This window comes from Aotus nancymaae, unplaced genomic scaffold, assembly GCF_030222135.1.
Source record: "Aotus nancymaae isolate 86718 unplaced genomic scaffold, 86718_ANA_hifiasm-v0.15.2.pri h1tg000014l, whole genome shotgun sequence".
Classification (NCBI taxonomy): Eukaryota; Metazoa; Chordata; class Mammalia; order Primates; family Aotidae; genus Aotus; species Aotus nancymaae.
The window spans coordinates 49,137,721-49,200,636 of record NW_026988425.1 but is presented as its reverse complement, the minus strand read 5'-3'; the positions used below and the strand labels follow the sequence as shown (position 1 = coordinate 49,200,636).

The 62,916-nt window shown below is 39.4% G+C and overlaps 2 protein-coding genes across 4 annotated transcripts; one reads left to right on the top strand and one right to left on the bottom strand.

Moving 5' to 3' along the window:
* Positions 1 to 10,578: 10,578 nt before the first annotated feature.
* Positions 10,579 to 20,763, bottom strand: GZMK (granzyme K). The gene is made up of 5 exons (XM_012437575.3): positions 20,595 to 20,763; positions 20,087 to 20,234; positions 14,433 to 14,583; positions 13,383 to 13,652; positions 10,579 to 10,943 (listed from the first exon to the last, which is right to left on the bottom strand). The coding sequence occupies exons 1-5, from the start codon at positions 20,656 to 20,658 to the stop codon at positions 10,782 to 10,784; spliced, it is 795 nt and encodes a 264-aa protein (XP_012292998.2). The 5' UTR covers positions 20,659 to 20,763; the 3' UTR covers positions 10,579 to 10,781.
* Positions 18,629 to 57,527, top strand: ESM1 (endothelial cell specific molecule 1). Of its 3 annotated transcripts, XM_012437576.3 has the most exons (6): positions 18,629 to 20,017; positions 40,941 to 41,063; positions 44,672 to 44,792; positions 49,320 to 50,063; positions 53,109 to 53,258; positions 55,955 to 57,527. In XM_012437576.3, the coding sequence occupies exons 4-6, from the start codon at positions 49,625 to 49,627 to the stop codon at positions 56,053 to 56,055; spliced, it is 690 nt and encodes a 229-aa protein (XP_012292999.2). In that variant the 5' UTR covers positions 18,629 to 20,017; positions 40,941 to 41,063; positions 44,672 to 44,792; positions 49,320 to 49,624; the 3' UTR covers positions 56,056 to 57,527. The 3 variants fall into 3 exon arrangements, with proteins under 3 accessions (XP_012292999.2, XP_064232043.1, XP_064232042.1); XM_064375973.1 differs by lacking the exons at positions 18,629 to 20,017; positions 40,941 to 41,063 and having other exon boundaries at positions 44,614 to 44,792; XM_064375972.1 differs by lacking the exons at positions 18,629 to 20,017; positions 40,941 to 41,063; positions 44,672 to 44,792 and having other exon boundaries at positions 49,263 to 50,063.
* The last annotated feature ends 5,389 nt before the right edge of the window (positions 57,528 to 62,916 follow it).

Sequence of the window (62,916 nt, the reverse complement as noted above, 5' to 3'; positions counted from 1 at the left end):
CAGAAATACAAACCATACCTTGCCCCAAAATTGAATCTTAATCTACTCAAGCCTCTAGAACTCACCACCAATGATCAGAAAAATTGAATGGAGAGAGTAATATTTTAAGTGACACCATGGAGATGGAACACTCAAAGTCTACTCTGGCACACCCTACAGGAAAAATGGCCAGTTTCTTCAACAGTTAATTACAAGGAAAAAAAATGATGTCAGAAAAATCTACACATTCAAAGAGATTTAAGGGACACATTAATAAATTTCAATATATGGGCCACATTTGGATACTGAGTTGAATACATTACTTGTTTAAAAAATGAGACAACTGGGGAAACTTGGACATTGAATATTGTTTAATATTAAATAACTAATGTTAATTTTATAAAAGATGCTAAATAAGCTTTTTAAAAATTACAGTAATGATATCATGGTTACGCTTTCAAAAGGTGTCCTTGTCTTTTAGAGCTACATAGTAAATACTTACAGGTGACATGACATAATGGTGGGTATTTGCTTCAAAATAATCTAGAGTTCAGGGGACTGGATGGGGTAGAGATGAAACAAGATTGGTCATGAATCGAAAGTTCTTGAAGCTAGGTAATGGGGTCATGGAACTCATGAGAGTAAGCTCTCTAGCATATGTTAAAAATTTTTCATAATAAAAGGTTAATTACAAAAAGAGGCAGCCTGTTTAACATAAGGTTTATACTCTGATTTCACTTAGGCTTGCTCTGACTCTGTTTGGGGCCTGTCATGTGGTTCCTGTTTCCTTAGATACCAATAAATATTATTATAAAAAGAAAAATTACTTTGCTGTTTTTCTGTGTGCTCCCCTCATATAAGAAAAATTGGGGGCTGGCAAACCTGTGAAACTGATACTGGGACAAGGAGCCTCCTATGGTTGCTGACTTGCTCTTTAGAGCTCTGCTTTTTGCATGTGGTCTCTGATGCTTATATCCAACAGCCATCTGTGACTGTGGCTTGGAAATTATGTGGCATCTGAAAAGGAGGGAACTCCAAAGGCAGGGATATGTCAATTGCTCAAAAAAGGGGAACAAAAGATGTTGCATCCATCCAGCAGCATAATTGAGAAACATTTTTGAATCCAGGGTCATGGATTTTTAGGGCTATTAGAAACTTTATATTTTGTCTAGTCCAAATCACTTACATGGCAGATGAAGAAAAGGAAGCTCAGAGAAATGAAGTGACTTGGTCAGGGTTGCAAAGCTAATAGCTTTGTTGGGCCCAGAACCCATATTTCACTTATTTCCAGAGTTCAGTGCTCTTTCCTTCACATTACATCTGGGGTGGTGCACCTTGATTTGTTTCTTTGGTTTCAGTATGAACCCTCTAGAATCTATTCCATGAATTCTCTGGAGCAGTGTGCTACTGTGATGTAAAATTTTCTGTTCCTTCAGTACAAGAGGAGAGAGGGACTACTGAGGCATGTATTGGGTTGTTGGGGAGTGGGATGATTTTTAAATAGTCGATATAATTGGCTGAAAGAATCTCCTTATGATAAATTGTGGCTCATGCTTCATATAAAGAAAGCTGCGTGAGTTTGTGCTTGCCAGACCCCGTGAAGGAGGATATTGGACAAGCAGCCTCTAGAGTCAGATTACCTGAGTTTGAACCCATGCTCTTCTATTATTTACTCACAGTGTGACCTACCTTAAACAAGTTAACAGTCTCTCTGTACCTCATCTATGAAGTGAAGATAATAATAGCATCTACATCATGGTCTTGTTGTATAGATTTAATGGGTTAATATAAGTAAAAGTCTTTTTTTTATTTAATTTTTTGAGACAGAGTTTCGCTCTGTAGTCAGGCTGGAGTATAGTGGTGCGATCTCAGTTCACTGCAACCTCTGCCTCCCAGGTTCAAACAATTCTCCTGGCTCAGCCTCCCAAGTAGCTGGGACTACAGCACCACCATGCCTGGCTAATTTTTGTTAGTAAAGACAGGGTTTCACCATGTTGGCCAGGATGGTCTCAATCTCTTGACCTCGTGATCCACGCTACTCGGCCTCCTAAAGTGCTGGGATTACAGGAGTGAGCCACCACGCCTGGCCAGGTAAAATTCTTAATCCAATATCTGGCACCATGTAGGAAATGTGTGTGATCTCAGAGGGGAAACTGGATGCAAACAGCTGTCAATGGGCATGACCAACAGAACATACACACGAGACTGGTAGGTATCTTGGAATTTCAAATAGGGCCTACTTGTTGAACCTACTTGTAGGGTATGATTTCAGGGTGTTAAAAATCTCCTTCTTTCCAGACCAGTTCAGTGTCTGGAAGTCTCAGCCCTGAATTGACTGTGTTACAATCCAGTGTGTTATCTGGAAGTGGCAAATGTAATCATGTAAGTCATTCACATCTCATTGCCAACTCACTTATCATCTGAAGAAACTAGTCACGCAGTCAAGCCTTTCTGGTAGGAAACATGGTCAAGGAGTAGTGAGTGCCTCCAATGCAGTTGTAGCAGATACCACTGGTGCCCCTGGTACCCACCTACACAACACAACTCCTTGCTAAAAAAACCCAAAACAAACCTACAGCTCTTAGAGTGTTTTGTCTTTTTTTCCTAGCTATGGGAGTACATTCAGCCTGTATTAGTCCATTTTCATGCTGCTGATAAAGACATACTTGAGACTGGGTAATTTCTAAAGGAAAAGAGATTTAATGAACTCACAGTTCCACATGGCTGGAGAGGCCTCACAATAATGGTGGAAGGTGAAAGGCACATCTTACATGGTGGCAGACAAGAGAGAAAAGAGAATCAATAAAAGTGGTTTCCCCTTATGAAACCATCAGATCTCATGAGATTTATTCACTACCACAAGAACAGTATGATTCAGTCATCTCCCACTGGGTCCATCCCACAACATGTGGGAATTATGGGAGCTACAATTCAAGATGAGATTTGGCTGGGACACAGCCAAACTCATATCACAGCCCATGAGCAGGACAAGCTGGAAGGGCTGGAAAGTAAAACCCTGGAGTGGCTCTCAAACAATCATGGTGGGGTGTTGGTGGGTAAGGATCTCGGCTTCCCAGTCCCCATTTAGAAGAGCTCTGAGGAGTGCTCCACACAGTTTCCTGGAGTTCCCAGTGGGATTGTGCTCCAGTTGCCCATAGTGATAAATGCATGAACATGTACCCTTTATTGGCTTTTTATTCTCTCCCTTCTCACTTCCCTACTTTCCTATCAGTTTCCTGGTATTGCCTTCTAATGAGACTCTTTGCACCAGATCTGTACATCAGCACCTGCTTTTGGGGGAGCTTCCACCAAGATAGCATCATCCAAGTGTTTGGCTGGGGCCTCCCAGCCTCTTGCTTCTTCTGCCTCTTTGTAGCTCCCACATCTCCAACCACAATTCCAATCCTCAAATTTAAGAATTATTTTTCTAATATTATTTTTCTATTTTGGGGACTATTCAGCTACTACTTCAGGGTGAAACAGACACCCTGTTGTCCTCAAATATTTCTATTGCATTCTACTTAGGGTAGTAAGGAATTGGGTATTGAGAAGTAATGATTATCAGTGCCATATAGAATGACACTTAGAAAGGGGAAAAACTGTCAAGCACCATTTATCTGCAGAGCTGAAGACTTCAATTCCCTTGACAACCAATTCCTAAACAACATCAGGGAGTTCCAGTTTAGGCTACAGGTAAGTTATCTGACATCTCTTGTATCAATGCCACCATCTATAAGATTTACGGTTTATACCTGTATTCAGATTTACTGACCTTATGGTATTATTATGACTACCTCAAATTCACCAAACTCCTTTGAAAATATAATTTTATACAGAATTGGAAAATGTTAACATTTCTAAATCCTTTATGCAATGAACTGAGGAGAACAAACATTTTAGGAAAATTAATAAGGTAATTCACAGCTTAAAGTTCAATATTGCTAAAAGCTGACTAAACTACTGTAGTATTTAGACAAAGATAACAAGGCCAAAACAAGTAACTTTGAAAGCAATCTCTTTCAGACCAAACATACTAATCATTTTCATAACCTTTTTTTTCCTCCTTAGAAAGCAATGGCAATACTTACTAAGTCTTATATAAAAGTTGGCTCATTGAAACCTTCAAATAAATAATAATAATATTCATCATTTATATAGTGCTTTTTTCCCATACGGAGCTCAAAGCATTATCAGATAATTATGAGATTGTTTCTATTTTATGCCCAATACAATCCTTGCCTTTATGAAGTAGTTACGAAGTTTTAATTATTATATATGTCCTTAAATGGTTCCAGAAGTAGAGTTTTATTAATTGATCATTCACTCATTCAATCATTAATCAATCATTAATGGATACAATACTTTCATTCATCCATCCATCCATTCATTCTTCCCCTAACCCCCATCTATCCATTTACAAATATTTATTAAATAGTCACTGCATATGAGGTCCTCTGCTAAGTTCTGGCTGTACAGTGTTGATCAAAACAGGTATGGGCCCCAGCACTCATGGAGCTAATAGCATAGTGAATTCTACAGCATAAATTCTAGAAACATTTCTGTTATTATACTATTTGTATCTAAAAAAAAAATCTTTTAAAGGCTAGTCAAGTGAAGCAATGGGGGCGGAGGAGGAACAAAGAAATCCATAACTGATTGTGATCAATTAGTTGTAAACACCATTGCACTCAGACCAGCCTAAAATGTTTTGTGAAGTATGTTTTACTAATTAAAACTCAAATGGTTAATTTGAAGTGTAATACTCTTAATTACACAGATTTAAGAGTGAGAGCACTTGGATGGAGAACAGAGGCTCTAGTATGTGCAGATTACTGTGGTTTGATCACACTATGAGCTGGGAAACTCTCCAGCACCAGTTCTCCAGTATAGTGAGGCAAGACGGCAGTTCATGAAAATCAATACAACAGCCCACTTCCGTTTTAATGTTGCTGAGTTGCCTTCATTTGAAAAAAAAAAAAATTAAGCAAACAGAGGTGACAAGTAAGGGAAAGTTTGGGATAGGAATGTTTTAGAGTTTCCGTGATTTGTGGAGTTCATGAATTCTTCTGATTCTCCAAAGCTTCTAAAAGGTCAGATGAATAATCATTCTTTTTCTGAGACAGAGGCTCACCCTGTGGCCCAGGCTGGAGTGCAGTGGTGTGAGTTTAGCTCACTGATACCTTTGCCTCCCGGGTTCAAGCAATTCTTGTGCCTCAGCCTCCTGAGTAGCTGGGACTACAGGCATGCTCCGCCATGCCTGGCTAATTTTTGCATTTTTAGTAAAGAAAGGCTTTCTCCATATTGGTGAGGCTGGTCTCAAACTCCTGACCTCAGGTGATCTGCCTGTCTCAGCCTCCCAAAGTGCTGGGATTACAGGCATGAGTCACTGCACCTGGCAATAATTACTCTTGATTCATGGAGAAAGCTCAATCATCTATTGCTGAGGGAAATGGAACAGTTCCTTCTGAGACATCTCTGCTGGTCATGTTTTGCCTTGGGTATCTCTATGGAAGACATCAGAGGTGTGGGAGAGAGCTGGGTTCTTAAAAGGAATAAATGTGCTCATCTTTATTGATATGGTTTTACGATAGCAATTGCTCGTATTTCCTTTTATCTTGTTGGAGGGGATTGTACGAATCTGGTGATCTAGATCTTTCTCTCTCTTTACCTTTGGAAATTTTTGAATCAGGTCTCGTCTGTGTAGGCCTAGCCTGGTAGGGCAAATAATTTGTTCCCCAGGAATTCTGAACAACTTACACCTGAAGTAAGTCGGTTTTCTGTCTCATGTGCATATCTGCATTATAATAATTTTTGTGCATGTCTCCATTGTAACTAATTTTGGAGCATAGTATATTTATTTACGTATCTATGCTTATTTGCATGTAAACATGGACATGTCTAGGGTATGAGTTCTTGCAGGGCAGGAATTTTATCTTTTCCTCTTGCTCCAGTGACCTGCTCAGTGTCTGGCAAACAGAAGTGCTTGATGTGTTTGTTGAGTGAGTGAGTGAGTGAATAAATGAATAAATCTCTCTCTCTAGATGCTAAATGGTGGGGATTCTGGAGTCTATTTGGATTGGTTGTTAACATGGCCATCCCATGTGCTGTTGACTGACCACACGTGGGACTGCTTTGATTTTCTAAAACATAGCTAATATTCAGGATATTACTGTATCCAACTGTCTTCCAATGGAGTTGCTTTTGTAGTTTGATTGGAAAAAGTGCTATATTACTTCAAATGATTGTGAAATGATAAAACAAATAACCTGAAATGCCAGAAAACATTATTTTCATGGCAACTTTTCTAAAGACAGTTCTACAAGATCCATTTACAAAATATACACGGATGGAGTATAGAGTGTTATAGACTACTGAGTACTATGTATTATTTTTATAACAGGAAAAAATGTTTGCCATACAGCAGTATGTAAGATAAAAATGGCTTGTCAGGTAGACCAGGGAATTTTCTCCATAGTAAGCTATAGTGGAGCAGCAAGGGAATGGTTTATTGATTATAACATTTAAATGTTACTTTTTCTAAATCAATTCTTGATTCGGGGAAGGTGGAAAGCTAAAGCCATTTAAGATTTGAGAGGGTCTGGGTATAAGGGGATAAAGGCACATGGCTTGTCATTTTTTTGGAACATATATCAGGGATAGAAGTTTTAGGTTTCCAATTTTAACATTTGGATTAGGTGGGATGTATGCAACAGAAAGCTTCAAATAATAGTGGATTAAATATTTTTAATTTTAATTTTTATTTTATGTAAAAGTACAGGATTGGCATGGAGGCTCCTTGGTCATCAGCTGCTTCTTTCTATTTCACTGTCACTACCACTTGGCTTCTATTTAAGTTTGCCTCATGGTTCAACGTTATTGTTGGATCTCTAGCCATCGTAACTACAATCCAGGCAGTAGGAAGGAAGAAGGGGAAAAGGGCACTCCTTCCAGCTGAATCAGCTCAACCTATTTCTCATTGACCACTACTGGCAAAGAGATAGGCTAGACAATGCCATGTTTGGGCTGTGCACATTTGTGGTACCAAATAATATTTGAGTTCTGATGCCAGAGAAAAAGAGAAAATGACTGAGTAGCAAACTGGCAGTCTCTAACTTTCAAGTAGATTACAGGTAGTTTTGCAGGCTTGGGAATGACCCATGTCTCTTCAGAGTGATTTTATGTATCTCTGCTCTGACCTAATATGTATGGAGTTAAAATATTAACTCTCAGAGAGCAATTTTATTCAACCTATTTGTAAATTCTCAGGGAAAGCCTCAGTGTAAACCCATATGCTGACTAATAGGCTGTCACACAGACATTTATGGCTAAAACCAGAAAAATAATGTGATCCTTTCATGGTAGGACATAGAAGTGATGAGGAGATTTTGTCAATCTAGAATTGACTGATATGACTCAGCAAAAAGACTGGAGAAGTCAACAGGAAGTCAGTGTGTGAAAGCGTGAAAATGGCGCTAAATCAGTTAAGACACGAGGAGCCCAACCATTCAGCCAGGATGTGCTTGGTCCTCAAATAACTCATCAGACAACATACCAATAGCTTTTCAGGCATGTCTCAGTAATCTTGTGAAATTGCAGGGCTTTTGAGACCTCAGGTGCACTGCCCGTGGGCAGGTTGCTCTCAGTGTCCTTTCTCCCTCACCACAGATGTGTTTGGCTTAGTCAACTTGGGATGCTATAACAAAATACTGCAGATTAAGTGGCTTAAACAATAGCAATTTATTTCTCATGATTCCAGAGGCTGGGAAGTCTGAGATCATGGTGTGGCCAATTCATTTTCTGAGGAGGGCCCACTTCCTGGCTTATAGATGGCCACCGTCTCATTGTGTCCTCACATAGCCGAGAGAGGGAGAGATTGAGCTCTCTAGTTCTTTTCTTGTAAAGACACTGATGTCGTTGGAGCAGGGTCCTGCCTTATGAGCTTATTTTACCTTCTCTACCTCCGTATAGGCCCCATCACCAAACACAGTCACACTGAGGGTTAGGCCTTCAACATATGAATTTGGAGTAGGCATGATTCAGTCCACAGCAGTGTTCTTTCCCAAATTAAGAGCTTAGTAAAAAAGGAAGCACTTCCTTGATTGACCAACAGCGCCTTCCTCTAATCAGATAGTTTTCTAAAAACAGCCAAGCTTGAAGCACTGCTCTTCATATCATTTTAGAGTAAGTTGAGATTTAATACATACAAGAACTAAGAGAGTCAGAAGGCAGGACTAGTTCTGCTATCTGGTTCTAGACTGGTTTAATTGCTTATTTGAATAAATATTGATGTATTTCATGGATTATATCTGGACTTAGTGCTGTCACTTTCTATTATAACAGGGGGACATGAAATAAAGCATAAAGACTTCTTTTAATCTGTGGGGAAGGCCAATATACTCTGTCCACAACCACAAGGAAGGGAGAAAGTGGAATGATTCGAATGACAACAGCAAACCACTTTGCTCTAAAACCTTTGAGCAGTTTTAAAATCTGGGTATTTGCTTCAATTTGACTTTCAACTTCATTTTGAGGCCATAGATAAAACTCCTCAAAAACAGAAGTTTCTGAATAAAATACTATGGTCTTTTAGGATATGTTTGGGAGATATTGGTACATTTAACAAAATACTACTTCCCTGAGGGATGAGGAATGCATTTCAATTGCGGGCTCTATCTTTAGCTGCTTTTCAAAATAAATTATTTATCTTTCAATTTCAAAATTGCCAGGTCTGCCACAGCTGTTGAAAGAACCTTCTCTGGCAGCCTGATCAGGGAGTCTAAAATGAAAATACAGTTCTCAAGTTTTAGTGACGACTTTTCAGGATAACTCATCAGCTGGAATTAGGGGCAATGGCAATAGTCGTTTTGGTTAAAAAGATTTATAATGATATGTTTCATGGATTTAAAATTTAGAGAAAATAGACACAGGACTATTTTTTAATGTTAAGTCCAGAGAATCTTTAACTTTTTTCTTTTCTTTTGTTGTAAAATATAGTCTGGGATTTCGTAATCAGTATATTTTTAATAAATCACAATGTTTAAGATGAGATATTTAAAGAACCTTCTTTTACTATTTTCTCAATAATTTTAAAGTTATTACTCTCAATAATTTTAGTTAAACCTAACTTTTTTTTAACCCAGTGCTTTCATTTCTCTAAGTATTCATAGCGCAGGATAGTGATGGTTTCTAAGAACCATGACAAAAGATAAGCAAATAAACAAACAACCAAAAGCGTCTATTTCTGTATGCATGTAAGATAACTTGATGATTTTTCCTGGAAATGAGATCTAATTATCCCCCAAAACCCAAATTAAACATGGTAGCTGAGATTAATCTTTTGGCTTCTGACTGTTGAAGCCATCCCCCACCAATCTCCCACCACGCTCCTCCACCCAAATTAGAAATTTTTATTTCTCTAATCACTGGGCGACCACAGTCCAAGACAGCTGAGATCCTCCAGTGGTCATACTGAATTGCACTTTGGTCTGAAGCCATCAGTTCACACTGAAAGATTTATTACAATCCCTTGACATCATTTGTTGTCTTTATTATAAGAAGTTACAGAGGATGTTCATTATCAGTGGCTTTCAGATTTGCCCATTTATTAGTATCAACTGAGTTGCTCTGAAAAAATGCAGATTTTCAGGCCCACCCCAAGCCTATTCAATCTGAATTTCTAGGCAAGAGGTCAAGGCAACCTAGAGTACAAATAATCTTAGGTGGTTCTAATGCAGTTGGTGGGGATATGGGAAACAAGGCACAGTATCCTTCTGACGAAGACCGTGGAAAAAAGTTCTCTCTAGTTTTAGTTCCAGCACCAGGGGTGCTACTTCTGGGCAAACAATTTATTTTTATTTCCTGGATACTGTAATGCATACACGGATTGTGTTGCTCTTTCTTGCATTGACCAAAGCATAGAGCCAAATGTGAATCCTTCTAACAAATGTATGTAGAGAAACTTGTGGCACTATCAGTACCATGTGACCTTTCCAGCCTTCATTTTCTCTTTCTTACTCTCATTTCCCCTTTGTCTCAATACCTTCATCAATTTATTTTTAATTCTGCATTTTGTTTTATTGCAGGCATTTTTGTACATTGCTTTAATCCTTTCTGGAACAAAATGCAACATATATCAGTAAGAAATACTTTCCAAATATTTGTATAAGCTACTTACTTGAATTGGGATATTTATATTTATGATTTATATTTAAGAAACACAAACTCAAGGAAGCTTAGTGTAGAATGGAGTTGCCAGGGGATGGGGGTGGTGGGGAAATAGGGAGCTGCTATTCAACTGGCATAAAATTTCAGTTATATAAGATAAAGCAGTTCTAGAGATCTGCACTGCCAGATCAGGCCCATAGTCAACAACACTATATCTTACCCTTAAACATTTGTTGAAAGGGCCTATCTCATGTTAAATGTTCTTGCAACAGTGAAAAGAAAACAACCCAATAATTTAGGATGATCTAGCAGAAGTCACAGCATAAACCCGGTTGAAAGTGGTACTGTTACTGTTTTATTCAGTGACCTTATTGCCCTGTGGGGAGTGTGGGTAGAATGGGGGCAGATATTACTTCACGTGATAAAAGACAAACAGGGAGTCTTCTAAATTTTATTTAAAATCAGACCAGCAAGGTAGAAATACATGAGTGATACAAGTGAGAAAGAACTTGATTGCTTAATAAAATACAGGTGCAAAAATGGACCCCATCTGTGCTCTGCTTTATTTACATCCAACTATAACCTGCGAGCATATTAGGAAAAAATAAGCAAATGCATCCAAGAAAATCATTTGTAACTTAATTTGCATGAGATGGGGCAAGGTTGCTTTTGATCCAATTCTGGTATTTCTTAGTTAACAGGGTGTAGATTCCAGGCTTCTTGGCAACACCACATTGATCACCTCCAGAGACTATGGCATGGAAGACACCTTTACAGATCAGTGGGCCTCCTGAGTCACCCTGGGAAGAAGAAAAAGGGCAAATACATGGTGAGAAGCTGTTGAGAATTTTTTTTTTTTTAACCACCAACTGTTGATTGCTCAAAGGACTCTTATCTGGGTCCCTGCTTTCTTTATGTCCTGAAGAGTGTCTGACACTGCCTCTTACTCAGTATGGATTCTCTATGTGTCTGTCTCTGTTGAGGTCTATGTTTCTGCCTACCTGCTTCTCTGTTTATGTCTCTGTCTATGATCAGGCTTCTGCCTCTGTCTCTATGTCCATGTCAATGTCTCTGTTTTGTCCCTATCTAGTCTACATTCCTCTGGGAATCAATGACTATTGACTTTCATTTATTAAAGAATACACAAAGTTTTAAATAATCTACTGAAATAAAATAATCTTTTAAAATTGTATATTTCATTTTGATGCTTACAGACCTAAAATCAGGTTGCTATTGAGACTAGCAGAAAATAGCAATGTATTGTAGTAAATGTCTTGATGGCAGGAATTATATGTTCTCTGTTATTCTTTTCTTTTTTTTTTTTGCATCCTCACATGGTTGGACATAGTGCTATGTATTTGTATATGTACCATACTTAGTAAATACTTAGTGAATGAAATGATTTTTGAAGACTCACTCTAACAGCAAAACATGTAACTAAATTCTATCAAGTGAAATGAAAGAGCTATAGATGGGATGGCATGGCCTTCTGATGAAGAGCTGGCTTTTACATTTGAAGACCAGCCTTTCTCTGTGCTGATGTTCACATTGCAAACTACAATGCCTTGTACTCTGGTCAACCGTGTTAACAGATGTTTAGGAGGGAGATGGTCTTGGGTACTGCAGATGCACAAGACATTTGAAGTCATCATCTCCTCTCCCCTAATAATATGGTATGAGATGAATACTATATTCTAATTTTTTTAAAAATTAGTAATTCATTTGTGCTACATATTAGTACAGTTCATATAAATGTGAACACATATTTTTTTCCTTACCATCTCAATAAACAAAAGATTTTGAAAAATATAACGACTTGTTCCTTTTTTTTTTAAGACAGGGTTTCACTTTGTCACCCAGGCTGCAATGCAGTGGCAAGATCTTGGCTCACTACAGCCTCAACCTCCTAGGTTCAGGTGATCCTCCCACCTCAGCCTCCTGAGTAGGTGGGACTACAGGCATGAGCCACCATGCCTGGTTAATTTTTGTATTTTTTTTAGAGACACATTTTCACTATGTTGCCCAGGCTGGTCTTGAACTCGTGAGTTCAAGGGATCCACCCACCTTCACCTGCCAAAGTGCTGGGATTACAGGTGTGAGCTACCATGCCCGGCCTTTTGTTCCATTTTGTTAGTCAGCAGTATGGTCTAAATGTTTGATTCCTCCAAATTCATATGTTGCAATCCTCACTCCCAAGGTGATGGTATTAGGAGGTAGTGCCTTTGGGAGGTGATTAGGTCATGGAGGTGAAGGCTTCATGAATGAGATTAGTTCCTTTATTAAAGAGGCCTAAGACAGACCCCTCACCCCATCCACCATATGAGGTTAGAGTAAACAGAAGCCGTTTATGAACCAGAAAGTAGGCCCTCCCTAGACACCAAATCTTCTGGTGCCTTGATCTTGATCTTGAATAGAATAAAGTTCTGTTATTCATAAGCCACCAAGTTTATGGTAGTTTGTTATAGCAGCCCAAACAGACAAAGACAGTCAGTCAACATTACTTATGAAACAAATACTGTATAACTGAGCTTTTTGCATTTGAGTCTTGTAAGACCTTATTGATTAATCTGCAAGGTGGTTGTTTAAATAAGTTATTTTCTAATCACCACTAGTGACTTCAGGGTTGGTAGACTTTCTTTCTTTTTTTTTTTGAGATGGAGTCTCACTCTGTCACCCAGGCTGGAGTACAGTGTTGCAATCTCGGCTCACTGCAACCTCCACCTCCTGGTTCAAGCGATTCTCCTGCCTCCGCCTCCTGAGTAGCTGGGACTACAGGTGCATGCCACCATGCCCTGCTGATTTTTGTATTTTTTTAGTAGAGATGGGGTTTTACCATATTGGCCAGGTTGGTCTCGAAATGCTGACCTTGTGATCCACCCACCTCTGTCTCCCAAAGTGATGAGATTACAAGCATGAGCCACTGTGCCCGGCCTGTTGATAGACTTTCTAAGGAGGATAACACCTCTCATAGGTATCCTGTAAAAGTTGTCAGATCTAGTCTATTACCCTGATTAACAAACATTTAGTGGGTGCTTATGAAGCACTGGGAAGTTTTTACACTTCAGTCACATGGGTAGATGAAAAAGAATAGAGAATGCTGTGCAGGAATGGAGAGAAAGTTTTTCGAATTGTGGTTTTGTTTTCTCTATGTCCCTCCTTCCTCCTCAGTGTCAATGAGCAATAAAGACTTGGCTACTGTACAGTGCTCCGAGATGCCTGTTTGAAAGAGAGATGCTTACCTTACAGGAGTCCTTCTGGCCTTTGGCATCTCCTGCACAGACCATGTCTTGGCTGATATAAGGGTCGTGGTTGTAATAACTTTGGCTGTTGCAAAGTTTTCGACTTAAGACAGTAACAGTGACTTCTTGCAGGGTATCAGAAGGGCGTAATAAATCTGGATTGGTGGCTCCCCAGCCAGTAACCTGGCATTTGCTTCCAGATCTAAGAGAGGTTTTGGAGCTTGGGTGTAGCAGCTGGACATGCTTGTTGAGTTTTGCGGCTGTTTGAAGCTGACAGATTGAAAAAAGACTGAATTATCATTCTTTCCCAGTAGTCTTCTGGTGCTAGCCTGTGCGTTGTATGTGTGGTCCCTCTGCCTTAGGCGGGCGTCCCTGTCCTGGAATCTACTTTGATGGTGGCCTGCAGCTGCATTTGTGGTTGTTGCTTTTCTGACCGTGCTCTTTACTCCCCGAGGAGCTCACTGAGGCTTGGGGAGGAAGCTTATAGAGAGCAGGAATTTTATCCAGTCTCGAGCAAAGTGGCCTTTGCCCTGTATTGGATGGTTTTGTGTGGAATAACATCCATAGGTCATGACTTTGAGGGCTGGGCTGCTTCCTGCTGGATAGGACCCTTGAGTATGGTCTAGACTAAGTTTGGACTAGACTAAGTGTGGTCTAGACTAAGTTGTAACTCACTGCTGAACCCTGAAGTCAGTTGGTTGGCTCTGTTGTATAAACAACTGTAGTATTTTTTACTTGCTAATGAGAAAAGCATTTGGGAGAAAAGCTGTCAGTGTGGATCCTTGGGCCTGTGAAGATGTTCCCCTCCTACATATGTGAGCATTGAAGTGGCTTTTCCTTGTATAAACACAGCCCTGGTGCATTTGTGATAAATTCTTGTTTCTTTCAAGGCTGTATAAGGAATAACATGGGCCCTTATAAAATATATCAGAATCACCTCAAACATGGGGAAGGTGCTAACAAAATGCTTTTGTGTGTGTGACTTACCTAATTGAGCCATCCTATATAAAAATGTTGACAAAATTGAAGGAAGGCAATGCTACTACCTACCTTAACCAGCATGATATCATTTGATGGAAGATTTGATGTAAATCTTGAGAATGGTATGAATTTTTTAATCTTAAATGTTTGTTTGGAGGCCTCATTCTTTGAGAGAGAGTGTGCGCCTAAAACCACAGTGGGAGACTGGCTTTTGGCAAACCTAAAAAAGCAAAGAGCATGAAAGCAGCAGAATGATTTCCAAATCCCCCAGTGGGGAGTAGAGATGGTGGAGAGGGTTATATACATAGAGAAACAAGGGCTATCTCCAAGGTAACCTGCTTACGATTAGGTAGAGTGACGAAGGTCTCAGTGGACCCCAGCATGACTTGATATTAAGGGCCAAATGACCTGTCCTTAATCCCACCCCAAACCAATTCCCTGGCATTGCAAAAGAATATCAGAACTTGTATCCAACTGGGGGAAGAAAAAGGAGGAAAATCCTACTTGACTTAGATCAAGTGTAAAACAAAATTGTGTTCATTTATGTTAAAATAAAGGAAATTACATTTCTTGAGTTTGTAGTTTGAGATTTACACCAATTACAATTAATATTTTTTTATTGTGCTAAAACATATGTAACAAAATTTACCATTTTAACCATTCTTAAATGTACCATTTGGTAGTATGAATGACATGTATATTGTTGTTCGTCCACCACTATCATCTCCAGAACCCCAGAAATTTTTTATCTTCCCAACATTAAGTGTTTCAATAATTAAGATAGCCAGGTGTGGTGGCTCACACCTATAATCCCAGCAACTTGGGAGACTGAGGTGGGAGGATCATCATTTGAGGCCAGGAATTTGAGACCAGCCTGGGTAACACAGTGAGACCCCCAGCTCTAAAAAAAAAAAAAAAAAAAAAAAAATTAACGAGGCACCGTGGTGAATGCCTATAGTCCCAACTGTTTGAGAGGCTGAAGCAGGAGGATTGCTTGAGCCCAGAGGCTGGAGGCTAAAGTGAGCTGTGATTGTGCAGTGGTGATACAACAAGACCTATCTCTAAAACTATAAATAAAAATAAAAAAATTTAAGACCCCCACCATACACTTGCTCATCCACATGTATCCTGTCCCTCAATTAGAATGAAGATTTGGACAAGAAAGGAAAACTTTCCTCAAACTGTGAGGAAACAGTGCTAATTTGAAATGAAGACACTTTAAGGTTAGTAACCATTCCAACAGGGAGATTTTGAGGGTACGAACTGGTGAGTCAGGTGAAGAAACAGATTTGTTTTTTAGCTTTTTTTTAACTTTTTTTTTTTTTTGAGATGGAGTCTTGCTCTGTTGCCCAGGCTGGAGTGCAGTGGTGCAAATTTGGCTTACTGCAACTACTGTCTCCCGGGTTCAAGTGATTCTCCTGCTTCAGCCTCCTGAGTAGCTGGGATTACAGGCGTGTGCCACCATACCCGGCTAATTTTTGTATTTTTAGTAGAGATGGGGTTTTGACATGTTGGCCAGACTGGTCTTGAACTCCTGACGTCAGGTAATCCACCAGCCTCAGCCTCCCAAAGTGCTGGGATTACAGGTGTGAGCCACTCTGCCTGGCCAGGTTTGTTTTTTAAATCTCTGGTCATACGCAGTTCTAATACCATTGTTTCAATAGTGCCACTATTAATCTGATTTACTCTTTGTTGGATAAAATTACATTTATAGCAGTGATAAAGTAGAAAAATTTTTTTTGGAGATTTTGGCAGTACCGTAGAGCCGTTTGTATACTGCAGATATATCCCATTGCAGTGTCTGTCTTTATGAAAGCCACCTCAGATCTTTTAATTCTGTTTATTTGTCTATGTGTAACTATTTCTTTGCTACTTGAAAAAGCTACCAAAGCAGATTGCAGTAAAAACACACATACTCATGCATGTAGATTAATAAAGATCAATAAAAGTTATAAAGAGCCCAGAAACATATAGAAAAAGGAAGACATGATTGTTTCAGATTTGGAAAATGAGCAAATGCCTGTGGTGGGGTGGGTTTGCTTATGGCAGAGCTGTGACTGCCTGGAATGACCACTTTTTGGTCATTTGCTTTCCACCAAAAGAGTTTATTTTGATTTATTTTGGGAATTCCAGCTCTATTTGTTGAAAAGTTTGCCTATTGCAAAATCAGGATGGGGTTGAAATTTCTCATAGGATGTGGATCGGATTTCCTAGGATTGATTTGGATTCAAATTCAACATACCCACTAAACCCAAAACTTTGTAGGAGAAGGATGATATAAAATCTCCAGGATGAATGTTCTAACAGTAAGGTGGGCACGTGCATAGACAACTCACACAAAGGCGGCTGCGAGGTACAAATACAAGGTGTGGAGGGTGGATTTTCACTAAGGGAGGGGCGCTGGAAAAATGTCTGGGTTTCTTTCATCTTTTACTAATTTCCTTGGCTAGTTATTGCCTTTGAAATGTTTTGGTTATTTTTGTCTCCACTGGGACATGTTAAGACCAAAAACAACCCAAGCAGACCACTGGACTTTCAATTTCTAGATACTCTTCAACTGTAATCTGTGCTACAGAGGTCAAATTTTCTGCCCACAGGATACCTGGAATTACTTGAGTTCTGGGATCCCACCTCCTTAGCTAAACTGAAGTCTGAATTCACACAGAGGAGAAGTAATAATACCCTGCCTTTTAACTGCACAACACAATGTTTCCCCAAGTGCAGTCTTCAGACTTGCTTCAGAATCACCTGGAGGTGTTGGTGTAAAATGTGGTTTCCTGTGTCCTACCCTGAACTTAACTGAAAAAGAACCACATACAGAGCAGAACTACAGTGTGGCTTATAGGAGGTCTGCTGAAGACATCTGTAAACATTGCTTCGATTGAGCCTAATGACAACTTTTCTCAGGCTGTATATTCCTTACCAGTAAAAGGTTGTTCTTTGACTGGTCCAAGGTGACACGCCTCAAAATAGGGGAATCAGGACCCAAATTTGGTTTCTGGTGATTCCCAGTCCAGTGTTCCTTCCTCAACCCCTCTTTGAGTCCCGTGCCAACCCTCTTCAAGCCTCTTCTTTTCTCTGCCAGCCTGCCTGGATGCTCAGCAGTACTTCTGCTTAGACCCACCCCTTGAGATCTGGCAGCAAAGGCAGGGTCCCTATGTCTTGGAGATTTCTCTTGCCTAAGAGAGAGGGAGAAGAACTTGGCTGTCAGACAGGGAGTGTTTCCCAGTCTTATCTCATCAACATCAGATTAGTTTCTCAGTTATTACCATGGAAGGCACAGATAATCATATAACAATACTCAATAACATCTAGGTTCTTTATGTTCTATGCTAAGCATTTTATATAGCTTCCCTCATTTAAACCTCACAACAACGTGGTGAGATAGGTATTATGACAATCCCCATTTTATAGATGAAGAAATTGAAATTCAGGTATATGAATAAACTTGAGGAAGTTTGCCTCTAGGAGGCAAATCCGGGCAGGATTAAAGCTCAGTTGGCTTGAATCTAGAGCCTGAACGTTGAACCATTTTTCTCCAGGAGCCTTGAGTCTTTGAGATGGAATGAGGCCATGTGGAAGAGCTATAGAAGGTTCCATCTAACAACTCCCTAGGCAGGTTGGGACAGGGGGAAGTGCTCTGTGAGGTGGGCACTGGGGGAGACTCAGGAGGATAGGGAAGAACAGCTGGTGAGAGTTTTGCCTCTGGTAAGTGAAAAACGCTGAAAATAAGTTTGTACAAGACATTTTTACCAGTTTCCTTTTATATTTGAATGGTAACTAATAAAGGGGCCAGGATACTGAGGGAGGAACTGTGTGGACGGCTGGTGAGGAGGAGCACTCCCAGGTTTGGCCCACTTCACAATTTTGCTGAGAGAGAGGCTTGGGGCAAACTGTTCCCACAGGATACTGGAGAGTACATTTGCGGGAAGCCACCATTGAGCTATTTCACAAATATTTTGAATTTCATAAAGCTTAATATTTTTCCAACCACCGATCTGCCTACTTTTTACACCCAAGTGTCCTGTAGAGGAAATTTGATCTACATATTTTGGAGTTCTTTATACTCCAGCCATTAAAAATGATATTTAGCAATAGTTTGTTTTAAGGAAAAAAAACCTCCAAGACCTCTCTCTAGTCTTTTTTATAATCTCTTTCCCCAATTTGGGAATCCACTTCTGAGTTAAATCCACTTGACAAAATTTAAAATTCAACTTAGTAATATTATTTAACTTCCTATAACACTTTATGGCTAGCGAAGTACATTTTCATACGTCATGTTTCAGGCTTAGCAAAACAACAACAACAACAAAAAAACAAAAAAACAAAAAGAAAGAAAGAAAGATCCTTCAACGTATTTCCTTCTTTCTGTCTAGCATTTGCTGAACATTTAGAAGTTAAGTTCTGTGTCTGGGGAGGTTATAGACCATTTGAATGTGTATCATGAGTATATTTGAAGATATGCATATTTTGCATCAAATGAACATTTATTGACAGTTCCCCACTCTGCCTCTCTGGTCTCGAGGGGCCAAGTGCCCTGGAGAAGAGAGAAATGATGGGGATGAGAGTATGATTTCTATGAGGGCAAGAACCCCATGTAAATGAAGTAACCATATTAAATTGGAAATAAGTGGCTTGCTATTTAGAGATAGCAGAAGATCTCCCTGTCTGCAGGCTTCAAAACTTTTAATTTGTGATCAAACAGTTCCATTTAAATGGGGCAATCACATAAAACCTCCAAAACATGGAGAAGTAAATCAATTCAGTTGTTCTGTTTAAATATAGACAATGCCTAGAGAGCAAACCATTACAGCTGAGATAGATCTTTACGTGAAAGAAAGGGAGAGGCCTCCGTCTCAGCTTATTAGGCAAGAGACATAAGGAAACATACATACAAACAAAAAACAAAACCAAAAAACCCAAGCAAACAAACAAAACAACAAATATCACATTAGTTTTCTACTGGCATTTCCTTTTGTGATGATTGCAGCATCCCAAGAGGGGTTTTGTGCTTTATTAGCTGATGTGAGAGAATCCTAGGCTGAAATGGACTTCGGGAGGTTTTACTTCATCTTCAGAAAAGCTTTCATTCTACGTATCCCAAAAAATAACTATCTCATTATCTTTCTCTTTTTAGAAGTGATAGATAACTTGTTTGTTTCCACCCAGGAAAGTTGTGAGGGGTAAGTAGTTACTGTTAGGAGTGGCAAAGTAGGCTTCTCATACGTATTAATACTAATGATCAAAGCTGCAACTTTTTATGCTTCCTAAATGTGCCAAGCATGCTAAAATACTGAAATAGATACTATTTAATTCTCAAACCCCATGAAGCAGGTGTGATACGATTATTACCCCTTTGTAAAATGGGGAAGCTAAGAGCACAGAGCAAGCTCAGGTTGTCTGATTTCCTCTTGAGCAGTGTGATCTAGCAAGATCAAGAGCGCTGCTGCTTCAAGGATTACTGTTGCTGTATTCCCTGGCATTATACAGAGAACTTGAATTTATCTAATGTCTTGCCTGGGAAAAGCAACCCAGATCTCTCTGAAAAGGAAAACCCAGGCCAGAAAGCATGGATGTGGAAGAAGGTAAATAAACCCCACCAGTTGGTAATGACCACAGAAACTAAGAGTTGATCAAATTCTCGCTCAGGAGAGGTAAGCTTCTCTTCTAGGTATAATAACTTGCAGGAAAAACACGTGCCTGGAAAAGTATGGAGGACTTACCGGTAGTGGCAGTGGGCTGCTGTCAGCACCCACTGCGGATCGATCAGAACACCTCCACAAACGTGGTGTCCACCATACTGGATGGAGGCCATAAATGGCCTGGAATGAGGTGACACTTCTTTTCCTCCAATAATTTCCATATTGAAACCTACAAAAGTAGACCAAAAGATATCACACAAAAGATCTAAACAAACTGTTTCATATAATTCTTCCACTGACAGTCTCTATTATTTTCAAACCTTAAGAAACAACAACCCTATCTAAGAGTTACAATAATTTTACTGATGAAAAATTTGTATAGTGCATTGCAGTTCAGAAAGATAGAAATGATTGTGAAAATAATTTCCATCTGTAATATAACAATATAGTCAGTAGAAAGTCATTTAATATTTATATGTAGATATAGGAGATACTTACAGGATTGCAAAAATAATTTTTATTTATAATATAACACTACAGTCATTAGAAAGTCATTTAATGTTTACATGTAGGTATAGGAGATACTTACACTCAGAAGTCATATAAGCTCCAACTATTAGGAAAAACGGAGAGAAAGAAGAAAACATAGTCATTTTAAAGACTTAGATTTAAGAAGGCCAGATGAAATGCTCTGATCCTATGACGAAGGAAGAAGATTCTGAAGACTGAATTTTGTTCTTACAAGTTTTGACTTTCTAACCACAAGTGCTCTAGAGGTTAAGATTTTTCTCACATCTAAATGTAAATGTATGTATCAGTTTGAGGACGTTAAGTTGTGTGCTTTTAGCACTTTTTTGGGAGAGGTATGTGCGACATAGACTCATATCTGGAGATACCATCTCTAATATCTGTATCAGAGTATTTGTGGTATAAATGAAATTTGTACTACATATATAACATTTATAAATTAAAAATATCTGTGCCATAAGAATGTAATGAAGTTGCAGACAGAGTTCAAAGGTGTGCATTGTTTTAAAGCAATATTTACTATTTTTCCTGGCACAAAATGGTGCCTATCATATTTCATTCTTCTCTCTTTTTCATTTGGACATAGATTTATGATGAAGGGAGACATGGACCTTGCACAGATCATGGTTACTTCACAATGTGGCTTAGCTAAAGCCTGAGCACCATCCAGAGAAAACCATATGTTTTGCAGCAAACATTCCTACTCATGCCTTTTCTCTAAGTTTGCTCAAATTTGGTTAAATTTTAGTTATATTTTTATGAGATTTCATAATGTTATTAAAGGTGAACATTGGCACAAATTTTTGATTTAGAGTCTCTCTTTTACTCATTTTTAATTGAAAATGACCATGTGTTTTTTCAGGGCCTTAATAATAATGTCTTTTAAAAGTAAAGGACTACACTTTGTTATTCTCCCCAGGAAAGGTAACAATGCATTGCCAGGCCTTCAATACAAAGGGTATTAGACTCAATATTCTACAAGATTCTGTTTGTGCCAGGCACTGATCAGCAGTGTAAATACAAAATGAATACAAATAGATCACGCACCAGAATGCCGATCACTTTCTAGAAACACTGGTCAAAATTTGCATTAAATCAACAGATCTTTCTTTTAAGATGTATGCATTCTATCTTCCATTTGTTTTAGAAAGGATAATTAAAATCCAGAGCTATTACACTCCGCAGGTTGCCAGAGACTCCTATCAAATTGTTTTCTAACACAAAAAGTAGGAACAATAATAAATAATATTATATATTATACAATATAACTTAATTATATATAAGTAAAATGCCTTATTTCCAAAATTCTTTTTTAATGATCATTTATGGTTTCATGTCTATGTCTTTGAGGAAAGCAGGACAACTATTATATTTATGTTACAATGGAAGAAATAACTTCAAAGAGGCTAAGTAATTTGCTCAAGGCTACACAGCTTATGACCTGGACCAAATCACCTGCCTGACCTCCTTGTGTGTTAACTTGTGTGTGAATGAGTACCCTGCTAGAACATAGAATTTTATAAAAAGCCTTTTACAGAGATGTGGCAACAGTAAAGCTTTCTACATGTTAAACAGAATGAACAAAACTGACGCAGAGCAGTGACTTCCTGCCGGAGAGAGCAGAAGGTGAGATAAAGAGGAGCCAGGTTAAGAAAAGCCACAAGCTTAATAAACCAAACTTGTTACTCCCACTCAAATGTTCCTGTGAATTTTCAGGTCATCTGTGTCACCGTTGATGTGCCTTGGATGGCTCTTTTGTATGCCATTGTTCCACACTGGAAGGCAGACAGGATGGCGTCAGCTCCCTGCTACTTCCCAGTGATGCTGGGGTCATAAGGAAGATGGTGTGTTGGTGTGTGACAGGTAGAAGTGATCCAAACTCTAAGGCAGAAATAAACTGTAAAGGACAAAGCTTTGTGTGTGTATGTGTGTGTGTGTGTGTGTGTTGGCGGGGGATGGGGGGAGATGGAAATGGTTACAAGTATCTCTCAGCTGCTTATTTCTGAGTAGTAAAGACTAACGTCCACATAGCGTTGTACAAATTGCTAAACATTTTCAGTTGTATTTCCAGGGACGTGGCTGTCATTAGTCTTGTTTTATGGATAAAGAAACTGAAGCTCGGGGACTTGCTTGAGATTACTAAGCTAGCAGGTGGCTCTAAGCTCTTATGTGCCGGCTCCCAGCTTCATGTTCCTTTCAGCCTGACTACATGCCTGACTCTTTTGAGAAGCCCCGGGGGGACTTAGATGCTCTGAGAGGCAAGCTGGCTGTGCAGAAGGGAAACAGGATTTAGCCAAATGTACTGTGTGCAATTAGACATGGGTGAGATTTAGTTCCGTTGGGAAGAGTCTCATAACTCTTTCTTGTAGGTGACCTGGAAAATTCTGAGAATTATGTTGATTAATAGTAACGAGTTACTTGGTTTTGGCTTTAGACTGATTCACTAGTTAATAGTATCATTTGTTATTATATTCAGGATCCTGGATTTGAGAACAGTGGGCTGTGTAACATGATGAGCCCAGCGATCTAATTTATTTCTGGGTGTTGGTTTTTGCTCTGTGGAGTCTGCTGCAGGGAGGGCCGTGTTTGCTTTGGATGGCTTTACAGCAGCTGTACTGGACCAAGCGAGTGGATGGCCATGCTCAGAGCAGGGGTGGCTTCACATATCGTGGTCTTGTGGTTCTATTTGCTGTGTGGTGTTTAGCTGTCTTTCTTGCTGCTCTTAGAGATGTTGTTTCTGCCCGTCCAGTGTTTCAGGAGACCCTTATAGAACAGCTGTTCCACTGCTCCAAAGGCCTCGTGTGGTTCTACCTCTTGGACTGCCTTTCTTCAACGCCTGGGCACCTGCTTCATCAGATTCATAAGCCACACCCGTTAGAGCCGTGTCACTCAAAGCATGGCCTGCAGACCTGTGCCAGTCTCTGAACCTGTTTGTTATCAATTTGGAGCAAGACACGGACAGAAATTGAGAGTCACAGTTTAGAAACTGTAACAGCCACTTAACAGGGCACCGTATTAATTTATTTTATTAATGAAACATAATTTGTCCAATCTAATAAAAAATTGGGTGTGTATTTTGTATGCCTTTGTTTTTTATTTAATTGCTTTGTTCTATTTATTTGTGTTATATAAATGTATCAGTTCACAATGGGCTGAAACAAAAAACAATTAACAATCTAAAACTCCAAACGCTGGTGTTTTTCACAGGTAGTCTGAGAAACACTGCTCTGTAGACATAAGTGCAAAGCAGATTTGTTTCAAGCCCTTCCCATCTATACCCTTTTACATTCCTTTGAAAAACGTTCTTAGCGTCAGGGTTTCCCAGGCTGTCCAACCATCCCCAGCCCTTGGTACTTGACATCAGGATTTGTCAGAATTTCCCTGGATCCCTCCCTTGTAGCCCACCATCCTTCGGGCCTTGACTTCTGTCCAGTAATGGCTTAGCTAATTTGGTAAATAAATCTGCTAACGCCTATAGTGAAACTATGACAGCTTTGAAAATTGGGGTTGGGAAGGATATTGGGGTGCTTTATAATGATATTAAGTCCAAAGGTCTCAGGAAACTGTAAATTCCACCTCAGATTACAGCCATCCTTCCCATGAGGTCCTTAAAATGAATGAGCTTGAGAGCAGTTGCCAAGGAAAGAAAGGACCCCTCAACTCAGAGCTGGGGCTGTAACATGGGTTGGGGCACATAGAATACTGCCTTTTCCTAAAGCAACTTACATTTAAATATCACAGGGCTGCTCTAGGGCCTCCCCTTGGTGGAATGATGGTGGTGGCAAAGGTGGGATTGAGAGAAATTTGTTTTGTCTTCCTCCACCTCAACTTTAAATCATAACATATTTTGCATGTTAAATCTTCCCTTCAAAAATATGAAGATATGTTTTCTGTACCCTCATGATAAGTAAATCACACAGTAGTACCTCAACCTCCTTGTCCTTTACTCCTCTCCAAGTCAGCTATGAAATGACTGGAATGGATGAGAATTGCCTTGCATTCGGGATCTTGACATATGGAATAATCACAGGAAAATACCTTGAGGACTTGGCAAATAGGGATGTCCCAGCACTGCTGGTGCCGGCTGCCTTGGTCATACACTGTTCCTATCTCAGCTTTGTCTCTAGGCCTTACACTGCCCTTTTATGACTCCTCTGCTTTTTCTTTTCTTCTTTAGAGCCACCTTTGATGTCCATTTTAACTGAGTTCAAATGTTATGGGCGGATGAGGAAAGTCCCACATGCGGTGGTTCCTGTGATGTCTCTGGACTCAAGACATCACTCGAACTGTCTGCAATACTTGTCCTGAAAGATTTACACATGTGGGAATCCTTTCAACAGTGATGACTGCCAAAGGAAGGTTTTCAGCCCCAGGCCTGTGGGTACCGTGGCCTTGCACAGAGGAAGGTGAGGACTATATGAGCCTACCGGTGTTTTGGGGAGAAAAAAACGGGTAAATATGTAGGCCAAGTTAAAGGAAAATACCAGGGTAGGTATTTTCCCTTTATTACCTGGTCCTAAGGACCAGGTAATAAAGACCAAAGGAAAGGTGGAAGCAGGAAGGGAAGGGAAGGGAATAAAAAAATACTGTTAAAGAAAGAAAGAAAAACGATCAGCTGAGGATGGGAGGCCTTATAATGGAACACTTCCATTTATATTTGAACATCTCAGATACAGTACTGTGACATGCCCCAAAGCCAAATATGTTATCATTATTTCATAATAGAATCAGATACAAGAAATAATCTCATCATGCTGAAAGCAATTAAATTGTTTAAACTAGTCAGGATAGTTTTATAAAATAAACAAAGTCATTGCAGGCAAAGTAGTAGGAATTTCAAAATGAATGACCATGTTCATTAATTAGGGAAACAGTAATTGCTACGATCAAGCTGGAACACAATATTATTGATTGATTCAGTTTTCCATTGAGAATCAATTCAAGTGGAAACCTAGGTAAAATATAAATACTTTTTCCAAAGGCTAATGAGTGACCACCCACCAAAACCTTCTCCTCCTACCCCTTCCCTGACCACCAACTCCTGAATCCTTATCCTACTCTCTATCACAGATAAATTCCAGGTGGATCAAATGTTTTTCTATGAGAAAATGAAATCATTATAAATACTAAATGAGATGGTAAAGTAAAAATAATGTTTAAGAGGGAAAGGTATAAAGAAAACCTTCAATAAGTTAGAGCATAGAAGACTTCTGTAAGGCAGAAAATACCATAGTCAGTATCCAAAGACATATGACAAAATGCTTGTCACTTACACTGAAAACATTATCCCCCCAAAGAGAGTATCTTTAATATGTGAAGAGTCCTTATAAATAAAAGTAAAAATAAGTGTGTTCAATGTGAGCAAATCAATATAAATGCAACTAAAACAATGTTTTAGTTAAACTACCTCACTGGGGACCTGATATATAAATAATATTTAGAAATAATCTTGATGACTATTATAGAATAAAAAATGAAGCACATTTTATGTTTCTGCAAGGCTTAATAAATATAAGGTTTGTTATGTAAGAACACAACTGCTATAGCAAGCATTTGATAAAAAGGCTGTAGGCTGAGAAGAGATTACCAACAAAAGCATAATCTCCTAATTTTTTAATGTTGGTTGATGAGGCAGTTGATGCAATAATTTGTACAACAAACCCCCATTTACCTATGTAACAAATCTACACTTGTAACCCTGAACTTACATGTTAACAAAAAAAAAAAAAAGAAAAAGACCAGAACCAGACTGAACTTTGTTAAATTACCTCTATATCCATTCTTGTACCAGTACCATGCTGTTTTGGTTACTGTAGCCCTGTAGTATAGTTTGAAGTCAGGTAGCGTGATGCTTCCAGCTTTGTTCTTTTAGCTTAGGATTGTCTTGGCTATTCAGGCTTTTTTTTTTTTGGTTCTATATGAATTTTAAAATAGTTTTTACTAGTTCTGTGAAAAATGTCAATGATAATTTAATGGGAATAGCATTGAATCCATAAGTTTCTTTGGGCAGTATAGCCATTTTAACAATAAATTATATTGATTCTTCCTAACACCTAGGTATTAAGCCTAGAACTCATTAGTTGTTTTTCCTGATCCCCTCTCCCTCCACCCTCTGAAAGGCCCCAGTGTGTGCTGTTCCCCTCTATATGTCCATGTGTTCTCATCATTTAGTTCCCACTTATAAGTCAGAACATGTTATATTTGGTTTTATGTTCTTATAGTTTGCTAAGAATAATGGCCTCCAGCTCCATCCATGTCTTTGCAAAGGACATGCTCTAGTTCTTTTTTATGGCTGCATAGTACTCTATGGTGTGTATGTATCACATTTTATTTCTCCAGTCTATCATTGATGGACATTTAGGTTGACTCCATGTCTTTGCTATTGTGAATAGTATTGCAGCAAACATACATGTGCATGTGTCTTTATAACAGAGCGATTTATATTCCTTTGGGTATATACCCAGAAATGGGATTGCTGGTTTGAATGGCTATCCCAGCATCATTTATTAAAATGGAAATCCTAGGCCGGGTGCTGTGGCTCATGCCTGTAATCCCAGCACTTTGGGAGGCTGAGGCAGGTGGATCATGAGGTCAGGAGATTGAGACCATCCTGGCCAATATGGTAAAACTCTATCTCTACTAAAATACAAAAAATTATCCTGGTGTAGTGGCATGCGCCTGTGGTCCCAGCTACTTGGGAGGCTGAGGAAGGGGAATCACTTGAACCTGGGAGGTGGATGTTGCAGTGAACCAAGATTATGCCCCTGTGCTCCAGTCTGGCAATGGAATAAGACTGTCTAAAGAAAAAAAAGAAAGAAAGAAAGAAAAGGGAATCCTTTCTCCTTTGTCAACTTTGTTGAAGATCAGATGGATGTAGGTGTGTGGTCTTATTTCTGGGCTTTCTATTCTATTTCATTGGTCGATGTGTCTGTTTTTGTAACAGTACCATGCTGCTTTGGTTACTGAACCCCTGTAGTATAGTTCGAAGTTGGATAGCATGATGCCTCCAGCTTTGTCCTTTTGCTTAAGATTGCCTTAGCAATTCAGGCTCTTTTTTAGTTCCACATGAATTTTAAAATAGTTCTTTTCTAGTTTTGTGAAGAATGCCATTGGTAGTTTGATAGAAATAGCATTGAATCTATAAATTGCTTTATAATAACATTAAATCTATAAATGGCAGTATGACCATTTTAATGATATTGATTCTTCCTGTCCATGAGCATGGACTATTTTTACATTTGCTTGTGTCATTTCTGATTTTTTTGAGCAGTGCTTTGTAGTTCTTCTTGTTGAGATCTTTACCTCCCTGGTTAGATATATCAGTATTTTATTTTTTGTGGCAATTGTGAATGGAAGTTCATTCATGATTTAGCTCTTGACTTGCCTGTTGTTGGTGTACAGAAAAGATAGTGATTATTGCACATTGATTTTGTGTCCTGAGACTTTGCTAAAGTTATTTATCTGCTTAAGAAGTTTTTGGGCTGAGATGATGGGGTTTTCTAGATATAGGATCATGTTATCTGAAAATAGAGATAGTTTGACTTCCTCTCTTCCTATTTGAATGCAGTTTATGTTTCTTACCTGATCGCCCTGGCTAGAACTTCCAATACTGTAAATAGGAGTGGTGAGAGAGGGCATCCTTGTCTTGTGCTGGTTTTCAAGGGGAATGCTTCCAGTGTTTGCCCATTTACTATAATGTTGGCTGTGGATTTCTCATACATGGCTCTTATTATTTTGAGGTAAGCTCCTTTAATATGCAGTTTACTGAGAGTTTTTTTTTTTTTTAACATGAATGGATGTTGAATTTTATTAAAAGCCTTTTCTGTATCTATGGAGATAATCATGTGGTTTCTTTCGTTAGTTCTGTTTATGTGATGAATCACATTTATTGGTTTGTGTATGTTAAAGCAGTCTTGCATCCTGGAGATGAAGCTTTCTTGATTGTGGTGGATAAACTTTTTGATATGCTGCTGTATTCAGTTTGCCAGTATTTTGTTGAGGATTTTTGCATCAATATTCATCAAGGATATTGGCTTGAAGTTTCCTTTTTTTGTTGTATCTCTGCCAAGTTTTGGTATCAGGATGATGCTGGCCTCATAGCATGAGTTGGGGAGCAGTTTCTCCTTTTCAATTTTTTTTACAATAGTTTCAATGAGAATGATACTAGTTCTTCTTTGTAGATCTGGTAAAATTCAGCTGTAAATTAATCTGTTCTTGGTCTTTTTTTGGTTGGTAGGTTATTTATTATTGCCTCAATTTCAGAACTCATCACTGGCCAGTTTCTTACTAGTTCCGTCTTGGGAGGGTATATGTATACAGGAATTTATACATTTCTTCTAGATTTTATGGCTTAGGTGCAAGAAATGTTTATAATATTTCTTGGATGGTTGTTTGCATTTCTGTGCAGTCAGGGGTAATATTCTCCTTTTCATTTCTGATTATGTTTATTTAAATCTTTTCTCTTTTATTCTTTATTAGTCTAGCTAGTGGGCTATTTTAATAAGTTTTTTCAAAAAAACAGCTCCTGAATTCACTGATCTTCTGAATGGGTTTTCACATTTCTTATCTTCTTCAGTTCAGCTCTGATTTTGGTTATTTCTTGTCTTCTGCTGGCTTTGGGATTTGTTTGCTCTTGGTTCTCCAGTTCTTTCAGTTGTGATGTTAGGTTGTTAACTGAAGATCTTTCTAACATCTTGATGTGGGCATTTAGTGCTATAAATTTCCCTATTAACACTGTGTTAGCTGTGTCCCGAAGATTCTGAAATGTTGTATCTTTGTTATCATTAGTTTCAAAGAACTTGGTTTCTGCCTTAATTTCATTATATACCCAAATGTCATTCAGGAGTAGGTTATTCAATTTCTATGTAATTCTATGGTTTTTAAGTGGATTTCTTAGTCTTGAATTCTAACTTGCTTGCACTGCTGTCTGAGAGACTGTTATGGTTTCAGTTCTTTTGCATTTGCTGAGGAGTGTTTTACTTTTGATCAATTTCAGACTAAGTGCCATGTGATGAGAAGAATGTATATGCTGCTGTTTTTAGGTGGAGAGTTCTGCAGATGTCTTACCAGGTTTGCATGACCCAGAGCTGAGTTCAGGTCCTAAATATCTTTGTTAATTTTCTGTCTTGATGATCTAATATTGTCAGTGGAATGTTAAAATCTCCCACTATTATTTAGATGTGTAAGTCTAAATCTCTTTGAAGGTATCTAAGAACTTACTTTATGAATCTGGGTGCTCCTGTGTTGGATGCATATATATTTAGGATACTTAGATTTTCTTGTTCAATTGAACCCTTTATCATTATGTAATGCCCTTTTTTGTCTTTTTTGATCTTTGTTGATTTAAAGCTTGTTGTGTCACAGACTAGAATTGCAACCCCTACTTTTTTCTGTTTTCCATTTGCTTGGTAGATTTTCCTCCATCCCTTTATTTTGAACCTATGTGTGTCACTGCATGTGAGATGGGTCTCTCTTGAAAATAGCACACCGATAGGTCTTGGTTCTTTATCCACTTGTCACTCTGTATCTTTTAACTGGGGCATTTAGTCCATTTACATTTAAGGTTAGAATTGTTATGTTTGGATTTGATCCTGTCATCATGATACTAGCTGGTTATTTTGCAGAATTGTTTATGTGGTTGCTTTATGACATCATTGGTCTGTGTACTTCAGTGTGTTTTGGTAGTGGCTGGTAATGGTGTTTCCTTTTCATTTTAGTGCTTCCTTCAGGAGCTCTTTTAACGAATGTCTGGTGGTGTCAAATTCCCTCAGCATTTGGTTGTCTGAAAGGATTTTACCTTTCCTTCAATTATGAAGCTTATTTTGGGGGTATGAAATTCTGGTTTGACATTTCTTTTCTCTAAGAATATTGAATATTGGCCTCCAATCTGTTCTGGCTTGTACAGTTTCTGCTGAGAGGTCCATTATTAGACTAATGGGCTTCCCTTTGTAGGTGTAGGTGACCTAAACTTTTTCTCTAGCTGCCTTTAACATTTTTCTTTCATTTGGATCTTGGAGAATCTGATGATTATGTGTCTTGGGGATGATCTTCTTGTGGAGTATCTTAATGAAGTTCTCTGCATTTCCTGAATTTGAATGTTGGCCTGTCTAGCTAGGTTGGAGAAGAATCTCTTTGACCTGATAGAGCTGAAAAACACACTACAAGAATTTCATAATACAATCACTGAATGATATCCTGAAATATGTTTTCCAAATTGGTTCTGTTCTCCCCATCTCTTTCAGATACACCAATTAATCATAGATTTGGTCTTTTTACATAATCCCATTCTCCAGTTTTTTGAGGTTTTGTTCAGACTTTTCATTCTTTTTTTCTCTATTCTTGTATGCCTGTCTTATTTCAAAAGGACAGTCTTCAGTCTCCTTTTCTCTGGTTGGTCTATTCTGCTATTAATACTTGTGATTGCATTATGAAATTCTTGTAATGTGTTTTTCAGCTCTACCAGGTTAGTTACATTCTTCATTATGCTGACTATTTTCTCTGCCAATTCCTGCAAAGTTTTATCGTGATTTTTAGGTCCCCCCGATTGAGTTACAACGTGCTCATTTAACTCAGTGAACTTCATTATTATCCACATTCTGAAGCTTACTTTTGTCATCTGAACCATCTCAGCTTCACCCAAGTCAGTAGGAATGGGATTGGGAGCCTGCTTAGAGAAGCAGTCTGGCCATGCCTTTGTAGAACAACTGTGCTGTGCTGGGGTACCACTTCTGCACAGTCAGCTTGAGCTCTCCAAAGCCCGCAGGCTAGAACATCTAAATCTCCCAAACAGTAAAGATGGTGGCCCACCCATACCCCCAGAAACTTTGCCCCAGGGAGAATTCATATCTCTGTAGTCCAGAGAACATCGGCAGAGATGGCTGCAGGCCCCAGATGGAAGGTCCTGCCCAGTGAGGAGGAATAGTTTGGGGACTTGCTTAAAGAAGCAGTCTGGCCACATTTTGGTAAAGCAGCTGTACTGTGCCAGGGGACCCCTTCCACCCCTGGTTGTTGTGGACTCTTCAAAGCCTGCAGGTTGGAACAATTGAGTTGCCCAAACAGGAAAGATAGAGGCTCGTCCCTCCCCCCAGGAAATCCATCTCAGGTAGATGCGACACTGTTGCGGGTGGCTGGCTGGAATTCCTAGCCGGTGAGTCTTATCCTGTGAGGCTCTCTGGAAGTGGGGCCTGTAGACTGTCACTGCTTGGTCCCCTGGATTCAGCCTTTCTCCTAAAAGTATGTACAGAAGTTTAACTTCCCATTTTGCTGGGTTACTTTTCCTAGTTACTTTTGCTGGGGAGCCCAAAGCTGGAGTATGTAAAGCTCCCAGGCCCCTGTGCATGCCTGAGGGGCTGCTCTGCTGAGACTCCATGTAGTTCTGTGTGTCAGACTGACAGTCCTGGTGGAGTGAGTTCATGAGGGGATCTCCTAAGCTGAGGGTTGCAAAGATTTGTGGGAGACTCGAGGTTTACTGGGGTTGCACATTCACTCATCACTTCCCTGGGAGGGGGAGGTTCCCTTGGCTCCATGTTGCTCCTGGGTGGGCCATCGTTTCGCCTTGCTTTTCTTCATTCTCTGTGGGTCGAATTGCATTCTTGATTAGTCCCAATAAGAGTACCTGGATATTTCAGTCAAAAGTGCTGTATTTACTTGCCCCTTTCCTTCCTCTTCGTGAGAGCCACATACCCTAGCAGCTTCTAGTTGGCCATCTTAATCACTTCCCCTCTTTTTTAAAAAAAAAAAGAGATGGGGGTGGATCTCACCATGTTGCCCAGGCTGAACTCAAACTCCTGGATTCAAACCTTCTGCCTAAGCCTCCCAAGTAGCTGGGACCACAGGCATATCCTACAGGCATATCTTGCCTGGCTTTAGTTCTGGTATAGGACTTCTAAGGGCCTTTGAACACTAAGGTGTATTGTTAATAACCAAGGGGTTATGTGGTATAAAAAGTTTCTGGGATTTGCTGGACCACAGAATATTTCTTATTAAAGAGCATAGTTTTCACAGATTCCACAGAACTCATGATGGGAAACACTGTGAGCATTTTTCCCACTCCCAGAATGTTAACCATCAACTGCATTGTGAATTTTTTTTCTACCTTGACCTCTCTTCATATTATTGTTCCAACAACTTTTTCTTCTACTGCTTTCCTCTTACTTCCTTAGTATCAAGTAAGAATTGATTATTTTTTACTCACTACCTCCATGCCAGTCAAGCACTTACCCTATTGCTCAAGTCTTATGGACATGCCACTTTCTCCACAGTGGTTCCTGATCATGCTAGATGGAAGTGCTTTCTCCTTTTTCTAAAAGCAGGAGGGACCCATAGAAGTGACAGAGTCGACATCTTGCCCAATATTGTTATTATAGTTTCATATTCCCTCTATTTATCCCTCTGTTCATCTCTGAGATTGGTAACTTCCTGAGGGCTGTATCTATGCACTTTGTACCAGCAAGAAATACTCAGAAATGCAAGTAACAGAGAATCTAACATAGATGGACTTAAACAATGAGGAAATTCCTTTCATCGCATAACAAGAAGCTCAGAGGAAAGGTGGCACCAGGGTTGATTAATACAGTGTTCAATGTTGCTATCAAGACTCTGATGTACTTTCCCAGTCCTCATACTCACTAACCTTGTGTCCCAGGTGTCACATCTGACCACAACAAGGTTAAAGGGAAGGAGGGAGCCGCCGTGCCTGTAGGTGCTTTTTAGGATTGCACATTTTCCCAAGAAGCAACCCTCCCCTCTCACATCTCACTGGACAGAACAAGATCACAAGCCTTCCTGAAACCAATTGCCAGCAAAAGAACAGGATTTTCCACTGGACTGACTTAGGCACGTCCACCAAACTGTGATTTGGGTCATGATCAGTGAGGAAGAGAGACATGAACAAAATAAATGTTCCATTAGCAAGGTGGGAATGGCATATGCTATTCCTTAATATTCTTCTGTTCAGCCCCCACAGAGTACACTGCACATTCTATAGACTTGCTAAGTGAGTAAAGGATGGACAAAGGGTTGTGCCAAAGGCGTTTGGTCAAGATTTTATAACTTGTTACCTGTCTACTACTTTTCCTGACTTACTATGGGGAAGATTAAAAGTTTACCTTACAGTGGAAATATCCACAGGTGAACATTTATAGTTGTTAATTGTATATTCTAAATACTAAAGCTTTTTCTCCCTGTACTCTTTACACCAGTAATATCAGGAACTAGGGATATAATAGAATCATTTTGAATAAAGGTCTCCAAGGGAATTTGCAATGATAAAATCAAAATAACATAAAATAGATTCTAAATTAAGATTTTCATTGTTTTCCTCAAAAAATTATACTGTTGGGAAGCTTCTTTTTTATTTCCTCACGTCCAAGATAGCAACTGTATTTCGTTGTAAGTGATTTGATGCCAATAGTTGAGTCAGTCTGTATTTTAACTTAGTATTTCCTCCAGATATTCTTTGAACATGTGTCAACAGGAAAGAGCATGTTTCAAAATCCACTTCTGCCCATTTCTCTCTTAATAAACAAAATGAAGTTTTAATATCTCTTTTTTGGTTCCCTTTACACATTCTGAAATTTGCCAAAAAAACCCAGAAAGGTCAGAACTGGTCAAATCAATTCAAGATTAAATTTGGAAGCAGGTGAAATTGGCCACAGAGATCCTGTCATCTCTACTTTCAGTAGTTCTGTTTCTCTGAATAGTCCTTTTCTGCAGGGGTTTAGTTGTCAGCAAATATCCACCACCATCTCACTGCTCAAGAATAAAGTGTTGTCACTTTTCAGCGTATTCTCATTTCATTTAGTGTTTCCTAAATATTACAAAAAATTGAAGATTCAGTGGAAGGATTTCCAATGATGAGATGCCCAGTGTGGTGACAGGGATGGAAATAGTTACGGTTGAGAATATTCCTTGTTCCTGTTAAGTCACACCACACAGACATCGCCTACTTTGAGTAGTAACAATCAGGCTCTAGGCATAATGTTTTGTTTTTACATGTTGTTGGGTCCCAGATGAGCCAGAAGCCTTTGTGTGGTTGTTGCCTGGGGATATTTAAAACTGTCACACTAGAAGGGCTAAGGAAATGTATTTCTGCCCAATGTGTATATATGTTGTGTGGAAGATGACTAGAGAAATATTTTAAAATTTGCATTTCAGTCAGAAAGTACTCTTTTCACTAACATGAGTTTTAAACACCTCTCTGAAGAAGCAAAGAACCTCACTCTTTAGTGAGGTCCCCAGGCAGAGTATGGGGCTTTGGGTCTACAGATTGCGTTCACATGCACGTATACACACACACACATGAATGCACACAGGTATACAAGCCATTTCCAGGGTAAGAATAATGGAAGTCAGGCAGTGGGATAGTGTGATGTTAGGGAAGAAGGTCTAGTCCTGGAATGGGACCTCCTCTATGTTCCTAACTTGCTTTAAGAGCAAAGTCTTCTGGAGTCAGAAGTCAGACAAATATCCCTGTGACTCACTCAATAAGACTCAAGGACCCAAGCCAGCAGGTTGCAGTGCTGGCTGACATTATGCAAAAAACAAAACAACCTAACCAAAGCCAAGGATGCTTGTTGTGGGATCCAAACCAAAGTGCTCAAAGTGTTCTATAAGACAAGGAAGTTTTCAATAATTCATAATTCAGGGAGGAAGGAAAACTCTCCTGGCAGACCAGTCAGCTTTCCATTCCAGACATATAGAACACTTCCATTGTTTATTCTTAAGGCTTTTGTTCCCAGAATGTTGTTTTATGAATATGTCAGAAGAGATCCAGAGAAAGGAGACTGGTGAGGAGGAAGATTACTTGCATCCAAATGACCAATACTCTTGCAGAAAACTGATGGGAAATCTCTGGGTCAAAAACAAGTAGATGATAAACCTGTCTTTCATTTTAGAAATAATTTTCTGGGGGAAATCTCTTTATTTTCAAATTTTAAAGTAGTGATAATAACCACTGGCAGCAATTGGCATCCTGAACTATATTTTCAACTTATCAAATAAAGATTACTCTTCCGACGGGAAAACAAGGAATAAGAGAAGTAGGCAGCCAGCATTTTGCCAAGTGAATCAGAGCAAAGCAAAGACCCCATGGTGATTTAGCAATGAAGGCTCAATCCCTGCTGAAATCTATCCCATAAACAGAGAATCAAGTAAGTCTGGATATAAAACAAGATCAACAGGGAACATACATAGGATTATCAGAATGTTGACAATGCAAGTAAGAGACAAGAGAGAATTCAGGCAAGTCTACAACAGGGATTATTCTTGCATTAGTTCATTTTCATGCTGCTGATGAAGACATACACGAGACTGGGTATTTACAAAGAAAAAGAGGTTTAGTGGATGCACAGTTCCATGTGCTGGGAGACCTCACAATCATGGCGGAAAGTGAAGGGCATGTCTTATATGTGGCAGGCAAGAGAGAATGAGAGCCAAGGGAAAGATGAAACCCCTTATAAATCATCAGATATTGTGAGACTTAGTCACGACCATGAGAACAGTATGGGAGAAACTGCCCCCATGATTCAACTGTCCCTCCCACAACATGGGAGCTACAGTTGAAGATGAGATTTGGTTGGGGACACAGTCAAACCATATCAATTCTGTTTTCTCTAATTCATTAGTGAATACAAAGTATATACCTGAACCTGCATCACTTACTACTTTGGAGTATGTATATACACACATATGGATATGTTTATGTGTTTTTCAAGGTAATTGTTTAGTAAATTTGATATAATTGGATTCAATAATTATTAACAGGTCCTTTGATTGTCTAATGTTTTGAGTTAAAGAAATAGAATGACTCTCCAGGCAGAACAAAATCCACCTGAGTATGGAAGTGAATTATAGCACTTCTTATCCTGAGTATGGAAGTCCATTACAGCACTTCTTTCAGGATATTGTTTTAACAAAGCACATAAATATGTCTGCATGGACCACAAGTGTTAGAACCACTGTGATTCCTCTTTCAGTCATATCCTGCCAGAATTATTATTATTATTTTTTGAGACAAGGTTTTGCTGTGTCACCCAGGCTGGATGGAGTACAGTGGTGAGATCTCAGCTCACTGCAACCTCCACCTCCAGGGCTCAAACAGTCTTCTCAAATCAGCTTCCTGAGTAGCTGAGACTATAGGCATGCACCACCATGCTCCATTAATTTTTGTATTTCTGGTAGAGATGGGGTTTTGCCATGTTGCCCAGGCTGGTCTCAAACTCCTGGGCTGAAGTGACCCTCCTGCCTCAGCCTCCCAAAGTGAATGTTTCAGAAGAGATCCAGAGAAAGGAGACTGGTGATGAGGATTCCAGGCATGTGCTACCATGCCTGGCCTCTTTCAGGGAATTGCATCTCACTCAGGTAGTTCAGATAAGAGATTTAATAAGGGGACAACTCCCACAGGTGCTGTCAGGGCTGAGGGACTTGAGGCACCCAGGGATATGCAAAGGCAGGAAGCTGCTCCTGATAGCCCAGCAAGAGCTGAGCTGTGGAGGAGGGGCTGCTCAGCAGGAGCTGTAAGCACTGAAGGATACAGGCCCTGCCAGAAACACAGGCCAGAGCATAGGGAAGAGATATAATGACCCCGTCGTCTTCCTCTGATCCTCTGTGGGTGTCTCCTAAAGGCCAAACCCAGCCAGATGCTGAGGGCAGGGGTGCCTGGGTGATATAGTCCATAGAGGGCACAGGCAGGGCAGTAAAGAGCAGAGATTGGATTTGGGGTGGGTGGGGAGAAATGGAGAAAACACACATGATAGTTTAGAAATCTGTTTTTTGTGCTCAGATAGAAAAGTCCAAATTTCTTTTCTGGCCATAGGCAGGGCCCAGGTGGGCAGTGTGGGTGGCAGGTATGTGACCGTATAGAGTGGCTTACATCTAGTAGAGGTAATGGTTAGCTTGTTAAAGGTGATTGGCTGAATTCCCCGGAAAAGATGGGGCCTCTCCATGGAAGCCTAGCTGCCCCAGTGCTTATGACAATCAATCCTGGTCAGCCTACGATCAAGCCAGGAGAGGGGCTGGTGCTTCTCCCACCACGAATGCTGCCTTGGGGTATTCCGCAGCTAGCTTACACATCCTGGAGCCACAAGCCTCAATCTCAGCCTCCACAGTGCCAGGAAAGAGCAGCTTCTAAGCATGCATGCTGAGCAATGGTATAGGGCTGGAGTTGGGTACTGACAAGTCATGTTACTCTTGTTTCCCGTCTCTGATCACACAAGGGAAGGAGCTGGAAAGCTGTGCAGCCCAAAGTCTAGTTCTGTTTGACTTCTGTGCACTGCTGTACGTGGGTCACTGGGAAACTGATCCTGTCTCCCCTGGGAACTCTGCTTTGTCAAATCTGGTGTATGTGGACTACTTTGCCATTTGCTCTTGTTTGCAAGATGCTGGTGGTGAAGCTCAGAATAGTATAAGTGGCAGCGGGGCTCCCACAGCTGACATGGACAGTTCTCCTGTTCCTCAGACCTCTAGCCAGCACCTCCTTTAATCAACTGCATGCCAGCTCATGGAGCCAAGATGACTGCACACTATGATGTTTTGCAAAGTGAGATGATCAGTGGGATGAATACTGAATGAATACTGACTCAGGATGTTTGACATTAGTGCCTCACCTGTGGCTCAGTGGGCAGACATCACAATGGGCTGACAAATTTAAAAGGAAAAGCAAAATAGATGTGCCCATGAAAAACATGGTTACATAAATGCCCTTGAATAAATTAGTAATATTTATTTGTGGTACACTGTAAGTTGCTCAATGATGTCCATATTTATTTCTGACTGCTTTGCAAGTGGCTCAATTTTGTTTTTCATTCCTCCATTGGAAATAAAGCTTTGACTTCCATTCATTTTGTTTGGGCGGAAGGTATTGTGGGGAAAATGTGGCTTTTCTATTGCACTGAAGCCCACTTTGTCAGGGATCCAAGTGGCTATAGCAACTAAGTCTCCTGTTGAATCTTCCTGTAGACTCAATCCCTGAAAATTAATTGGAACAGATTGGAGAGGGCTCTGTGAAATGCGTCTTTTGGTTTCAGGGGGGCAGTGAGCTGGAAGGCTCATCCGTTCTTTGATCCTTCATGACTTCTCTGATCCTGCAAGTCGGTGTGACTCATCTCATACAAGGTTTTGTTGTTTCACTCCCTTGGAAACTGTTGGACTGTTATAAATAAAGCCCACTCCTAGCTGTCTTGACCTTCAGCCTCTCAACTGGATTCTGCAGACCTGAAAGCCTCTAGAACCCCGGACGAGTGCTGAGGACTCTTTCCAAATGTGCAAGGCCATGTCTGTAAAAACAAACCACTTTGTGTGGTATTAAATTGATTTCTTTAAATGGGATGAATCAAGCTTCATTCTTTCCCTTGAATCAAAGGTTTGGTGGGTGGAGAGACAGCTTGAACTTCTGTCACTTCCCGGGGACCATCGTGTATCCGCTTGGGTACTCTAAGGAGACCAGGAATCACGGGGTCATGGGGAGCTGGGGCAGTAGGGATGTCTCTTGGAGGTCCTGCCGAAGGCCATGTTGTCATCAACATATTTCGAGTGCTCACTACTTGCCAGGTATTGAGGTAGCTATTCTTGTTTGTCTCTTTTTACATCTGGGGAAGTAGAAGCCCAGAGATTTAAACATTGTGCTCAGTTTGTACAGTTAGTAAGTTGTATACTCAGGATTCAAACTTGGGTGGTCTGCCTTCAGAGCATATGCTCTATACTGTGAAATCAGTCTGCTGCTTCCACCTCCTTTTAATTCCTGATGGAGAAGGCAGGACTCACAGGGAGTGGTGCGCTTGGTACAAGAGAGGGTGTTAGGCAGGGAGGATGAGGGTAGAGAGGAAGGTGACTTTATAAACTCTTACTCACTAATGTGCTAGTGATGCAATGTTACAGTGACCTCTGGCATTTTAATTTTAAAAGAGGTTGAAGAGGCCAGGCACGGTGGCTCATTCCTGTAATCCCAGCATTTGGGAGGCCAAGGCGGGCAGATCGCCTGAGGTCAAGAGTTCGAGACCAGCCTAACCAACATGGTGAAACCCTGTCTCTAGTAAAAATATTAAAAAATTAGCTGGGCGTAGTGGTGGGCGCCTGTAATCCCAGCAACTCAGGAGGCTGAGGCAGGTGAATCACTTGAACCCGGGAGTTGCAGTGAGCCAAGATCACACCTCTGCACTCCAACATGGGTGACAGAGTGACACTCCATCTCAAAAAAAAAAAAAAAGAAAAGAAAAAGAAAAAAACGATTGAAGAGAGAGAGAGAGCCCTCCTTAAACACCACTCCTTGAGACCTTGGGCGGGTGGGAGGAAGCTGAAGGAAGCGGGTGAGGACTATCCCATTTGCTTTCTCTTGGAGGACTGGGCTGTATGGAGCTGGTCTCTGAAGTTTGCTTTTTTGAGGCATGTCGTTTATTGAGCGTCTAGGATGTGTAGGACCTAAGCCAGGTGTTGTGAAAACCACTATGATGAGCATAAAACGGTTCTTGCTCACTGGGAACTAGATGGCCCCTGCTGTAGAGGACTGTGCAAGGAGTCCAGAAATGCAAAATTTGGGTTGGGTAAGGGATTAATTTGGGCCTGGAGGAAGTTAGTGAGGGCATGAAAGAGCCTCTGGCATTCCAGCCTTGCCCCTTGAAGGGTGAGGTGTTCTGGTGGGTAGAGAAGAGTTAAGCAGGTGGTTGAAGGGGAGCAGGCCCAGTTCCAGGCCATGTTTACCGTTAAGTATGGATGACAGTGAATGGAATGTTTGTGTCTCCCCCAAATCTATATGTTGAAATCTTAATCCCCAAAATAATTGTATTACAAGGTGGGGTCTTTGGGAGGTAATTGGGGCATGAAGTTTGAACCGTTATGCATGAAATTAGTGCCCTTATAAAAGGGGCCCCAGAGACCTCTCTTGCTCTCTTTCTACCATGTGAGGATACAAGGATAATTTGGCAATCTGTAGCCCAGAAGAGGGTTCTTACTAGAAGCTGACCATGCTGACACCCTTATCTCAGACTTCCAGCCTCTGGAACTGAAACATAAGTTTCTGTTGTTTATAAGCCACCCAGTTTGTGGTACTTTAGTATAGTAATGCGAAACTGACCAAGGCATGGATACGTTTGCCTACATTCTGGCCCATTTTGTTTCCTATAAAAAGAAAACCTTAGCAAGTTAATAGACTGTAAATAGCAATGTTGTATACTACTGTGGAGAGATTAAAAAAAAAAGTTTAAAAAATATTTACTTGAAAATAAATTATAAAATTCCAAGTAATCAAATATTTAAAAACTTTGGTTTCTTTGGCAGTTGAATAAACAATTCTTCCTGAACCACTTCTTAAATTAGATTTTTTCTAGCTCTAAATTCAGAGTTCTGGTGTATTTAGGGCTTGGGGAGTTTTCTGGGGCCACATTTACTGCTTCTCCTTTCCACCTCTTCTTTTCAGGTATTGAAGGCTTCTGATCAGCTGCATATTATAATTGCCCTAGCAGTGGGACTGTGTGTGGAAGGAAGCATTACTTTGTGTTTTGAAGTCTTGAACTCTCTTAACTGAATGTGAAATGCTCTGGTATGTATCCTGTCCCTCAAAGGGGAAAGGTGCTCTCCTGCAGCAGGTCTGTGTGGCTTTCAAATTGAAAGTGAACAGTTTTGGAGGCTCTCCATGTAGGGTTATTTGATCAAGTGAATCCCTCAAAGTTTTGTTGTTGTTGCTGCTGCCGTTGTTTATGTGTGTGTGTGTGTGTGTGTGTTTGTGTGTGTGTGTGTGTGTGTATTTCAAGCAATTAGGGGAGGTTACCATGGCAAGAATACCACACATGTAACCTCCTCTTCCAAACAGCATTACTCAGTGATGTTCTCTCAGGCCCCTTCAAAGTGTCCTTCAGTATTCCCTGGGAGGATCAGATGTCCTACATTTTCTTGTTTTTAGCATACGTTCTTGTCCAAATATGGGATGCTTGAAAGTTTTGGCCTTATTTAAAGTTGTGTTATTTTAAATTAGTAGAATGAAGGCATTAATACTTTAAAAAATAGCCTGGGTCATCAAATTATCCATTTGTAATAACTGTTGATCTCCCATAGACCAGCTTTCTAGACTACGCCACATAAAGGTTGAAATTTTGACTTGCTGTCTGGAGAACACTTTGAATAGAGAAAGCTCAAAGTACCTTGGATTCCTTTCATTCTTGGGGTCATTGTTTGGTGTTTTATTCAATGAGTACTTCCTAAATATGTTTACAGAGGAAGACAGGCTCAGCATGTTATCTGGAAGTGGCAGTGTACACTCAGACGCATGATATGCTGTTAGAAATGTAAGCTGGAGGGGGTATATGAGTGTGCAATTTGAAACTGAGAGTACAATATTAAACTTGGGTTTTTACAGCACATATATATTACCCCAAAATACCTCCAGTCAGACCAAGTTAGGATGATGTTTGTTAGGCAACTTGTGAGAGTAAGGTCTTAGATTTCATAATGTAAAGTCCTACTAGGAGATTAAAGATTGATAAAACAGAATACATTCTGCTGCTAGGTAAATCGTTGATGGCAAGTCAACAAAAATAAAAACAGATCTATTTAGGCAACAATCATATTCCATTGCATCTAAGATGGCATCAATGTGATATGTACCATTATTTTGAGTGTATCATTAAGGAAAAAAATTCTTCCAATTAATCTCTGATATAATGCTTTTGTAGCACTAGAATTTTTTATTTTAATTTTTTATTTCTGTAGATTTTTGGGAAAGAGTATTTGGTTACACAGGTAAGTTCTTCAGTGGTGATTTGTGAGATTTTGGTGTACCCATCACCCAAGCAGTATACATTGCACCCAATTTGTATCTTTTTATCCCTCACCACCTTACCACCCTTTCTCCCAAGTCCCCAAAGTCCACTGTGTCATTCTTATGCCTTTGCATCCTCATAGCTTAGTTCCCACTTATGAGTGAGAACCTACGATGTTTGATTTTCCATTTCTAAGTTACTTCACTTAGAACAATAGTCTTCAATCCCATTCAGGTTGCAGCAAATGCTGTTAATTCATTCCTTTTTATGACTGAGTAGTATTCCATTGTGTATATCTCCATCTATCTATCTATCTATCTATCTATCTATCTATCTATCTATCCATCCATCCATCTATCTATCTACCACAGTTTCTTTATCCACTTGTTGATTGATGGGCATTTGGGCTGGTTCCATATTTTTGCAATTGCAGATTGTGCAGCTGTAAACATGTGTAGCACTAGAATTTTTACCTGCACTTACTGAAAACACCCTTTTAGGCTTATTTGGACATAGACATTTATCATTTATAACTTTTGTACATTCAAAAGAAAGAAAAATATAAACTCAACAAATTGGTTAAAATATTCCTAAAATGTCTCCACATTCACATCTGATCCTCCTAAATCACGTATCAATGCTATCCATGTTTTTTTTTTTTTTTCTTTTTCACAGAGTGTTGTCTTCTGGGTCATCAAAATAATTGGTAGTACAGCATTTCTTAAAAGAGAACTCCACGACTGTCTTTAAGATTCTCTTTCCGGAGACTGGCACCCATCCTGCAAATGTTAATGTGTGCATGTCATCAGTGATGATTACAGCATGATGATGGTATCTCATCTTCACTGATGTTAACAAGTGAAGATGTGCATTAGTGAAATAAGCTAAAAAATTCATGAGCATATAAATACAAATAAAAATTCTAGGTCAGTCCCTCAGAGATAGACTCTTCCTGCCAGAAGTCTTCAGAATAACGTTAAGTATTAACTCACTAACCTGAAGAGATGTGACTGGGAAAAACCTTTAGTTTAGAGGTTCCTCAAATTTTTGAGCTTGTCAGAATTTTAACTGGCTTATTTATTAAGAATGTTGACTCCTAGGTCCACCCCAACCCATCAGATTGGAGTCCCTGGCTGTGGCATTTCTGACAAGCTTCCCAGGGCACTCTCATGCAGGTGGTGTGGGGAATTGCTTTGAGACACACTTGCTGAGACCTGTCACAGGCATCTTCAGCTGTGGTGTACTAAGCTGTCAGATCACAGGCTTGGAGACTTCATGAAGTCCGTGGCAGCCAAAGAAAAAAAAAGTAAGGCTTCATTGGGAACAGCCTAGGAAGAAAGGAGCCAAAATATTTTGACACCAGATTAGAGTGAGTCTGAAACTGCCAAATCCCTTAAAAGTCCTAAATAAGGGGCTTGGAAGTTATGTTTCTAATTTCTCTTCATCTAGTGGTTAACTTTTTGTTTTTAAAACATTTAATCATTTATTAAACTCACATGTCATATAAAAGACTAAGGCCGTTTATCACAGGACAAACTGATGAGTTTGGTGAGGGTGGTCCTGATTAACATTTTATTACATCATAAAAGGGGTCAGTCTAAGGTTAGGCAAAAGAAATTTCATGTCATTAGAGAAGCAAAGTAGGAGAATCATTTCCTATGATTCTTGTGTTATTCAGAAATTCCATCTTTCTAAAATTTTTAGTGGAAATTCCAAATATCTTAGCAATAACTTCTAACATGACTTTAAAAATCTGTGTTCTCTTATTCTCTAGTTCTAGTGCCTAAATGAATTCCAAAGCCTACGCTAATTCTTTAGTCATATCGGAAACTGGTGGTGTTTGTCACCCCATGCTTGGATGGGGCGAGGCAGACTGCTAGGAGGGGTGGTGGAGTTTTCCTAAGGAAGAATGTTGAAACTCAGTCATCATGGTTTGCTGTGAATTAAGTGAATGAAAAACTAGACCATCTTGCAGAATGTGAGAGAAATGTAGGACTGGGTGAGACCTGAGAGAGCCACTGGTTTATTTTCTTTCATGTTTAATTTGTCTTATAGATTAAGTAATAATGTTTTACACCTGTACAGTAATTTAGTTGACACCATGTTTTTAATCCACATTCTCTTTTGATCTCAACACCTCTTTGAGAAAGGGAAGGCATTTCTCTTCTTTATATTTTATTGAGAGAAAATGACTTAATGAGGAAGGCTGGTTGGTGCCTTACCCATGGCTGATTATGGAACTGGGATTCCAACCCAGGTCTTCTGGTCCTGAGTTCAGCGCTACTTTTGCTACTCACACTGCTTCTTATGTCACGGTGGCACATGGTGCTTCTGGTTGGGGGTTCATATTTGCAGCTGGAGGGACATTGTACGAAAGTAGAATCTCTTGCAGATGGAGTCCGAGATTCAAAACCCTGACTTGACAAGGAGCTAGCTGTTAGAAAGAAAAGCTTGCCTTGACTCTCCATGTTAGAACCTGCCAGAACTGGGGGCAAAGAGAAGAAGGCACCTCGGTGAGTGAGAGTTCCTCATGTTTCCAAGCCAGACTTCCTGGCTCTAAAAAAGTTCTTAGCAGTGTAACCCAAAGTTGAAGTTTCTAGATTTGAACAGGGCTAAAAAACAACCCAACTCTGTGGCTGCTTCCCCAGAGACTCCATTGGAGTAAAAAATCTGGATATAGTGCCAAGTTCTCTGAGGGGTGCCCAGACATTCTGGGTTTGCAGCAGACACTGTGGGTGTCCTGTCCATATCTTCTCACAGTCACTCACACACTCTCATACTCAGGACTCCCGCAGGGCTGTGTGTGATTGCACCCCAGCTGCCTACGAGGTTGACCTGCTCATTAAGAAAAATCAGAGGGCCACCATTCAAGCAAGAAGCCCAGTTAAAACAGATGCATTTTACTTTGCTCTTCTAAGCAGATGTAGCTTTTGAAAATTGCCTGCAAATCATATGTTGGTACATTTGAATTCCACTTTACTATTAAAATTGTCTTTATTAAAAATGGAAACTTAAAGAATTAGAGAGATTTCTTTTGGGAAAATATTTGTTCCAAGACATAAGATCACATTTAAAGAATGAAGCCAGTCTTCAAAAATCAGACTCTTGATAATAGTAGTTGCGATGCTTTCATATCTGTTGCCCTGTTTGGGCCTCTTATTATTGAGGTATTGAGGAGGGAGGAGAGGTCTAAGGTATGTGGCATGTGACTTGCCTAAGATCACATACCTTGGCGGTGGCAAAGCTGTTTCTAGTGGCAAACTGTACTCAGGGCAGGAGGCTCTGGGAAGATTCCTCAGGCCCTGGGCTTTGACAGCTGACCTGTGACTGCCGTGAATCCCAGCCAGATTGGCAGATGTATGTCAAGTTCCTTTGGCTATGAGGGGCCCCCATGAACTTCCCAGGGTGGATATGATATTGCCAAGCCCAAGGTCAAGAGGACAAATTTGGTTAGCTGTGCAGGAACTGCCGCAATGGGACTACAGTCTTTGCTCAGGCTCCATCCAATCCTCAACGTCTTCTGCTGTTTCTGAAAACTTCCACTGCATTCCCACAAATAAGCACTCACATTCTGCTGCCTAACCCAGCCTGCCCAAGAATCTGGGTCTCGCTTTGCTTCTCCTAATGGAAAGAGAAAGAAAGGGAACACACTGATGCCCATTTAGCTTACTACCATCTGAAGATGATTCTGGGAAACAGTTGGTTCTTTTTATGTGTTTATTAAGTATTAAGCTCCTACTGTGGGCTATACCTTGCAGTAGGCACATGCAGAATTGCTATCAGCTGGTGTCAAAGCAGGAAGACTTTCAGATGGTATCAAAAACCACAACCAAAACTAACCTAAAAACTGAGTCACCTAAAATATACATGTTAATGTCTCTACTTGCTCCTCCAAACTTTATACCCTCAAGTCTGCCTTTGTAATTCAATTTAAACCAGACTTCTCTGGTGGAGCTGGTTTGTTAGGAAGGCATAGTAAGTATGGTACAATTAAATTCATTTTAGCATAAGCCACCTCCTGTGAGTCCAGGACCTGCCCAGGGCCTTTCCCATTGGACTACCTTTACTGATCCAGAAAAAAAATCTTTGGTATGTGGTTAGAAGCAATCAAAATGTACAAAATAAACACAAAATATTAATATGCATTACCAAGGCTTATTCCCCTGACTGACACCATATCAGCTTTAGGAAAAAAAATCAAGGTGGCATTTTAATTATACAGGGTATGCTGGGTTATACAGCTATTTGGTTTTATCATTTCTCTGCCACCATTGCAAAACACCATATGCTATATCCTTTGGATCCAGAGATGGTACGAGTTGACCCACCTTAGTTTGAACTTACGTTTTAGGAGTTATGAAAATCTTATGCAATTCCTCTCACCCTTTCTCATGCTTTGACTTGATAACTGATATACAGGCAGAATAAGGTATTGAGATGTGCCAGCCCCCAGCACAAAGCAAGTGAAATGGTTGGACCTCATGCCCTCACCATCAACAGCTTTGCCAGCAACGTACTGTTTTTCAATGCAGCTTATAGTTGGCTCCTTGGTTGCTCAGGCTCCCATTTCCTAACCCTTTGTGGTCATTGCTAATTTTCCAAATGGAATTCGTTGATCTGGGCTCAAGGCTGGGAAGACAGAAATCAACTAGATAAAAATCTCATAGGTATTGTGCTGGGACAAAGGGTTTTTGTTGGGTCTTGGAGGAATTGAGGGTTCCCCTAAAATGAATTGTTAGGTACTGTGTATTGAGATAGTTCCACCACTGGTGAACTCTATTGGGCATATTTTCTACACTTTCCTGTGCATTGTATTTTGGCTTACTGTTTGGATTTGGTACTCTCAACTTACAACTTCTCTTTGTTTAGTTGTCATTTACTGACGGTATTATCAATTTGGTTTCTCTTATCTTCCATCGTGGAAGAGTTTCGTGTCTTTATGTGCTATTCAGGAGGATAAAATCCACTCCATTCCTCTGCATTACATCTAGTATAGCTTACCATGTCACCCACCTTGGGCACCTGCTTGGCATACATATGGATTTGATTTTACAATCCTTAATCCAGTCTCCAGAGCTTGTTGGTCTCAGGGCTGAGTCCTGGCTTCACCATTTGCCAACTGTGTAATGATGGACAAGTTACTTAACCTCTCTAGGCCTCAGTTTTCTCATATCTAAGATGGGTATAAGAATAGCACCTAGCCTGTGATCCCTGCTACTTGGGAGGCTGAGCCAGGACAGTCGCTTGAACCTGAGAGGTGGAGGTTGCAGTGAGCCGACATTGCGCCACTGCACTCTAGCCTGGACAACAAGAGAGAAACTCTGTCTCAAAAAAAAAAAAAAAAAATGTATAGCACCTAGCTCTTGAGATTGTTTTGAAAGTTAAAAGTGGTAATCTACATAAACTGCTTAGCATGGCATCTGGGAACACAGTCAGATCTCTGTAAAGGTCAGATATTATTATTAATCACTATTCCAATTAACTACTCCTCAGAAAGTGGTGTTCAGTAACAAGGAACATTTTGCAGTCAGCCTAAATTGCGACCTAGGCCACTGGAATGATTGACCATAAAAGCGCAATCATGTATTGTAATAAGCAATAGAACAGGTGGCTCTGACATTAGACTAACATCTGTTCAATATAGGGATGCTGGGCAAATTAACTTCTTTCTGACTCAGTTTCTTCTTTAAAAAAAAAAAAGCATGATAATAGCAGCCACTTCATAATATTGTGACGAGAAGCAAGTGAGTTAATACATGTAAAATGTTTAAGCTATTAACTCAACAAATATTACCCATTATTGAAGACATCAGAATGTGCCACCTGCTAAGTAAGTAAGTGCTTCTGGGGAGATAAAATTAAGAGTATTTCAAATTGAATTGTAATGAAAAATTTGGAAAATTTGAAGCGAAAACTATTGATTTCATGTCTTACTGCCTCATTTCTCTGTAGTCTGACTTAAGCTACCTATATTGCCCTAAAATTGCATTTGCAAAAGCCGATCATCAAGTTACATCCAATGCCCACTATGCCTCATCTCCTAGGGAAAACAAGAATTTTCAAAGTCAGCTAGCCTAACACCATCAATTCTCAAAAGAGGAAGTTGAGGCCAAGAGAAGTCCTGTGAATTTCTCACAGTTCATTTGTGACAGACCAAGAATTACCTACTTTACTGGGTTGTTATTTACTAACTGACAGTAGGTCTATTTCTCTTTTGGTAAGTGAGGTGAGGGCATGGAATTCAACATGTGTTTGGTTAGGAACTCCCCTCTCTCCTCTTTAACCTTGCTTAATAAGGCCCTGGTCCAGTTGATATTTTAAGAGGGCTACTCTGTTCTACTCTGATTTCCCAGAGGGACCTAGGCACTGAGACCCTCCGTAGCACACAGACCTTGTTTCCTGAGGGGTAATGTTTCCCTTCCCTGTGACTTGTCTCTTGGGGACTGTGTTCTGATTTTCCTGCTAGGCCACTTGTTGCCCTGGGCTGGCTGCTGTGCTTGGCAGTTTTTAGTGAGGGCTGTGATAGATGCCAGGAGGTGAGGGGAAGGGCTCTAGGGGCGCTCAATCATTGGACAGGCAGACTCAGTGATGGATGAGCCTTCCCTCCAGGGAGTTTTGGATCAGAAGTCCAACTGATAAGTTTTTCCAGAATTGAGTAACCCAGAAACAGTGCCAAATGGATCTTACCTCTTATGTGGCTTTTTGTATTGATTTTAAAAGAAATTCTCAGAGGCAGTTCCACATTTTACTAGAAGCACAGCTATATCCACAATAGACTTAGTTATATGTGACATGAATTGCTTTAGAAATAACATTTGATGAGAGGGATGAGAGGAAGGAAGAGAGGGTCTTAAAAAATATCCCTATCAAAATATTTTCTTTCTTCTAAGTATTAAAAAGACACAATATAACCCTTTCTTTTTTCAAATGATCTCATAGCTACTTATTGAGGGGAAATACCAAATGTTTATTTTTTTTTTTTGAAGAAGCTTCTTCGGTCCTGATGATTCATGTTGATAAAATTTTACTCCTGACTACAGAGGCTCTGAGACAAAGCTACACCTCAAGTGATATGCCGGGGTCAGAACAATTCCCATCCTGAAAGAGGGTATGCGACCTTCTTTATTCCTCCTTCACAGTCGTCCTTGAGCCCTTGAGACGGATGTGAGTGAGTTTTTCAGTCCTCATGCAAAACAACCATCTAAACATAACAGATGACATCAGCTTGGGCTTTTCAATTCCTGGATGGCAGCAGCGTGTTAATCCAGGCTTCATCCTGGATTTCATAAACTAAAACAAGAGAGCCTGGCAGGAGGACAGCACTGCTGCTGGGTTGAGGAAATTGATGACGGGAAAGCATGCGGGCAACTCAGTGTATAAAACTCATAAGCTTGTAGGCAGAGGCTCAGCTACCAGTTTGGACGGCTGCTTCCCACCAGCAAAGACTACGACAGGGGAGCCGAGCCTGACACAGCTGGGAAACATGAAGAGTGTCTTGCTGCTGACCACGCTCCTTGTGCCTACACACCTGGTGGCTGCCTGGAGCAGCAATTATGCTGTGGATTGCCCTCAACACTGTGACAGCAGTGAGTGCAAAAGCAGCCTGCGCTGCAAGAGGACAGTGCTCGATGACTGTGGCTGCTGCCAGGTGTGCGCTGCAGGGCGGGGAGAAACTTGCTACCGCACAGTCTCAGGCATGGATGGCATGAAGTGTGGCCCGGGGCTCAGGTGTCAGCCTTCCAATGGGGAGGATCCTTTTGGTGAAGAGTTTGGTATCTGCAAAGGTAAAGACCCCTTACCTCTCTTCTCCCAGGGCATGCTGAGAGCTTTTAGCCAGCTTGGGAGGTGAGGTGGTTTTGCTCCTCAAGACTAAGAGGGAAAAGGCAGGTGGGTTCTTGACAAGGTACCACAGAGGTATTGTCATGGGTAGAGATGGAAAAGTAGCAACTGAGACCAGTGTGCAGGAAGGCACAGAAAGAAATGTGGCATTTTACTCGTTACCTTATGAGATCGCAGAAAGAAAGTTGCAATGGAAGATTGTGTTGGCTCCTTTCCTGGAAAACTTTAGAAACTTGACAGGTAATCTGTTAAGGATGGCTTAGGTGCTCTCTCCTCTGAGAGGCAGTGATTACAAAGGTCTGCACTAGATAACCTCTTGGAATGGTTTCTAGCCCCTAGATTTAGTGATTCTTTGATCTTGAAAGGGTCCACAGGCTGGAGGCCCCTCTCAAGATCAAATGTTTCTGATGAACGCGAATGCACTTTATGGAATAGAGTGAGCTAAAGTCATCTAACAAAATAACTCATTCTTCGAAGAGAGTCCCCTGAAGTATAAAACAAACCTCATCTGACTTTATAAAGGTTTTGGTCATCTGGAAAAATAACAGATGATGTTAAGACAAGGAAAAATAACAATAGAGAAAAATAAAAACTGGAAGTCTGTGAAGAATGAGGTTGGCTACTTACACACTTAAAGAAAAACTTCGTCAGGTTGAAATTATAGCTAAATAATGTAGGTAAGTGTTTGTAGAATTTATTCTAAACTTAGTGACTGTAATTTAAAATGTTTAACATTTTAAAAATGTTTAGAATCAAGAGAATGGAGATTTTAAAATACTCTATGTATAGATACCTCATGATCTCATTATGAAGAGCTGTTATTAAGATGCAACACATGCTATAACCCCATCCATCAGTTGTATAATACAAGGAAGCTTTCAAAATTATAAAAAGGACTGAGAAATTTCTAAATAATTCTTATGTTTTATGTATTTAATACAATTATATTTTTATGAATGATATTCTTCCAGTATTGAGATGATCTCATTAATTCTCCTACTTCTTAGACATATAATGTATAAATTAATCATCTTTTAATTTTCAAAACATACAAAATTAAGAAAACAAATTCTTGAAGTATTAGGAGAGTTTTATTTTTTCCTTAGTTTATTTTTGTTTATATACAATAAGAAATAGAATGTTGAGAAAATATTTTGTTTGGTGAACACATACGCATGTTTCTTTCAACTGCATAGAATCTGTATATTTTATAAATTACAGGGCTTATTGACCAAGAAAACAGTACTTCACATAAGGAAATCAGGGAGGAAGTGGTTAACACAATCATACTCATGATATAGCACGTATATGCAGTGGATTGCTTTTTCGCTTGGCATAAAATGCCTTTGTACATGTGATTGTAAATGTACAATTACATATGGGCAAAGAAACAAGCTGTGTGGCATCTGGAGTCTTTAGCGCTGTAGTATTTTACTGAATGATCAAGATACTAAAAAGATATTTAAGATTGCTCTTTTTGGCTTTCTTCAGATTGCTGATGAATCTAGTTTTAAGTATTTTTCTCTCTGCTGGAAATAGCAAACTGTGTGAGCCTTAGCAGCTCGAGATAGAGATAATGCATTTTGCCATCATCTCCCTCCTTCAGCTTTTTGAAAGAACAGCCACATGAAAACTGTAAACTTCAGCTGCATATCCAAATGTCTTCTAAATATTCAGATGTCTGTCAACATCTTGCCTGGATAATAATCAGCAGCCAACACATATTTAATGAACACTTACTATCTTCCCAGCACTGTTCAGTACATCAGGGTATACACTAGAAGTATCGCTGGGAATTTGGTTAAAGTGTTAGTTTTCAGTATCACTGCAAGCACAGTCAAATCCCAATCCTGTGTGCTTTTCTGAAATAGGCCTTTTCAGGATCCCTTTTTAAGATCTCTTCTTCCCAGCAGAGAGAACAGTGTTCAAAACCAGGTTCCTCTGTGATCTCAACCATATTGAAAAGAGCACTGTTAGATCTCTTTAAAAAAAGATATCTCATTAATGAGTCAGTGGAGTACTAGACTGCTAGAGACTCAGATGCCTGACGATTTGTTCTTTACACACCTGTGATTGTACATTTACAACATATTTTCACAAAAGAATATTCTATATCTATTCTGCTGGCTTTTAAAGGTTCGTTAGTCTACTGAGATGCTGTTTATTCTAAAAACAGCATTTTAAATAATTTCATGCATTTTAAATAAATGACTTTGTCTCTTTATTTCAATGTAGGATTGTTTTAGCATAAGTATAGGCACTGGAGCTCTAAAAGTTTCTAGTTCTTGATGGGTGTACAAACCCTCAGGTAGTATAAGCCCTCAGCTTTCTTGTTCATTTAACATCTTGCATACTAGCCTTGCAGAGGATTTTACTAGTGAGCCCTCTTAACTTCTGAGGGAACCAGGCAAGTTGTATGGCCTGCCATTTCTACAGATAAGGAACTTGATAGGGGTTGGAGCAGTTGGAGGATTGATTGCTTCATGGTTAGCTAGGATGATAGCTCTCTTGGCCCTGATTTGTTTGAAGCCCTTTCCTATACACTTAAAACAATAAATTGTCAGTGAATACAGTAGATTCAAAGATAGCATCACAGTTTTAAAACTCTTTGAGGAGCTGATGCATATATGTCTGTTCAATTTCCCACCTTTGCTGAGCTGCTACAGAGGTCATCTGTGAGAATCTATTGGTCTCTAAGCAGAATATAATAAAGGCTGGTCCGAGGAGACTGGTTGTATGTAGCTGTCTTCAATGTAACTTTACCTCATTATACTAAGCCCGAGGCATCCATTATCTGGACTTAATGTGTGATTTTATATTTATGACTCTAAGTTTCAACTTTCAAATCCTGGGTTTGGAGAATTGGATTTTATTTTACCGTCAAGATGCATGAGGTTGGTTCAAATCATAAGGCTATGCACACAGAGCTGTTAGGATGGAGACGTATTTACAACAAGCAGTGCCCTCTCCAACCTTTCCTTTGTCCCCAGAATGTCCTTATGGCACCTTCGGGATGGATTGCAGAGAGACCTGCAACTGCCAGTCAGGCATCTGTGACAGGGGGACGGGAAAATGTCTGAAATTCCCCTTCTTCCAATATTCAGTAACCAAGTCTTCCAACAAGTTTGTTTCTCTCACAGGTAAGCCCTGCTTGTGGTATAAGCATTGAACAATAATTTCATTTCAGTGTGAATAACTTAGAAAATATCTGTGAGTAGAATAAGATATGGATTGGAATGATTTTATTTCCTTTGCTTTACTCAGGGGAACGGTGGGTGGTAGCTGAGTTTGGTTGCTGTTTCTGTTTTCTAAAAAGATTAAATTTTTTTTAGCCCATCGATAATTTTGATGTTTATGTATAATTTCTCATAAAGTTTACCTAGTTTAAATATGAGTTATAGGAGGATAAATATGATTGATTACTGAAAATCTGTAATAAAAAGTAATCAACTGAGATATACAAAGTTCTTTAAATTCTTCAGTGATCTGTTTTGTATATTTACTAGACAAAACTATTTATCTCCCAACTTCACATAGAAAAAGTACGGTGAGGAATTTATTGGATAAGCTTTAAGAGCCAAGATAGAAAATATAGAAAATTTTTTAAAACCAAATGAAAGCATTTAAATGGAATAATTCCAAGTGTGTGTTTTTATGGATTTTGGAGAGGCTAAGAAATAGTATCTGTGATTGAAATTTGGGAAATGAATGAAACTTATGTGCTGCTTGTTAGTCCGTGTGTATCTTTTATACAGGTGTTAGAATGTGAGGAATACACAACCTATGACATAGTGCTATGTACATAATCATTTATCTTGATGAATAAATGGCCAGTACAGGAGAGCTCCATTAAATTGAAAGTAGCTCATTTAAAGCAACATGCATCATTAAAGCTTAGGCCTCCATTGCACAGAATGGTGACTGTAACTAATAATTATTATATATTTCTAAATTGTTAAAAGAATACATTTTAAATGTTCTCATCACATACAAAAAAGTATGTGAGGTGATGGATATGCTACTTAGTTTGATTTAATCATTCCACAGTGGAGACATATATCAAAGTGTCATAATGTATCCCAAATATATACAATTATTATGTGTCAATTTAAAAATAGAAAAAATAAACAAATAAAAAGCCCAACATGTAGTCACAGAGACTGCTAGTATCAACAAACTATATACATTTTTTCCACCACAAATATAAACAACAATCAAGTCCATTTTATTTAGTTTTTGTTTTTGGTCTTTTGAACTTCAGATTAATAAAATGTAAACTATTTGGCGAAGGTGCTTGTTTTCTAATTTTACCTCCTTCTTAGATATGTGTCAACTAAGCGTGTTAAAGGAAAATATTAAGCTTTTAAGTAAATTCTCATTTTTAAGTATGGTGATGCCCATACCAATATTTACATTATAGGTTACACAAAAATATTTCCATATCAAAATTAGGCATTGAGATTCTTCTCAGAAATTTTTGGAAAAAGCAGTCGTTTTCTCTCTTTTCTGACATAGGGTATTTCCTTCCATTAGCTAAAGAGGCAACCAACAAAAGATGATTATTAGTGTGATCTTGGTAAACCTTAGTCAGGTTTAGGATGGAGAGCAGAAGCCCTAAGGACCTTTTGGAGAGGCTGCTTAGGGCTCTTTTGCTCATGAAACTACATGAGACTTCCAGGTTCATGTGCTGGAGTTTACAGGAGAAGCCTTGGGCTTCAGTCCTGACACAGGCTTCACATCACTCTGCACAAATCTGTTTGGGCCCAGCCTTTGAGAGCAGGCTAAATGACTGCAAGCTTCACCAGCTCTGGGACCCCCAGAGACGAGCTTGTCTTCACCTTTCCACCTACTAGCTGTAGCGCTCTTGTCAAACGTGCTTCCTGTCCCCAGTGCTCCACTTAATATCCTTTTTTTTTGGCAATCAGCTTCCCAAGTTGGAAGTTCACAAGTAACTTTTTGTTGGGGAAGGTCTTGGGGGAGTAAGATCTGGAATGTTCACGGAGTTACACATATTCGTCTGCTGGGGCATGCTCATCTTCTTAAAGCATTCCATGTCAGAATGTGCACTGCCAAAGCAAGCACACCTCACTATTCCTAGAAGTAGAAAATTTCATTTTAGCAAATTCCAAATATTGCAAAGTTTTCTATGTAGAAAATTAAAGGTGCAACTAACAAAAGGTGATTATTAGTGCTATCTTGGTAAACCTTAGTCAGGTTCAGGATGGAGAGCAGAGTACTCTAAGGACCTCTTGGAGAGGCTGCCTAGGGGCCTTTGGCTCACAAGACTATGTGAGGCTTCCAGGTTCATGCGCTGGAGTTTAATTATTAATATGTAGAGCGAGAAATGTCTTTGTGAAAGTTTTGCCCATTGGTCTGCCTTTTGCCTTCTGAATGCAGCAAAAGCTAATCGTAGTGTGAGAATCTAACTTGAGACCTGTTCATACAATATTTGCCCATTCTATTAATAGTTATTAAGTGCCTACTATGTGGCAAGTACTGTCCTAAGTGCTGGAGATATAGCAGTGAGCAAAATAAAGTCCCTAGCTTCATGAAAGTAGAATTCTAGTGGTGGAGTGAGATAATACAGGAGAAAAGAAAGACAAATGCATGTATAAGATGATGTCAGGTGCAGATAGGTATACAAAGAGAATAGTTCAAGGGGTGCTATTGTATATCGAGGTGCTCACTGATATAGAGCAGTGAATACAGCTAGCATGGAATCTTAAATTGATTAAAGATTTCCTTGTAAATTCCATGTAAAACAAAAATAAAGCAAAACCGTGCTATCTTTGAGCTATAGACATTTGGACATGATTTGTGTTCCGTCTACTTTCAGAGTATGACATGGCATCTGGAGATGACAATGTTGTGAGAGGAGTTGTGAAGGGGAATGCTGCCGAGGCTCCCGTAATGAGAAAATGGTTAAATCCACGCTGATCCCGGGTGCGATTTCCGAGAGAAGGCTCTTTTTTCGTGATTGTTCAACACACAGCCAACATTTAAGGAACTTTCTAGATTATAGCATAAGGACATGTAATTTTTAAAGACCAAACATGATTTATGGTGGATCCAGAAAACAAAAAGTAGGCTATTTACAATCCATAACATGCGTATGACTGAACACTTCTGGGTATTTGTTAAATATTTGAATGCATATAGATTTGTTAAATGTGTGTGCATAGCAACACTGAAGAACTAAAAATGCAATTTAGGTAATCTTACATGGAGACAGGTCAACCAAAGAAGGAGATAGGCAAAGCTGAAGACCACAGTATGCCCATGAGTTCTTTGACTTAAATGTACATTAATGTTGGAATGAGGAGTTAAGAGCAGGAGAAGGTGGGGAGGGAGTGGGAGTGGGAAATACAATATTTAGCTCTTCCTTGTGGTAGGTAGCTTCTGTAGAATTTAACTGTGCCTTTTTAAAACTTTTTGACTTTGGGAAAAAGTCAAAATAAAACAACCAGAAAACCCCTGAAGGAAGTAAGATGTTTGAAGCTTATGGAAGATTTGAGTAATAAACAGCTTTGAATTGAGAGCAATTTCAAAAGGCTGCTGATGTAGTTCCCAGGTTACCTGTATCTGAAGGATGGTTCGGGGGCAGAGGACACACAGACACTTCCATAAATGGCCTTAACGAATGCCACCTCAGAGATACAGCTAAGAAGTATTTTACCCACTGCTGGTTTGTGTGTGTATAAAGGTAAATATTTATATATTTTTTATAAACAAATGTGTTATTGCAAGTCATGCTCCCTCCCCATATTTATCATCCTCTTGAGGAAAGAAATCTAGTATTATTTGTTTAAAATGGTTATAATAAAGCTGTGACTCTATAAGGTTTTCAAACATCTGAGCATAATAAATTTATTATCAGTAATCATAGTAATAACAACAGTAATAAACATAAGAGAAACCTAGAAAAATAGAGTCACTCTGGATTTCAAAAATGTCAAAAAATGAGCAACAGAGAGTCTTTATTTAAATGTTAAGTGCTGTGACTTAGGTGAATTTTCAACTTAAAGTAGAAAATAATTTTTTAAGAGGTTTGGAAAAGAAGAGTCAATTTTCAGCAGGAAACAAGTCAATTTTAAAATATAGTTTATTTTCATATTTTTTTCTTTTAAACTTGGTTGAAAAGTAGAATTAGGAGTATATTTGAAAGAATCTTAGTACAAACGAGACTGTTGTACTAGATGTTGTCAGGAAATATTTCAGAAGTATTTTATTTGAAGTGAAGAACTTATTTAAGAATTATTTCACTATTTACCTGTATTTTATTCTTGAATTTGGCCAACAGAGTTGTGAATATGTGTGGGAAGGCCTTTGAATGTAAGCTGAATAAGCTGTTAGGTTTTGTTTTAAAAGGACAAGTTTATTATTGTTCAATAAAAAAAGAACAAGATACAGCTGTTCTATGTTGATTTGTGATTTTGTTTAGTTGCTAAAAGTTATTTTAAAAATTCATTCAATAAATAAGAACTCTCTTGTGCATATTGAAGGACAAGCTCTTTAACACAATTTTCTGCTTTGGATAAGCCTCTTCTGTCAAAACAGGGGGTCAGGATATTTGCTTCTCTGCCTCACATTTTTGGTCGACACGTTTTTCAGAACTTCCTAAAAGTAGGTCCCAATATATTAACTTATTCTGAAAAACAACAACAAAGGTAAACACGTCTGTTGGCATCATTAGATAGCTGTAGAGCTAAGGCTTGAAATAATCATTTCTATTTTGCTACCTGGATGTCTCTTTCACACGGGATTGAGGTCCTAAATTTAGAGCATCTTTTCTTCTTTGTTTTGTGTTCTCTTCCTGGACTTTAACATTTATATGGTAGAAACATTGCCATTAAGCAGCTATTGAGTGGTCCTTTGCACTATTCCAAGTTCTGTGAGGAAACCCGAATAATTCAATCTCAATCAGTTGTTAGCTGTTTGACTGAAGATTATAGCTCTAAAAATGATGAACAATTTTTAGTTTGATTAGTTTAGGTTTCTCATTCATGTTTCCACTCATAATTAATACTAGCATTTTATTTTCAATATTTTCTAACATTTTTGAAGATGGTTCCTTTTTAGAATACATAGCCAAAGCCAAATCTTTCGGTACCTACAAAAGAAGAGAATATTTTACAACTTTGAAGCTTGAGTATCTTATTCAAGAACAGTATATGTTCATTCAGCCTTATGGGCAAATTATGAAAACATTTTAGGTGAATTGATAAAAATGCTAAAAAAAAGTCATATAAGAAAAAACATTCTATTTGCCTGAATTAATATATTTTATAAGACGGTAGAAATTGAGTGTGAATGAGATACAGTTACATGAATGCGATACAGTTACATGAATGCCAGATATTTACATCCTTATTAACTGAAAATCTCTACTTTCACCTATGTGCAAGAAAGTTTGAGGCTACTCTGGCAGGAAGTGAAGTTATTTAAAGATCTGTCCTCGTGGTTTGAAGCCCGGACACAGTCCAAATGCTTCTCTAAGGAAGTGTGGACAGTGGAAGAAGAACTAGGCTAGAGCAGGACTGGACTCTGTTCCTGGCTCTGCAGTAACCACCTGTGCAACCACAGGCAATACAATCAGATGAAACTGGGCCCATTTGCTTTGAGTGGCAGGCATGTTTTCTGGCTGCCCAGCTTCATGATACTGGGTTCTCTTCATGGTTTTCACCCCCAAAGCTAGTACCTGTCTATCCCAAATTGCTCTGTAGTCTCACAACTAATCTTCATAGCAGTGGTCTCCAAAATCTTCAGATCTGTACACCCCTGACTGCATACTTTTCAAGTACAAAATTTTTTGAGCATGTAATTTCAAACTATATGCACACTATCATATTAATATATTGTGTTCGTTATAAAACCTACCCTCAAACTAGAAATTTTTAAAACGAAGACATAAGAGATATAAATAGAAGTTTTGAGATTTTCTTTCTACATTTCAATGGACCATTCCAGAAAACACTTGTGAAACAAGAAAATTCCATAGATCAGTGGGTCCAATCTCATTTGATATTGGAGAGAAACCAAGCTGAGGCAAGATACATTTCTGAAATGAATGGATGATTGGATGAATGAATGGGTGATAGGTAGATAGATGAAGGTAAGAAGAATGGATGGGAAGAGGGATGGATGGGTGTTAGATGAATGGATGACTGAAGGGATGGTTGGTGGAGGGAGGGATGAATGAATGAATGAAGGGATGGATGGATGAGTGAATGAATAAAAGGATGAATGGATGAAGGAATGAATAAAGCATGTTACAGGCCCTGTGTCTTCACCAGAGCAGCTGCTCAAGAAGCAGACAGCCTTTCCTTCCCTTTCATCTGCCAGATCCTTGCCTGCTCAGCTACTTATCTTGCCTGCTGGGTTGTGAGGTGATTGAAAAAGTTGGGAGCCTACACAAGTTAGTGAATCTGACAAATACGGTTGTTCAAAGCAACAAAGACAGGAAGTGCTTCTCCCCCTGGCATCGGGGATATCACCAGTGGTAGCAAAAAGGGTAAGATAATTCTCATAGTCAGACCAGGTTGTCATTTTCTGTGAAAGGCAATTTGGGAGGACTGCTCTTTGCACCCTGCATTTTATTCCCTCTTCCACCCGGTCTCCCTAGTAGTAAAGGATCTGTAGATGTGTCATTCAACACCATACAGATATCTAGACGGATGAGTGATTATTTCTGATTTCCCGTCAGTTATCCTAGTCATTAAACTGAGACCTAGAATTAAAAGGGTGCCTGACCTAGAGTGTGGTTCTCAAACTTTAGCATACATCAGTATCACCTGAAAGCCTTGCTGAAACACATTATTGCTGATTCAGCAGGTTTGAGGTGGGATCCAAGCATTTTCTATTTTAACAAGTTCCCAGGTAGTGCAGATGTTGCTGGTCTAGGGATTTATACTTTGAGATATAAGAAAATCTAGATTTGTCTAGAAAGGAGATAAACTAGGGGTGATCAAAACTAATCATTGTTTGGTCTTAGGAAAGAATACCTTGTAATATATCATAACTAGCTGGTAGATCTAACTTTTTTGAAAACTCTTATTTTGGAGGAGGGGGCAGGATCTTTCTCTGTTGCTCAAGCTGGAGTGCAGTGGCACAATAATAGCTCATGCTAACTTCAAACTCCTGAGCTCTACTGATCCTTCCATCTCAGCCTCCTGAGTAGCTAGGACTACAGGCACACACCACCACCCACAGCTGATTAAAGTATTTTTTTTTGTAAAGATGAGGTCTTATTACGTTGCCCAGGCTAGTCTTGAATGCCTGGCTTCAAATGATCCTCTTGCCTCAATCTCCCAAAGCACTGGGATTGCAGGCACGAGCCACCATGGCTGGCCTGTTTGAAGATTCTTAACTGTTTAAGCTGCTGAGAGGTCAGAGAAACTTTAAACTGTGGGAACTTTGTAGGGACAGATAGAGGAGGAACATAAAAAGAGGATGGGAGTAGAAGAATCAGAGACTTGGGAAGTAGTCAAGTACCATAGTCTCATAGAAAAAAAGACATTCAACAAGAGTGAATGTTGTCACATGTCACGGAGAGAAAAGGCAGAACCAGAGTCTTTAGGTAGTCCCTTGTGACCACAGCAGAGCAGTGTCCATGGGGAGGTTGGGTAGAAGCCAGACAAGGGTGTGAATGCTGCATGGGAGGCGAGCACTTTTCCAGAAGGTCGTCTGGGAAGGAAAAAGGTTTAGTTTGCAACTAGAGAGAAAACGTAGTTACAAACGTAGTTTCTTTCTGTCCCCAAAGCCCCATCCCCATGGTTAGAGAGACCCCATTCTAAGGTCAGGACCATCAGTCAGAAATGAAGATAGAGACTTTCTGTAATGATGATATAGTTTGATTTGCTTACTTGAATTGGTTTATAAAATTCCACTGATATCAACTTTTGAGATCTAACACTCACAAAATAGATGCATGTATACACTTCCCAGCCCCTAAGAAAATAAAGGCATGCATGGCAATCTCTTACTGGACTCCAGAAGAAGTCCCCAAGGAAATATAGTCTAACCCTTTTATTTTACAGATGAAACACCTAGATCCAAATAAATTCAGTGATAAAATCTTGTGCATGGTAGTGGAAACTCTGCTAAATAACATCGTGCCACATTTAGCCATTTAATTTTTAAAATGTAAACATTAAAAATTATTAGATTATATATTCTATATTTTAAAATATACATATATATGTAAGTTTTTAAAAGCATACGTTCTTTTTTTTGAGACAGAGTCTTACTTCATCACCCAGGCTGGAGTGCAGTGGCACGATTGTGGCTCACTGTGACCTCTGTCTCCCAGGTTCAGGTGATTCTTGTACTTCAGCCTCCCAAGTAACTGAGAATAAAGGCGCGTGCCACCACGTCTGGCCAATTTTTATATTTTTGTAGAGATGGGGTTTCGCCATCTGGTCAGGCTGGTCTTGAACTCCTGACCTCAAGTGATCTGCCTGTCTCGGCCTTTCAAAGTGCTGGGATTACAGGCATGAGCCACTACACCCAGCCCAAAAAGAATACATTCTTTTGTGTAGAAATGCTACTTTCATGATTTTATTCTATGGGCATACTTTGTTAAAGTGTGCATAAAGGTATATAAAATAAATATATATACAATATACAATAAATGTATATACAATAAATGTTACAACATTTTTATAGTATTAAAAAATTGCTATTGAAATTCTGAAATTCATTCAAAGCATGAAATTCTGTCATTCATATCAACATGGATGGAACTGGAGGACATTATGTCGAGTGAAATGAGCTAGGAACAGAAAGATAAATATCACATGTTCTCATTAATATGTGGGAGCTAAAACAGTTGATCTCTTGGTATGTTTTTAATTCAACAGTGGTAATGCAAGTAACAGGTACATTCCGAGTGTGGGGCGGGGCTGCCAGCCTGGTCCTTCAGTGTACTGCATGATACCTGTATCTTTTGGGGAGGGAATGGACATGGATGGTGATTTCAGTGAGATAATTAAATGACGTTTGCCTAAAAGCACTTCTACTGTATATTAAGCAAAAATACTGTATTTTAGGCAAATAATCTGAAAAGCTCATTGATATAGCATTGGTTAAAAAAGACAGTATAGCCAAGAATTTAATATAATTTGGATATTGAAAATGATGAGGTACATATATAATGATTGATGATGCACAATGCGTTCATTCCAAAGCAGACAGAGACCGTATACTCAGTTCTGGTAATTGGTCAGGTAGTGTGGCTGCCAGGAGGAGTGCACATCATCTTCCTTGACTACACCACAGTCAGAGTGTGGAATCCTAAATTTTCATGACTCTTCTCCCCCTAATTTGAGAGCAGCTGTTTTTTAGAGTAACACTTTTATCAGATTTCCCTAAAACATTCAACTTAGTATTCATGGAAATAACAATTCTCTTGCATTGCTAGCTTACTGATATATATATATGTATATAATATTTAATTAAGTTATGTAACAGTGATAACTGCACAAACAGGTTTGGGAACAAATAACAATAGACTCAGTATGTTTTGAAATTTTATTTTAATGGATACATAGTATTTGTACATTTTTATGGGGTGCATGTGATATTTCGCTACATGAGTAGAAAATGTAATGATCAACTCAGGGTATTTAGGGTATTCATCATCTTGAGTGTTGGGTGCATGTGATATTTTGCTACATGCCTAGAAAGTGTAATGATCAAGTCAGAGTATTTAGGGTATTCATCATCCTGAGTGTTTATCATCTTTATATATTGGGAACATTTCAAGTCCTCTCTTCTAGCTATTTTAAAATATACATTATT

What these genes read in the sequence shown, in the direction of transcription:
- GZMK (XM_012437575.3), bottom strand. Translation starts at nt 20,658, where the DNA reads ATGACTATGTTTTCTTCTTTCTCTCCGTTTTTCCTAATAGTTGGAGCT. An exon ending in AGCTTATATGACTTCTGAGT is followed by an intron (nt 20,235 to 20,594) that starts GTAAGTATCTCC and finishes CTACTTTTGTAG; the next exon opens with GTTTCAATATGGAAATTATT. An exon ending in ATGATATCATGCTGGTTAAG is followed by an intron (nt 13,653 to 14,432) that starts GTAGGTAGTAGC and finishes TCAATCTGTCAG; the next exon opens with CTTCAAACAGCCGCAAAACT.
- ESM1 (XM_012437576.3), top strand. Translation starts at nt 49,625, where the DNA reads ATGACGGGAAAGCATGCGGGCAACTCAGTGTATAAAACTCATAAGCTT. An exon ending in AGAGTTTGGTATCTGCAAAG is followed by an intron (nt 50,064 to 53,108) that starts GTAAAGACCCCT and finishes CTTTGTCCCCAG; the next exon opens with AATGTCCTTATGGCACCTTC. An exon ending in CAAGTTTGTTTCTCTCACAG is followed by an intron (nt 53,259 to 55,954) that starts GTAAGCCCTGCT and finishes GTCTACTTTCAG; the next exon opens with AGTATGACATGGCATCTGGA.